A 72089-nucleotide genomic window follows, 5' to 3' on the forward strand; every position below is an offset into this window, starting at 1 on the left:
GACACGTCACAGTATGAATGTCCTAACAAATACCAAACAAGGCACACACAAAGTATGACATAGGTGGCAATCCATTATGTATGGAAGAAGTAATCATGGACCTAGGGACACAAGTGGACGGTAACCTGTCATGTGACACACACATTGCCAAGGTGGCCAGGAAGACCTGCTATATTGCAAACCTTAATATGAAAGGATGCACATGTAGAGCTACAGAGGTCACTGTGCCCCCATACCCTTCCCTTATCAGGCCCATATGTGACAACTATGCCCCAGTCCACATGTACCTTACCTTACACATGCAGCAGTCAGAAAGACCCCAAATGTACCGCACCAACAGGATAAAGGGTCCAAACATTGGACATCTGCAGCCTGGCTGAAGAAACCACAGCCCAATTCAGAAGCATACGGCACAGTCAGAGGTGATGTATGCCCGATGTACAAGGCCATGCCCAATCCAGAATGAATGGACATGCTCCACTGCAGAAACCCCAACTCCAGCAGACACACCACAGGGAGATATCTGAACCTCTACACATAGATTAATAGGATGTGCTGGAGGAACAGATCCATAACCCAGAAGCTCAGGACACTCTGGAACAGAATCCCAGTCCATGATAGGCTGAGCTCCACACACAAACTCAACAAGAGAAATCCATTGAAGTGCATGGGAGATAGCAGGTGTACACTGGGGGCCATCCCTGTGTCACATCTAGGAAAGTAAACCCTACGTGGGCATGATATGCACATTGCAAGGGGTGTTGAGACCCACACACAGTCTGTCCATGCTCAAACAAGGCCAGGGCAGATAGCCTAGTATGAACCTATGATGATACAAATTGTGCAGGACACAAAGGATTATTGCACAGCTGTCCTACCTGATGGTAGGAACCATGGTGGTAATCCACAGATATGCTCTGCAGCACTCTAATATCACAAACAATACACCAAACCCACACACATTGCCAACATCCTACCTAACAGATTCTTTGCAAACTCCCCACCAGCACCTAACTGCCAAATATCTATCCCAGGAGAGTGCTGGCCCCCCGACATTGCAGATGCTGAGGTAACAGCCAGCATCCACAAAGCACAGCACACAGCATCAATGGTACCAGATGGTGTCCTGGGTTGTGTCCAACAAGTACTGTAAGAAGAATGGAACAGCAAATATTACTGTGCACTATCAGTCCTAACACAGGATATGTACCCAAAGAGCGGTGTACAGCAACAGTGATCCCACACCACAAAGGGGGTGCCTGAATGGATACGTCAAACTATCACCCCTCAACCCCGAATATCTAGGTTGGCAAAGTAATGTAGAGGATGATCATGGATCCCATAAATAACGACATTGGGTACCTACAGACATTGGACCCTACCCAGTGTGGCTGTCATAGGGCAGATCCTGACCCGTACACATGTCTGACACTTGTGAAACATGCACCAAGCCCAGTGATGTGGGGAATGTCGATCACACAGCCTATCTGGACCTTGCTAAACCCTTCCATACAATACCCTAGTTGGCGGTACAGATAAGCTCACCAGCCTAACTATCAACCCCTATGCAAGTAGATGGGTTGCAAACCAGCTCAAGGACAGAACTGACCTGGCAGACATGCTGTAGCCTTGGCAGACTGCAAACCAGGTACAACTGGCATCCCACAAGGCATGGTCCTGGGAACCCTCTTGTATGCTATATATGTCACATAGGTACAGGCCAACATGGAAGGACTCTGTCTGAACAGGTTTGCAGAGGACAACAAACTGGCCACCATATCGGACCCTCCAGCTGACACAAGCAACCTACAAAAGGCACACATAGAAACACACAAGTGGTGCCACAGCCATGTCAACAAGCTAAATGCAGAATAGGGTATAGTCAACCCCTGTGGAAACACAGTACATGGCCAGAAATTACCACATAGGTGTTAACCCAGTAAGTATATCAGGAGCAATAAGAGACCTGGGGACACAAGATGATACATATCCTGCATGTGACAACCATGTGTCTGTAGTGGTCACAGAAAAATACCATATACTCACCTAATCATGAAGGTAAGCACAGCTTGGTTAGGGTAGGTCAATGTGCCTCTCCAGTCATCCATCAGCAGCCTTACAATTGTGTACAATGGCCCTTCAGGGATGTACCATAGCAGACACCTGCAGCAACTGGAATGACCACACAAATACCCCACCAGGAGGATTGCAGAGCTGTAACAGATGCCATGTGTCGCCTGAGTAAAGTAACTGCAGCTCCACACAGTGCCATACTGCCTGGCTGGAGATGAACTGTGCCTGATGTATAGAGCCATGACCAACCTGGTATCAATGGACATTTGGCACCATGTAAACACTGAATGCTGGTGACCTATGCAGCTGACAGGCCTGAACCCCAGCACAGACATAAACAGGACATGCTGTACTGATTGGTCCACAACCCAGAAACTCACTCCACTCACGACTAAACTCCCACTACAGGATATCCAGGGAGTCCCTCAGTGACTGTCATCCAGAGGAATCATGATGACTGGATGGGAGATGGCAGGTGTACCCTGGATATCACCGGTATGTCATGGGTAGACAGAGGCACAGCACACTAACCGTGACATATGTCATGGCAAACACCAGTAAATGTGTGTTGAAGGACAAACACTCTCTGACTAGCATTACAAATGGACTAGGGCACATGGCCATTGTTTGTCACTGTCCACACAAGTTATGGAATACATTAACAATGTCGGACAATCATGTACTAAGCTGTCCATATCTAAACAAAATGCAACATGGTCATATCTGCACAACTGGCCCTCAATCAGTCTGGTGTGCTCACTATAAACATTACAAGCATTGATAGGACTGAAACCGATTATACTGTCCACCACAATGAAAGTTTTTCACCAGTACACTATACAACAATACAACTGTTTGGTCAGCAGGAAAGGATGATGACAACTGTATGCAAACTATCCCATGGTGACCCTGCAGGCACAGCATAATGCCTGTTAGGTTCAGACACACAGCAGTTGGGCAGTAAGAACACAACCTGATGTCCAACACTCAACTGTACATGTGATATATAGATGGCGTCCACACACAAACAGAAATGTGGTGGTCCGCAGAGCCAAACATAAGGAAAGGGCACACTGGGCATGCTCGCACACTTAGATAAATGAGATGTGGCAGTCAAGAAGCCATACAAACTGTGAACTGGGCATGCTCACACACTTAGGCCATGTCACAGTTCAGCAGTTGCACACACATATCTGGAATTTCTATGTGTTACCATAGGAACCTCCCACAATACAGACATCTGCCCAGTGCACACAGTGAAGTTACAACAGAGACATAAATAAAGTACTGGATCCCACTCATATGCAAACATCTCCCACAATACACACGCTGTTTATAGAGATAGGGAAGGCTATGGCAATAAAGACCCACAAACAGTATATGAGCAACAAATATGTGCATCTGAAAAGTAAAAATATGGCCATAGAGTGCAATACCTGACCGTTGCCCCTAGGGAATACAGAAGGCTATCCACAGTGTATTTGGCATCTGCCTCCACAGTACAGTAGGCCACTGTGCCTGTGCAAAGTTAATGCATAGATATGCTCTCCCCCTTACTGATGGTTAGTAACAGATGTACATACCTCTTCATCCATAATGATGTCAGCACACTATACATATGTCAGGAGCAGAAATCATACCCAGTAATGTGAATAGCGCGCTCCGCTACTGCATCTCTAACAAGTGTCATAACATAGTTAGGTAGGGGTTTGAATCCTGCAAGTGCCCAGTGTGTGTATGACTGTGTATGGGGGAGTAGTGTGTGCAATTCCATGTGTATGAAAAATGTCCCTTTTGGCAACTAGTACTACACAAAACATGCTGCATATTCCACTGTCTAAACACTGATGATGTCAGCACCCTATAAGTACAGCAGGAGAAAGCAAACCCCCCAGTAATGCAAATAGCGCGCTCTGCTAATGCGTCTCTCACTAGTGTTATAGCATAGTTAGGTAGGGGTTTGAATCCAGCAAGTGCCCTGTGTGTGTATGACTGTGTATGGGGGAGTAGTGTGTGTAATTCCATGTGTATGAAAAGTGTCCCTTTTGGCAACTAGTACTACACAAAACATGCTGCATATTCCACTGTCTAAACACTGATGATGTCAGCACCCTATAAGTACAGCACGAGAAAGCAATCCCCCCCGTAATACAAATAGCGTGCTCTGCTAATGCATCTCTCACTAGTGTCATAACATTGTTAGGTAGGGGTTTGAATCCTGCAAGTGCCCAGTGTGTGTGTGACTGTGTATGGGGGAGTAGTGTGTGCAATTCCATGTGTATGAGAAATGTCCCTTTTGGCAACTAGTACTACACAAAACATGCTGCATATTCCACTGTCTAAACACTGATGATGTCAGCACCCTATAAGTACAGCAGGAGAAAGCAATTGCCCCAGTAATGCAAATAGCGCGCTCTGCTAATGCGTCTCTCACTAGTGTCATAACATAGTTAGGTAGGGGTTTGAATCCTGCAAGTGCCCAGTGTGTATGGGGGAGTAGTGTCTGCAATTCCATGTGTATGAGAAATGTCCCTTTTGGCAACTAGTACTACACAAAACATGCTGCATATTCCACTGTCTAAACACTGATTATGTCAGCACTCTATAAGTACAGCAGGAGAAAGCAATCCCCCCAATAATGCAAATAGCGTTCTCTGCTAATGCGACTCTCACAAGTGATCTAACATAGTTAGGTAGGGGTTTGTAGCCTACAAATGCCATGTGTAATTTTGTCACACAGTTTGTCCATGTGTGTGGGGTGTTGTTCCCAATATTGCACGACGTACATTATATCAGTAATGTCAATGCACACATGATGTATGTGTGTGCCACCTACACATATGTACCTGTGAACTGCAAGAGTTCCCATGTCCGAAGCCTGCCTCATGTGAATACATGGAATATGCATCAGACAACTGTATGACTGGGGTGTTGTGTGCAGGGGCTGCATGTGGTATGTGACTATACATGGAATATGCATCAGACAACTGTATGACTGGGGTGTTCTGTGCAGGGGCTGCATGTGGTATGTGACTATACAGTGTGGGTTATAGATGGTGTCATCCCACCAGCGAGGGATACATGATTGGTCTGGAGCATATAGTCCACATGTTGGTGATGAACAGGTGCAGCATGTTGTCACCACTTGTGGGAGTGGTAACAAGTTGTTCCATAGCAATGCAGGGAATGAATGATAAGACACCTTCAGATAGAGTCTTGCAGCTAGAATAATGCTCACACTGTATGTTTGGGTAGTTGCAGTGCAACCATATAATGGTGTGTGTAGAGACCGTCATATTCCCAGTGTTGTCACGAAGGCCAAGTGGGTTTCCTGGGTATGGGAGTGTGGTGTGTGTCAGGCTATGAACCTGAAGGCAGTCTAACCCACTGTGTGTTGCACATGGAGAGGCTCTGATGCTTTGTGCAGTGCCACCAACCTGGGGGTGTGTATATCTGAGGTGCCTTTGGATACATCCCCCCTGTTCTGTTTTGGTGCATGTGTAGGGGATGACAAGCATGGTATCAGGAATGACCTGGCACTGATGGTGTGCACCTGGGAGCCTTGTACCAGGAGTCTGTTACTGCATGGATATTGCTGTACCCCATGCTAAGGACAGTTTCCACTGCATGCATCTTTAGGTTTACACTGCTGCTGTTGAGTAGCATTGCTATTAGTGTCCCATCCCGTGTGATACCTGTGTAGGTGGCTATGTAATGTCAGCCTTGTATACAAAGGCAGTATGTGTGTAGCAACAGCCTCTGCCAATATACAACGACCCATGGGTGACAGGTGCAAGCTGTCCCAAGCAAAGCAATGTGGCATGTCCAGCATGTAATCCCACACTGACAGGCATTGGATCCCCTTTGGATGTCACTGAAAGATACGTTAAGTGCAGAAACAGATGATCCTGTCTACATATTGTGGCAGCATTCATGGTGAGGGTGAGATGCTACCCAAAGCCCGGGTCATACCAGCCTGTGCACAACCTCAGAGTGCCCCTCCATGTCCCCTAACATGTAGTCCAGGGAGGTGCATCACAGGTCATACACACTGGCACAGACAATGACTGAGTCATACTGCTACATGCTTTGGAGTGACTGCTTTGCTTGTGTTATGTGGTGGATCATAGTGCCCGACGGGCAGCTCAGCGTGACCATCACCTTGTTCAGCCTGGGAGCAGGACCACCATGTACGTGTCAATAGAGGTACCTCATACAACCGTAGCAGGTGGGTTCTCTAGCCGTATGGACTGACACTGTTTGGCACACAGGATTTGTGAGCTATGTGTCACATGTGCTCTGCTCTGTCGTAATGTGCGCTTGTGTGTCTGCTTTGCAGGTGTCAGCTGCTCAGGCAGGATGCTATTCTGAGAGTCCAATAATGTACCTGTGTGTGTCTGTGTTTGGATTGTGGTCATGGCAGGTCTATGGGAGACTGGTACTGTATTCACTGTAGTATCCCACTCCACCTGACAGGGAATGCCAGTGCTGTGTAAACAGAGCTTAGCCCCCAGTTTGGCTATGTGGTTGCATCTCTCACATGTGTTGTACATGTATGGGAAGGGGAGAGGGTTGTCTGTGTACATGAGGCAGCTGTAACATTGCCACATGACTCACTGATTCACCAAATGGACCTGAGAGTAGATCGACAGGTGACCTTTGCACATGCTACCATAGCATCTTGACTCCCATACTAAGTAACGACACATAGGGCCAATGGGGAACAAGGTACTCAAGGTGACTATGTGAGGGTGTAGTGCTCCTGAATTGTTAGTGCTGGCATATATGAATGCTGTCTTGAGCAAATGTGAGGTACATCATATGCAATGTGTTACAGGCAAGCTACATGCAAACAGGACAAACAGTGATGTTCTGTCAAGTGACACATGGACATCAGTACAGTAAGCAACACAGATGTCACTAGGGATCCACAGAGGCACTGTATATCTGCACCGCAGGTGGAATCAGTGTTTCAGGAACATAACAGGCAAACATGCATACAAACAAAGCTACAGTCAGCAGGCCTGTATGTAGACTATGCTACAATAAACAAGGTGTACGACTTCCAGTATGTAACAGTGCATATATGCCGACACTCTAAGCCAGTACCCAGACATTCCCAGACACCCCCACAAGTGTATAGTCCACGTACCTTTGTAATGTTGAATAACTGGCCTGATACCCAAGTACTCATACCTGTAATAATACACATGTCAAATAACAGACACTGAGCCCTCACTCAGCAGTTCCAGATGTAGTATTATGTATGATACCTGTCCTGGCAGCACAGTATCCTTGACATCTATGGACACTCTCCATCCTGTCATAGTTAGTTCTGTGTTTTGGTGCTGTTATGCATGGTATGATGTGTGACCTTGTAGTGCTAGTGTGCTCTTGTGAGCCCTGAACCTGCTGTGTATTACTGCACAGATATCAACATCCTGAAACATCTGCATTGCAGAGTCGTGTGTGGACAGCATGCAACTCGCAGTTGACATGGCCATCATTGAGTATCAATATGTACATTGTTGTATCCCCTGTGCTACCTATGTAGGTGGCCATCCCTTCACAGCCTCACCACCAGTATGCAAAGATGTGCAGACAGAACACTGTGGTAATTAGTATGGGTGTACAAAACAATACAATGACATTCATACTGTAACTGCATCAGGCATGCTGGCATATACCCACAATGCTATAATTACACTGTACTGTTGTCAACATCATACTATTACAATACGTCTATGTAGTCACCCTGTGTATCAGCACCATGTTAACCTGTTCCTGCACTGATCTTACAGATTGCAGGAGGTGGCACAGTTTCATCATATGCACAGGGTGTGTACCTGGTATGCCTGAGTCTGCCACTGATACAAACAATTGACATGTCTGTGTGTGTGTGTTGGTGAGGGACAGCAGTACAAGATGGAGCAATGTTGATGCAGTGTGTGCGTGTATGCGGTAGCCCTAGGTGTTATCACTTTGCATGTGTGTATGCATGCACACAGTCCCACCTCATGGCTGCCATATATAGGTGTTTGTGGACAGCCGCAGACTGTACCTGCCAAGGCATACAGATCACTGTCTATGGCCACGGACACGGTACCTGTGCCTGGCAGGGGTGCTACGGACTGTATCAGGTACCAATCCAGACTGGGTACCGTCATCAGAAGCAGGTGTTTGTTGACTGGAGACAGGTCCCTGTTGGGACTGTCCAGCACCATGCACACGTGGTCTCCTGGGGCGGTCCGATGACAGCACAGACCCAGCATTGCTGGGGCTGCTGCTGGCACTATGTGAGCAGCCCTGTTGTCATCCTCGACGGCTGCCAGCTGCTGCTGTTGCTGGCATACGGCCACGTCGATGCCTCAACCGTCCACCATTGCCCTGGCTCATGGACATATAGTTGTGGAACAGATCTAATGTCCCCCCCAATGTTTGTCAATGACCTCGGTGAAGTTGCGGATGGCAGCCGCAACATCACGCATACTGTCACTCATGGCTGTGCGACATGCTCTCAGCTCCCACAGACCCTGTCTGGTGTACCATTCCATACATGACTGTGCCTGCATTACAGCCCGAAACATAGCTGGGGTTGAAAGACCTCTGTGGGCACGTCTGACAGGGGTGGTACGCCCACGGATGCTCCCACGAGAACCCATGGACGTCTGCCTGTGTGGTACCGTGTCAGGGCCCTGGCCATGGCTGCAGTGTGAGGATGCATGCGACACTGGTACCACATTACCCTGGTCAATGCCCACTGTATCCTGTCATTCACCTAGGGACATTGGTGACAAAGGATGTATTGGCAGGATGACTGTGTGCATTGATGGGGTCGACAGCTGTGTAGTGTCAATTGGCTGACCAATGACAGACCCTGGCACACCTACATGTGCCATTACACAGGTATCATCATCACTATCCACAGCAGCTGATTCAGGTTCCCTGCTGCATGACACCAGAGCAGCACCAGAACCTGTGGGAGTAAGACAGGAAACACAGTTTACATTGTGTACACAATGCCACCACTGATGCACACATGCACACATGGGCACATGCACACATGCACACATGGGCACATGCACACATGGGCACATGCACACATGCACACATGGGCACATGCACACATGCACACATGCACACATGCACACACCTCAGTATATGAGATATCAACCCACAGACACAAATACACCTGCAATCAAACACATAGCACTACTGCTTCAGCCTATTATTACTATTAGTATACAGAGTAGTGAAGGTAATGGTATTACATTACACACTCACCAGCATGGATAGGCTGCCTTGCTGTTACACCAGAGGGACCTGCGGAAAAGAGACATTTATCATCAGTGGGCACAACTGTGCCATTGATACTGTGGGCATGTTACAGTTCAGTAGTGCAACAGTTAGCTTCCACAGGTGTACTGCAGATAATGAGGTTATCACTAATGCACAATAATTACCAAGATAACAGCTACAAATCGAGGACACACCCCACACATTCATAACCTAACAGTGTACAGAATGGTCACTATACACATGGCATGTTACCTGCACACTCTGTGTCCTGCTGCTGTGTGGCTCCAGCCTCCATCATTACACATGTATGCTGTTGTTGTTGCTGCTGTGCTGGAGCCACAACACTCAGGAGTAGTCCCTCTAGTCTGGTGAGGGGGGATGTCTAGCCACCCCACCACCTGTGGCAAGCTGCTGCCTGTGGATATCCGATGCATGCTGATGGACATTTCTAATTAAATCACTGCAGTGATGGCGTACCTGCTCATATGTCCAGTTATGTGTGCCTATGTCATTTACCCAATGGACCAGGTATTGCCACAGTGCAGCCCTCTCCTGCTGGTTCTGGCTGGTGCGGGAAAAGAGTACAGCAAAATCCCGCACCAGGCTCTGGTGTATCTCCTCCTCCTCTGCAGCGGAGTAGACTGGGTTCCGCTGGTGAACCATGTCCCTGAAAAGGAGAAGGGAAATATGTCAGCAATATCTGTCAGCAGACTATAGCACACATAATACACATTATACTTGACTGCAGTGATATAACGTAGGCACCATATATAGCATCTGTCTGTCTATTGGGGGATACACATGTACATGACCAGATATCAGTGCTCATCCGACAACTGTGCAACAGTACCTGGCACACTCCATACAACAGACTAGTATACTGCAGCAGTCAACGCACTGTTTCAGGTACAATACACAACCTCACACTGGGGGTTTGAATCAAGGTACTGTATGGGGAACATTATCAGCCCATGCACTGCACACAATGCACGTTACATATTTCACTGGTACTGCACACTATTCTTACTTGCCATAACCCTACCTACACCACAGTGACATACAGGGTAACACAGCACAACATATGGCAATGTAGTATGTGTTGATTGCAATACCCCACACACCTGTCTCTGGCCTCACTCCAAGGACACACACTACCATGACAGACAGACAGTCATGGTGAGCAATCACACCAGTACACAGCATGCACCCAGTCACTAGCACACTCATTCCACCTTACATATTCCATTTGCAATGTGTTAATGGGTGTGCATTGCGTCCTAGGTAGGTAGTGTGCCTTTGGCCCAGGGCCTACAGCAGCATACTGTTATGCTACCCTGCCCCTTGTGACACATGTGTTATGATCATACCTGCTCCATACGAACAGTTACACAGGGTGACTCATATGGCATATTACCTATCAGCATAACATTCAGCAGGGGTATGTCTGACATCTACTCATGGGGAGGCTTGTTTCTTAATTCTGTGTGGTCTTCTACAGGGTATGTCATATCTGTGGGTAGGGTCCCGTACCTCCACCATGTGCTCTATACTGCAGTGACAAGGATGACAGACGTAGGTAATTTGTGTTGTAGATGTTGGAGGTGTTACCATGGCTGGGAGACAACTGTCATGGGTGTGACCGAACTATGTATATCCAGTAGTGGTAACCTCTATGTAGGTAGTCTGTGTGCGCTCTGTGGTGTTTGACTGCATTGACACAGTTACTTGCATATGTCTGAGTCCTTCACCATATCTGTAGCTGTCATAGGAGGTACATACCGTGTAGGACATTGTGGGGTGTGGAGGGGTACAGTGACCTACATGTCCATAGCTGACACACCATGTCTGCTGACACATTCCATGTACAGGTATTACACAGGACTACTGTGCCACTGTGTATATCGATGTGGAGCCTATTGTACACTTGTTGACCCTATTCCCCCCCTGACACATGCAGTGGTGGGCAGGCATGTACATATGTGGTGGTTACTGGTGTCAGTGTTTTTGAATGGGGTATGGTACTCCAGTATCCACACTGGTGTTCACTCCATGCCTGTGACACCAGGCACCTGTAGCAAGACATCTGCACACGTGCCTCACACAGTCTATATATGTATATGTATATGTATATGTGTATATATATATATATATATATATATATATATATATATATATATATATATATGTATATATATATATATATGTATTGATGTATTTATATCTGTATATGGATATATATCTGTTTGTATATATGTATATATCATATGTATATATAGATGTAGATATATACATATAGATGTGGGGAGAGAGGGGGAGAGAGTGAGAGAGAGACACAGGGTGAGTGTGAGTGTGAGGGGGTGGGACAGAGAGTGAGAGATAGTCATATACAGACATATCTGTTGTCAGTCAGATCTATCTGTATATGTGTAAGACTCTACAGATATCTATATATGTATGTGTGTATTACATATATCTGTACATACATATTCTACCAATCTCGATGTCTGTGCAGTAAGTGAGAACCTGGTTCAAGGCTCCTGAGAGCACACCAGCAGTACCAGGCTATACCCCGTATCATGCATTTTGGCCCCAGGACTCGGGACAAAACAAAAAGGGAGGGAGTGTGTCCATATTCATGGCGGACACACACACCTCCAGGTTAGTGGCAACACATGAAGCATCACAGACCATCCAGGTGCAGATAACCATAGGCAAACCTGCTATACAACTGGTAGCATGTTACAGACCACCCTCCCAATCTCAGGGACCACAGTCGGCCGTCCTGTAGACATTGGAGGATATGCATGTCCCACCACACACCATCATATTGGGATAGTGCGACTACCCTAACATACACTGGGTGCATTATTCTACCCCAAAAACCCTAGCCCAAAGGTTCCCGGAATTCACTATGTCAAATGCAATGGAACAGCTAGTCACCTCTCCCACAACAGGAGATAATATACTAGACCTGATCATCACAAACATGGGGACAATGTGCTACACACTGGAAGTATACCCCTCACTAGTCGCATCTGACCACAGACTAATCACCCTGGATATACATATCCCACTTCCCCCACAACACAACAGACTACAGTGGGAAACCTCTCACATGCCGACTTTACACGTCTTATAAGTGAGTTGGTATCCTTAATGCCCACTGGGCCAGTGTAATCCACTTCCCACAATGCAGACACCATCACATACGCTTCTACAGACATCTCCAAGAATGCATGGATCATGCAATCACAAATGGAGCCATGACCCTCTCCACCAAGGGCAGGCGTCCTGTCTGGTGGACCCCAGCATTGAACAACTTGTATAACAACAGATGGTAGCTACTGCACGGCAGAGCATACTTCAATAGAGCTATGGCATCTCCCATCAGCAGTAGTAGAAAAATAGGTTTTGTCGTACAAACATGCAAGGCCAACAATGAGAGGGACATCGCTATGGTCACTACAGATCACCACAAGGCCTTCCTCTGCTATGTTACACACCTGGGTGGAAACCCTCAGTTGTGTTCACAGTTAGTTCACAGTGACATACGCTACACTGAACACACAGATAATGCCAACAGTCTGGCAGACAGGTTCAGTGCAGGTTTCTACACTCCCTCACCCACACATGTGGAATTACTTATCCCAGCTGACTGTAACCTCCCTGTCATCTCAGATGTCCAGCTGGGAACCACCCTCAGTGGAGCTGTAAACACAGCAGCAATGGGACCCAACAGTATCGCAGATTGCATGCTATGTGAACTGCAAGAGGAGCTACACATGCACATTACATGCTATTCAGCCATAGCCTTACTACAGCATATGTACCTGGACACTGGCATACAGCAACAGTAGTCCCACTCCACACAGGAGGCACCTCTACAGACCCTGGTAACTACCGCCCCACCGCCCCATAAGCTTAACCAGCCTGGTCTGCAACACTATGGAAAGGATCATTATGGTACCCATACACCGAGACATTGGAGACTTAGACACTTGATCCCACCCGGTTTGGCTTTGTAGAGGGCAGATCCTGCCTTATGAACCTGGTTGACCTTTTCAAATCAGTCACTATAGCCATTGCTGAGGGCATAGCAGCCCATACAGCCTACTTGGACTTGCCTACAGCATTCGACACAATACCGCACTCTGCCATCATAGACATGATCAACAGCTGACATGTAAATCCATATGTCACATGATGGGTTGCAAACCAGTTAATGGATAGAAACCCTATAGTCAACCTCACTGGTGCCATGTCAGACTCAGAGCCAGTCACATGTGGTGTCCCACAGGGCTCTGTCCTGGGACTGCTCATGTTCGGCATATCATTCTCAGATGTGGAAGCAGACATGGGAGGGTAGTGGCTGACAATGTTCAAAGATGACTGCATACTAGGCGCCATAGGCAATACACCTGCTGACACATACATCCTACTGACAAGCCTCACGGACACCAACGACTGGTGGCAGAGTCATGGCCTGACACTGCATGCCATAATGTATACTCATACCCTTTTGGATGGACAAGGTACCTACATATTATCACATAGACAATAACCCACTGAGTACAGACAAAGTGATCGGAGACCTGGTGACACTGTGCAATGCTGACCTCTCATTTGACACCCACGTTGCCGAAGTGGTTGGATGGACTTCCTACCTTGCCCACCTTATCATGAAGGGATTCACATCCACATCAGAAGGGGTCATTGTACCCTTATACTCCTCCCTTATCAGGCCCATGACTGTGTACTATACCCCATTTGGTATGTACCTCACCTGGCACTTGCAACAGATAGGGGAACCCCATGAGTACATCACCAGGAGGATCAAGGGTCTGCAACAACTGTCATATGCTGCCAGACTAACGTAACTCATGCTCTATTCCATAGCATACTGCCTACGTAGGGGTGATCTGTGCCTGATGTAGTAGGCCATGTCCAATCTGGTAGTGATGGACATGTTCCACCTCCTACAATCCAAATCCATCAGAAGCACGACAGCTACGGATTTAAACCTCAGCACACATATGAATAGGACATACTGTAAGGACAGATCCATCACTAAGAGGCTTCCCATACTGTGGAACAGGATCCCAGTTCATGTTAGGCAGAGACCCTCACTGACACTCTTCATGTGCATTCTTGACAAGTAGATGGGGGATCATACGTTTAAAGCAGGGGTCTTCTCTGTGTCACTACTAGACAGAGGCACAGTACACTAATGCTATTATGTAGGGGGGTCTTCACTGTGCCACTACTATACAGAGGCGCAGGTTTCTAAATCTATTCTATACACTGTCTGCAGATAGCCTAGTACTAAACTATGCCACTGTGAAACTATATCTGTCTATGTATTTCTACATCCCTCTCTATCTATGTATACACATATGCATATTATATATATATATATATATATATATATATATATATATACATACATATCTCAATATACGTACGTATACACATGTTTTATATATATATATATATATATATATATATATATATATATATATACACTCCTTTTTAGGTCCACATATGTATACACACAGTAACATACTGCTGAACACCCATTACTTTACCACCTACTTGTACATTGCACTACAACCTACATTGCTATGTGCACATAGCTGCCATCACATACATATGTATGTGGAGCCTTCAGTGACAGTTTCAGTATGTCCCCATCCCTATGCACATCCTCATATACATAGATACAGACCAATAACACATCTGGAGGGTTCACAGTATGTAGAGTATTATAGTAGTACTTTACATTACCTGTGTTTGTTGCAGCTGTTTGTGTAGGCTTGCAGTTGCTTGGCCTGCTGTCTGCCTCTTTTCTTTGTTTTTTCAGGTTTGTTATTTCTTTCTCTTTCTTTCTTTCTTTTTTTCTCTCTCTCTCTCTCTCTCTCCCCCTCTCTCTCTCTCTCTACCTCCAGCAGGTGCAATGACAGTATTGCATGTGTGGACTGGGAGTACAGGATGCTTTTGTAGGTATCTGCACATGTCCATGTGATGGCCTCTGCACCAATTGTTAGCCAGCATTTACTAATTGCATGCAGCCTGTTGTGTAGTGATTGCAGTTCTCACTGTGATTACAGGCCTGTGCTATAAAAAGGTCTGTTAGGTAGGCATAGCCCTTTCAGATTATCAGGGTGGGGGCCATGCTGGTTTGCTGTGGACACTGTTCTATGAGTGTAAGGGTTGGTATGTCTCTCATATTTCAGGTTGTGTTGTAGACACTGCAATGCATGTTGTTCTATAAGCTACTGTTAGTACATTTGGCAGGGTGTCAGTGGGGCACAGTTGACATTTGTTTTCACATCAGGGACATCCCTGTAACTCAGTCACAGTTGCTATGTCTGAACTCTTAACTATTCAACTATGGCTGTGTTTTCCTGCTCTAAGTATGTGTGTGGCTTGCCAGATGCTACTGTGACATTATTACCTAGTAGCTACCAACTAGCATGACTGTTTCTCAGCACACAGTACTATTTTACAAATCCACTAGATTTGACAGTAAATATACATGACATGCTTGTACTAGACTTGTATATTCCCTTTAAATTAATTCCTACTATTTTATGATATATTTCTTTCAGCACAATGCTCTTGTGTAGCACTCATGGCTTAGTGGTAAGTCATGCAGACTAGTGTTTCCAAGGTCCTGGGTTCGAGACTGAGGGTGGTATTTTATTTTGCTGCTGAGAAAACTACAGGCCTTGTCATTCAGAGTGACTAAAGCACTTTTAAGCAGTTGTAACCGGGTTAGCGCTGGTTTGTGCAGAGGTCACGCATGCACACTGGCGCTTAGCTTCACGCACACCCGCTTACTACTGCTTAAAATTGCTTACTCTCACGCACACCCACGCTATTTTCTTTGAAAGGAAAGAAAATGGGGAGATAGGAAAGTGGTGAAAAAGGGGTCACAAAGAGGGTAGGACAGTAGGGAAACAAGCTCAGGTTTTGCATTAGGGATGTAGGTAAGGCCCATAGCTGCCCATTTCTTCGTCAGCAACAGCTGTGCATATTTGTAATTTGGTGTGACATTTGAAACCTTCCACCCCTGAGAGAGTTGTAAAGACAACAATAATACTTGTTGTACAGCCAATTGCCAGTTTACATGTCCAGCAGACATGTGTGCAAAATGGGCAGCTATGTATGGGGCGTAATTTTTTTGTGGGTACAGAGTGCCCTTTTTCTTTTTTTCAGGTGAGAGTGGTATGTCAGGTACAGGAAGTCGGTATAGCTGGGGAGGTAGGTTGGGTAGGTTAACAGACAAGACAAACAAGACGCATACAGGGGCGGTGTATGACACATGTGGGGGGTGGTTACACAATTGACGGGGACGGATGTTTGGATATCTCGAGCCCATGAGCCCACAGATGGCAACAGTGGAACTGAGATCCCCACCCATGGGCAGTTGCCACTGTGCCTTCACTGCCCAGGACGGGGCTGTGCTGGGGGCTGTGTAGGCCGGGCAGCAGGCATGCCCGTGAGTTGTGCCACCCATGCCTCAAGCTTACGTAGGGGCCCAAGCACAGCGTGCCGGATCTCCATACGCACCACAGTCCTTACACTATGGAGGGTGAGTGGATGTTCTCCTCTGGCCACGCTTGCAGAGGGGGGACGAGCCCCATCCCCTGCAGCGCTTCCACCCGCAGGTGGCACAGGGCCACCGGAGGAGGGTCCGGCCTGGGCACTACTGCCAGGTGCACTCACCAGCTGAGGTGGGAGAGGTGGGTCTGCTGGAACCCGCCTTCCCTGTCGTCCTATGTTTTGCATTATGTTATGACAGTTTGGGTTAGTCATGTACAATACCATTCACAATTAGTTGTAACAGCATGCATTAGTATTCCCATTAAACAAACACCCATAAATTCAAGCCATTGAACAGCAAGCATAACACATGCATAATTTGAACAGCAATACACAATCCAACAACATGCAGGGTTGATTGATGGCAACAGGCCATCAGGTTTGGATGTATGAACAGGGCAGATGCATCAACGTACATGCAAATATGTATGAACCAACAGGACAAATGTCCAGGGGTGTTAATTGTGATTGCACATACCAATTTCACGTGGAATGGATTATTTGTGGTTATAGGGTAGGGTGAAGAAATATTTAATTAACAACTTCAAATACCAATTCATATGCTGTACATTTCTACTAGCTGCAGATATATACACATTACAGTTCTGCCTGCAGTTTCCTATGTGATAACTACTTCAGGTTGGTGATAGGAATGTTACTGCTACATCAATATACATTTCATATTTATTCATACACATTCATATCTGGCTCTGTTCAGCTACATCATCCTGCTACATTTGCTTTATATAGCTATAGACAACTGTGGATGTTTGGTATTTCAGACAACCATACTATCTGCATATTGCAGACTGAGAGCAACATATCCAGAGTTTGGGACACACATCCCAGCTTCAGTACTGTTTTCAACACATATTGCTGTTTGGTTCTGCCTGTCACATTCATTTCATTCTGTACTGACTGCAGTATACTTTATTCAGGAGTTATTACTACTTCATTGGTGGATTCATACCTCTTTCTCACACTCTCTCACTTGTTTTATTTTTACAATTCAGGATGGTACTTAATTCTAGGCTTTATTGACATGTTTTACCTTTAGTTATGACAATCCTTTCCAACAGTCTCACTTATGTCATGTTTCTGAATTTCAACAGGGATATATTTCACACATGTGTTTTACTCAGCTTCTGCAGCTGTACTTTTCAGCCTGCTGCAGGTTATGTACTATTATATTACAGATGGGACATCTATATTTCAGACTTGTTTCATTTTTATGTTTGGTTCACAGGCTGCATCACACTTTTGTAATCAAGCAATACTTGCAAACCCTCTTACACTGTTACTTGCACATTTTATTAATTAGTGACTACACTGCACTCTTTTGCTAACTGTCATACTTATATATTCATTTACAGTTACAGGGAGAGAATTACTGACCTGCCTGGTGGCGCAACTGCACCAGCCTATCGCCATAGGCTCAACGGTTCGCAGAACGGACACCTGCAGCTGTAATATAAATGAAGTAATATTGGAATACACATCTCCATAATATCAGCTAGGTTAATTTCTTACATAAATAATTACATGTAACTTACTCAGTAGTGGGGCGCTGTGCATTTGCCGGGCCTCCTGGATCCAACGGTTCAGTTGGTCCTGCTTCCGTCTCTTCAGGTCCGCATGGTGGTGACAGACCTGCTCACCAGTCCTTGGAATTCCTGTGGCACTGGTGAGATCATGTGCCAACCGATCCCACGCCTCAGCGCTATAAGCTCCCCACAGGACCTGCATGAGTTGGGCCTCATGATTATGGACGAGGAGCCAAACCATATATTTGGACTCCTCAATGCCCCACCTCTGTGCTTGGAAACAACTACCCTCTCCTACACCTGACATCCTGGCTGCAAGTCGGTTCTACAATCGGTTATGCTGTGTATTCCCGCCTATGGGGCTTATATATGCCGTTTTTCCCGCACTTATCTGTGATTGGCCATTTTGGAATTGTATCAGCTTCACATAACCTGCTTTGTCATGCTCCTCTTTCTATTCATTCCTATATATATGCTATTACTGCATTTCTAAGTGCAACTGTCACGGCTTAGTGGTTCAGTACTTTGACTATGGTGCATGGTATCCTGGGTTCGAACCTGGCCATTGCTTTTTATATTTTATGACTGTCTACACAGGCTAGGAGGTGTGTCTGTGTAAAGGCAGTTTTGATATAGGTTGCTCAACGTTGCCCGTTGGTTAGCTTGTTGGCACGGTGCGCAGCTCCGCGCAAATGGATCACGCTGGTTTACGCGTGGTTTGGCTGTCAGCATGCATGTTACTCTCAACTCAGCTACGGGCACACAGCTTCAGCATGTTAAAATGCTGCTCAACCCCGGGCACTCATTTTACACCTATTAAACCACTGCTCACCTACGGGCACTCATTTTACACCTGTTGTAACACTGCTCACCTACGGGCACTTATTTTAAACCTGTTAAAACACTGCTCACCTACAGGCAGATATACCTAACTTGTTAGACTGTAGCTCAGCTATAGGCACATCTGACATTTTTTTTATTTTTATTATCTCACATTTCTTCAAAATACATGGCCCATTTCATTACATTTTACATAAAATATAATTTTATATATGTACATATATGGCAGGGAATTGTTTTGTGCTTATTTCACTAAAAATAAAAATTGATGGTGTGGGGCTCGAACCATGATTGCCTCCTCTTCAGCCAACGTCTCTACTGCTACGCTATTGCTTCTTGGCTTACTTTGCATATTTAGTTCTTATATGCTTTTCCACTGACTGCTAACTGTGGCTAAGCGCCAGGCACACCCGCGCAAACGAGCGCACTCATGGGCAAACATCTTTACAACTTATAAAAAAAAATATAAGATGTTCATTTATACATTTTATGTTCATAGTCTGTGGGGGCATGTGTTGTGTTGTGTTTATTCACATTTCCATGGACTCTTTTGTGGGTGTTTACTTTCGGGACTTTTACTCTTCTGGGGGCATGTCCGTTTGCAGGGCTCGCCCTACGGACACGCCCCCTACTGTCTTACATGGACCGTGTTAGCCTTAGGTGTGATTCAGCATGCCCTCAAGCATGCTGACGTCACACCGTTTAACTGCAGGCTCCATGTAAGCCTTGTAACTCTTACACGGAGACTTTGTGAATCCTGCCCACAGTGTCACAGGAAACAGCGACTATATATATATATATATATATATATATATATATATATATATATATATATATATATATATATATAGATATATATATAGATATACATATATATTCATATGTAGATGTAGCTATATATATATATATATATATATATATATATATATATGAAATGGTCAGTGGGTGGAAGTATTAAAGTAGGCTGTGAAACAAATTATTTCAAGCAGTATACTGAGACATTGGGTGTGAAATGTGTGGATTTTGAAAATAGGAATAGATATAAGAATATAAACATTATTAGTCTAGTGGAAGGGGTGGAATGCAAGAACACAGTCGTATTCATGGAGTGGTTGTTACAGGAGTCCACTCTGGGTGTTCATTTTATGGGCTGTCATCTGGCAGAGCATGTATAGTGGCAAGATAGTCATCACTAGGAAGGCATTTGTATATCTAGCTTTATGGGAGAAATGTGATGCATACTATATCAGTAAAACTTATCAGAAACTTAAAGACCAAATAGGAAGTGATATTTCTGAGTACAAACAAAAGGTTCTCACTAATGCTCTTTACAACCATCAGCTAAACAAAGGCCACAATCATATGTTTAAATTCTGTATATTACATGTCTTGTATCAATCTATATGCTGTGGGAACATCACATATTCTACCTGGATTAAATGGCTTTGTCTGTTTTGATACCATTACTGAAAGAAGTTCATTTGAAAGTTTAAACATTGTTTCTCTAATAATTTCTAATGTTTAGTAAGTTCTCATAATTTAAAAAAGTTCTCTAATTTTTTTAAATATTTTATATACTGTTGTATATATTTTTTATAACATCTAGGCTTTTTATATATATTCTTTTCATATATTTGGATATGTGCCATTTAAATGCCAAGTGGTCTCTTTAAATATCAAATGTTTTTGAAAATGTCATGTGGTTTCACGTCCATCACCTGATCAGTATTTTACTCATGTGATCAGTGTTCTATTATTTAAACTGAAGGTTTGAATTGTGATTCTAGATTTACCTGAGGAAGCCATTTTGTGGTGAAAGTTTTAACTTGCAACAATAAATCTGGGTTTGGATTGAACTTGTGCATGGTATACAGTGGTTCTGTTTTACTTTATATTTGGATATTTTAGCACCATTGTATATGCCTTCATTTTGACTGTTTTTCTCTTGGTGTAGTAGAAAGTTGGAATGGTATGGATAAATTCCATGCAAATGCTGAACATGAGAGAACATGTTTGAACCTGCAACAAAGGACTATGAGCCAAATCAGTTTGTTAGACCTCAGCAACAGGCATTAGTTGTGAAAAACAGCCATCAGGAAGGTGATAGAATGGATAGAGTTCCTATTGCGTTATCGAATTGCTGAAACTTTGAACATGAAAACATCGAACACAAGTGTTCGAAGTTTCAGCAATTCGAATTAAAAATAACCCAAAACAGCTCAATAACTGTTGTAAGCAGGGGGTAAGCCTCCCTGCACCCCCCACACCCCCGCTCTTTTAATATACCAACTCTGAGATTGCACTAGGATCTTGGAGTTGGTGTGATCTCAGAGTTGGTATATTTAAAGAGCGGGGGTAATGGGGGTTTGCCCCTGCATACGACAGTTACTTTCTGTCCATTGTTTTTTTTTTTTTTGTTCGAAATTATAAAACTTCGAACATACAAGTTCGATTTTGTGATGTTCGAAGTTTTATAGTTTCAATCACGTAATAGGAACCCAATGGATACTGGGGCATTGTTTGTAAGAATTAGTTGCTGACTTTTACAGAATTTGGGAGATGATATAACAGCATGGTTGTAAACTACAGAGACAAATCAGCCCCTAAAGAAGAAGGCTAAATGAATAACACAATAACACGAGTGCTGATAAATGAGTAAAGACAGAATTAGATATGCAGATGAACAAAGATGAGAAAGGCAAGGGACCAGTGGATCAGTGGATAAAGAGTACACGGAAAGGAGGTCCACCAAGGAGGGAGTTCATCACAAGTTGCTTCCAGGTAGGTTTTAGGTTTCCCCTATCTCAAAAATACTTGAGAAATGCATACACAAACAAGTAATGCATAATCTCTTACAAGAAAAGCTGCTCACTTCTACCCAACATGGATTCTGTACAAAGCATAGTACTACCACAGCTCTCCTATCCTTACTCAATAATATCTCACAAGCCAAAAACAATCACAAACTCACATCCCGCCTATTCCTTGACCTCTCTAAGGCCTTTGATACTGTCTCTTACTCTTTGTTACTTAACAAACTCTCAAACCTCAACTTTTCTTCTGACTCAGTAGCATGATTCTCTAGCTATCTCACAGACAGACAGCAGGCTGTCAGATGGGACTCTGCACTTTCTTTCCCCCTTCACGTAAAAACTGGTTTTCACCATGGGTCCATTGTTGGACCTATTCTTTTTAATATCTTTACCAACTCACTTTACACCTATTGTCCTCAGTCTACCCTCATCCAATATGCCGATGACTCAACAGTCATCACTACTGCAAATTCCACCCCGAATGCCTATCAATTACCCAGACATCCTTCAACTCTATTGAGACCTGGCTAAAAACACCAGCTTATCCTTAACCAAAAAAACAAAACAAAAAACAAAATTGCTACTCTTTCTTCCTAAATCAGTTAACCATATCAAATCTTCCTTTACCATAACATCCTTAAACAATACCCCCATTGAAGTTGAAACTAACACAAAACTACTTGGCGTCACCAGAGATGACCAACTAAAATTTGATATACATATTAACAATTGCATCAGAAAAACCTACCAGAAGCTAGGACTACTGTACAGAAATAACATATTCCTTACCACTGAAGCTAGACTTACTCTTACCAATGCCTGTCTTCTTCCTTTTCTAACCTACTGTTCCCAAATAGTTACTAATCTAAACTCAACTCTACTTAAGAAGTTAGAAACAACCTATCACAAGGTAGCCAGATTTGCAGCCCAACACTCATATAAAAGTCATCACTGTGTCTCTCTCAAATACCTAAACTGGCTTGAACTACCCCACCAGCTACTCCAAACTCAGCTCCAAATGATACACTCCATCCTTTATCAGCCATGTTTCTGCCCAGCTCTATTGTGTCTCATATCCTACTACTCTTCTACCAGACAACTCAGAAGTGCAAACCTAGACCTACTTAAGGTTCACAAACCTAATGCTAAGCCTGGCAACAACTTATATAGCTACTACCCCTCTATTGCATGGAACAGACTCCCCCTTGACATAAGAAACTTGACAAACCCTAAACAATTTTAACTAGCTACCAAAGACTACTTTAAAAAACATTGCACCTGTCACTGCTCACACCCTCCCTGACAATAATGCTCCCATCTAGCCTTTAGAGTAACTATTATTGTGCCTAATTTTAATTGTTATTCAACCTGCTTTCTTAAATTATTGTATAACCTGATGACTACTGAAATGTTGATTGTATTATATTTAATTGTAATTCAACCTGCTTTCTAAATTATTGTTTTAACTTGAAGACCACTGAAATGTTTGATTTTATCTATTTTAATATTATCTGTCGATCTTCTGTTTCTCAAATTACTAAATGTCTTATTGCTACTGTAATTGCCATAATATTGGAGCTTTTCTCCCCGGGCCTCTGCTGAAAAAGGGCTTTTGCTCAGTCAGACACTCCCGGTTAACAAATGTAAAATAAACAAATGTAAAATAAAATAAAATAAAATAAAATAAATAAAAGGTATGATTGAAAGACAGGGTAGGGTGTATGTATGCTGTCAATAAGATAACAGTTGTATCTTTTTGTTTTGTTTTTTCTACATATACACAAAAAACAATCTTTGCCATGAGAGATAATTGGACCAGTGTTAGTGCAGTAATGCCAATCTTTGATATATGGAAAAATGGTACAGAGAAGCAAATAAAGATAGTATGGACAATGCATAGAACACCTGGAAAGGAGAAATAGGCAGTGGGTAAAGGGACACTGACTGAGAAAACAGCTATTAACTGTATGGAAATGTTGATAAATGTTCTACAATATTCACCAGAAAATGTAATACAGTTAAAGAGACATCAAACTAAAATGTGATTAACTAAATGTTATAAAATTATTAAGCATAAAAGGATGCTGCTTTTATGTAACTTTATGTCTATTTTATGTCTTTATTATGAACTTGTTTACTGAAGTATACAATTGTGCTGGTCCAATGAAATGTATGTCAATAGATATAAAATGCTACTGGTACACTGAATTTGGGTGGGGTTAGTGTAATGGTCAGGGTCTTTACCTCAGTGATGCAAGGTAAAAGGTTTTATTCCTATTCCTGGTTATTGGCTATGGTTGTAATAGTCTGCAGAAATTGATAGCCTTGTATTAGCTTCATGGGCACGTTGGAACAGTGGCCTATCCATGAACAGAACTACTATGAACATCAAATCATTTTACCTATCTCTGTGGCATAAGGTATAAATACAGTGAGTTTGGAGAAAGAGGACAGGTAATGCATGGTTATAATCCTGTTTAGAGATATTTTGTGATGCATAGCTAGGCTTCAAAAGGCCCCAGTGGTCATTAGCCTAGTATGCAACAATGAACCCATGCATCTATTGCACAGTGAAGATTTAATCTTTGTTGTTTTTTTTGTATAGTTTTTACTAAATGGAAACAACTAATATACTATACACATCTACAACCCTGCTATCATAGGAAACTTATGGTTGTCACATAGACCATTTGAAAGGTGATGGGCTCAGCTGTGATCAAAAAGTAAAAGTAGGAAAGACAAGGTTTATGGGCTTTACAAACTGGGCAAATAACTTCAATAGTATAAGTAAAGAGGGATTTCCAAGATGGCTGTACATTGATCAACAGCTTCATTTCCAGTGTGAAAAAAGAAACTGAGACATAAGGGCCAGCAATTTTGCCTGTTTTAATAAAATTCATTTTATGACTTGTAAGTACACAGCCAGAATGCCAACAAAGAAGAAAAAGAAAAGAAACTTAGAGAGCCTGAAAGAAAATCAACTAGAACAGGTTAAGAGAAAAAAAACTGACTGAGAAGAATCCTGCAGATGTTCAGCAAAAACAATTCAAGCTCCAGCTTGTCTTCATGGATCCCAGTAATTTAGAGGAAAAAGTAAATCAAATGTGCTCAGAGCTGATTAAAATAAATGAAACACTGAAGGAGTACTTCAATCCAAATAACCAAAGGCAGGATAAAATAGAAGAAGCTTTAAACAGCTATTCAGATGAACTGATAAATCTGCAAAAATCAGAAGTTGAAATGAAGAAAAGGATGACTTAGTATGAGACTGCTCAAGAAGAGCTTTTTCATAAAATGGTAGAGTTAGAGGACAGAACATGCAGAGAAAACGTAGTATTTTCTGCTGTACCAGAAAAACTGGAAGGAACAGACTGTTTTAATTTAATGAAAGCACAGATAAGTAACTGAAGTGGTATACCACAGCAGGATTTGTTAATTGAAAGAACACATTGTATGCATGCTGCAATTCTGGCTATGAGAAAACAGCCAACACCTGTATTAGTAAAGATTCAATCATATCTACAGGAAGAGTTGATCTTGACAAAACTGTAGCAGAAGGGCAAAGTATTAAAAATTGGAGACAGTAGAGTGTTTGTGGAAAATGATTGTTTACTATGCACTAGTCAGAAAACAGACAAATAGATACCAGCAATTAAATTAGGGAATGTTGAGAGGCAGGTGTGAGATTCAAGCTGCTATATCCAGCTGTCATAGAATACTTTGTCCTGGAGGATCAAAGTCAGTTTTGCTGTGGAACAGGATAAGAGGGAAATATACAAGTTTGTCCAGCAAGGAGTGAGCCATCAAACAGAAGGGGAGTCAGCTTCTCATTCTTCTGATGTTAAACCTCATAGAGAGACTTTGCCAGTGAAACCATTTCAATGTTACAAAGGAAAACACTTGAAAGAAAGGAAAAAAGCTCAGGATATGACTAGAAGAATTAAAAGTACATTGGACTTGAACCAGAGTCTGGGGCTGGGAGATGGAGATGAACAGGAAGAGGACCAGCAACATTGAAATTAGTGAATAAATGTGAGACTATAAAGAATCAATCACATTTTGACATATGGCTTTACAAGAAAAACTGAGAAAGATTTTTTATTGACTTTGCTTGTTGGGGGATTGTTGGGGGACTGACAGGCATATGCCCTACTTCATGCTATTAATGTTTGGAAGGACACTAAAAGGGAAAAAGAAAAGAAAAAAGAGAAAAAGACATAACTGTAAGTAAAACATTTTTTGTTAGTAACACTATTTGCATGAAATATTTCATTATATAAATTGCATGTTGTATAGTAAAATATTTTCAGTGATTAATTCAAAACACAAATTAGGTAGAGTAACTTAATGACTGTGTTCAATGTCAAACAAGATTTATTAATAAATGTAAGTGCTTTCACATTTCCACAGACTACTTCATCAGACGTTGAGGCTCACATTTTGAACTACGATTTATATACCATCAGCAACAATTAATCAATCAACACTTAAAGAACACACATTTAAAACCATCATTAAACAAAACAATATTAAACAGGGCACTCTATGACCCAATAAGGGAACATCAATATAATATAGCTAGGCAAATTTCTATGAATGCGTTAGCTAAACATGTTATGAATCATAGAAACAAGTACCATTTTATGTTTTTAGTCAGAGACAAGCTAGAGGAGAGTGAAAGGTTAGGGGGAATTATCACTAAAACAGAAGAAAGGGAGACCAGATGGTTTATTAAAATGGGGGCTAAATGATAAAGTTCCCCTGAAACCCATACTAAAATCTAGACCTTTACATTGATGAACTTTATTTTAGTACTATTTAGGGTTAGATATTTATGTTTGTATTTAATGTATTTGAGTGTACATAGTTTTTATTGTTTTTTAATAGTGTCCTGTTTAATATTGTTTTGTTTAATGATGGTTGTAAATGTGTGTTCTTTAAGTGTTGATTGATTAATTGTTGCTGATGGTATATAAATGGTAGATCAAGATGTGAGCATTAAGATCTGATGCAGCAGTCTGTGGAACTGTGAAAGTGCTTACATTTATTAATAAATCTTGCTTAACTTTGAACACAGCTGTTGAGTTACTCTGCTAAATTTATGTGTTTTAACTTAATTTTTGCTTTAAGCTGCATATTTGCCTGGAGTATCTTGACTGTTGTTTGTGGAATAATGTTCAGTGATTGTTTTATTTGATAAAGATACTAAAGTAAACAGAATTTTTTTTTCTTTTTTAGTTTCAATAAATGTAGGCATTACAATGTAAAAATACAAAATGGGCTGGACAAAATCACATTTAAGTCAACAGGTTGTAATTTGGCTGCTGGGTTGGGGAATGGGGTGTAAAAGTGCACTGATTATAATATATGTAGTACTGAATTGTTTTCTTTTACTTTTGTAGAGCTGAATGTCTGGATTAATGCCACTGGCTTAATCTAATGACAGTATCTTTTTGTGAAAGCAAGTGTTTTTGTTTTAAGAAAATGAAAGGCAACAATGTAAGAAACAGTTTTCTTTAAGCAAATAAATGTTCAGTGCCAGTTGAGAAGACTGCAGCTGAAGGTGGCTATGCATTTTGTTTTTGTATCCATGGAAACAAGATAAGTAAAGGTGAAGGCAATAAATCCAGAGGTCTGGAAATAGTTTTTCCTGAGAGAAACAATATGAGAAGGTACAAGTGCAATTAGCTAAGTAAAAATACTGCTAGAAATTATTGGAAATACATAGCAGATAGCAGCTTTTTGATAACTAAATATTTTACAAGATTTACTAGAACAGTGTGTAGTTTAGTTTTATTTAAGGATAGTGAGTGTACTTTTTCTTAAAGGTAAAGGTTGATGTTTTCTGAAAGCATACCAGTTGCTTTTCACATCTGGGAGAGGAATAAAGATAAGAAGAGAACAGACACAATTAATGTAAGTAGGAGCACAGGCTGTCATATGTGGTGTAGCATGGATAACCTTACTTTTAGGTTAATTAATGCATGTAGGTGTCAGTTTGGGACAATTGTTCCTATCAGGAGGGTTACACTTCATTATTTGCATATGTGCATAGTGTTGTGCACTTATTTTAAATTTACAGGTTCTGAGTGTGTTCCAGGGGTTGTTTTCTCATGTTTTTTTTATTAAAACAAATGTCTTATAAAATGCTACATAGATTCAAATGTTGATGACAACTAACTATATAAAAGATCATTCTGCCAAACATTATTGGGTGCATATAACACAAAAGCTGGAAATAGACATTTAGAAAAACTGTCATATATAATAGGTGGAAACAATAACTTTTTATCATGATGGCTACAGTAAGCATATTATTTTGGAATGTGAATGGCTTCACAGGTATAGACAAGATACAAGTATTGAATTATATTAAGAAACGCATACTTCAAATAGTAATGCTACGGGAGACGCATTTGGAAAGAAGTAAGCATGAGAATTTGATAAAGAAGAGATTTCAGGATGTATATTCAGCAGACTATCAGGGACAAAGGAAAAGGGGTGCACTTATATTAATTGCTAGAGGAGCTCCACTAGTGATAGAACAGGAAAAATATAGTAATGGTAGATTTGTAAATGTAAGAGGCTACTGGCAATGGAGGAGGATTACACTGACATGTATTTATATTCCACCTAAAACTGATATTGTGGAGCTTAAAATTGAGGAGAAACAATTAGCTTTCATCAGGGAATATTATTTACTGGTGGGGATTAGAACTTGATATGCAATAGTGAGGATTTATTTGCGTAACCTAGAAGGGAGCAATCATAACAGAGGGTTGATTTCTGAAGTGATTTATGGAAATAGTTGGCATGAAAGATGCAAATTCAGTTATAGGAGAGAATTTGCATATTATTCCACAAGGTACAATAACTGGTTTAGACTGGACAGAAATGATATGTCACAGGAACATGCTCATTGAATTTAATGTTTCAACACACATCCAATAGCTATTTCAGATCATGTACCAATAACAATTAAGATAAAACTGCAGGGTAATGGAAGAAAAATGAGACACTGGCACTTCCCCACCTACTCATTCAAAAGATAGGAATTTAATGAATGGATAGTAGAAATTATATGGAGTTATTAGGGAAGATAAAAATTTATTCAGAGGTTATAGCTAGTAAGTGGGTTAAAATAACAGTGGGAATTTGAAATATGGTAAAATAAAAGAAAAAGATGTATAGTTAAGAAGTAACAAGAATTATTTATAGGGGTTGACAAAGGCTGACATATTGCAGAATAAGGGAAATCTCACAAAACAAGAAGACGTGCAACTGCAAAGTGCAAAAGAGAAAGCAAGTGAGTTTCTGGTTAATATGCATTAGTTTAGAAAGATTGCTGTTAACCAGCTCTTTTTTATTATAACTCCAGAACACAAAAAACTCTTAGCACAATGACTTAGGCAACAGAAACTAAAAAGAGTTGTTGCAAGACTTAGGGATCCTATAACAAGAAAAATAACCAGATAGCCTGTACAGGCTTTAGAGATATTTCAGAAACTTTATAAAAAATTGTATAAAGCAGAGGAATGTGGAAATCAAGAAAAAGCACAAATGCAAATATTTATGGAAGACATAAGTATGCCAAGGTTAGAGGTAGATGAAGCTCAACAATTAGTTAAAATAGGAGGAGATGAGATAAAAATGTTGGCATATATTCAATCTGCAGAAAGGACTCCATTAATAGATCATATTCCTGTGTAAGTTTGGTAGCTAGGAGGGAAGAAAGCAATAAAGATCTAGAATATTTTGTTTAACAGTATTTTTAAAGGAGGGGAAGAAAACTGCAGTGACTGTAATCCCTAAAGACAGTAAAGAACAATCAGAACCAGCTTCATATAGACCTATTTCAATTTTAAACCTTGACTGTATAGTGTTTCTGTCTATACTAACCAAACTAATGACAAAGGTTATGCCAAAATTGATTGATACATATGGATAAATATAGTTTAATGGAGGGGAGGTAAGCATTTGACATTAATAGAACAAAAATTATCCAGAGGGAAGCAGAATGTAAAAAATGCCATTGTTCTTGGTGAGTCTTGATGCAGAGAAAAAGAGTAAGCTTGGCCTTTATGAGATGGGTACTGAAAGCATTTGCATTCCATGATACAAATAATAAGTTTACTTAGGAGGATATATGAGGGGTCAGAGGCAAAAATTAAAGTGGAGGGTTCCACTCTGGTAAGTTGTGTCTGAATACAGGAACCAGGCAGCGGGGTCCTCTTTTGCTTTTGATATTTGCATTGTATTTAGAGCCATTTGCAAAGAAAATAAAGGACTCAGGAATTCAAGGATATAATTGGTATGGTAATCAATAAAATTTGACTTTACTTGCAGACAGTATTATTTTGTATCTGATAAAACCAGAAAAGGACATTTCAGTGTTGTTGAACATTTTAAGACAGTTTCAGTTTGTTTCAGGGTATAAAATTAATGAACACAAAACAGAGGCTAGAAATGTAAACTATCTACCCACAGATGAATTGGTTCAGCAATACCCATACTTATGGGGGCATGATAAAATGAAGTATTTAGGAGTATGGGTTAAAATGGATTCTGTTATGGCAACTAAAGATATGTGGGAAAGACTAAACAAAAGATAATACAAAAACTGAGAAACTGGAAGTTTTTGTTTATGGATATGGATAGCAAGATGCAAGCAGTGAAGATGCTTTTAGTCCATTTAGTTTTATAGACCAGTCAGCCATATTTTATCAACCAGAGGAGAAACCATGGACATTAATTAAGAAAGAGTTGAAGAATTTTATCTGTGAGAGAAAGAGGTTTAAGGTCAACTGGGATAAGTTGATCCTTCCAATAGAATAAGGTAGTTTAGGATTACCTGATTTGAACTAATATTTTAGAGTTACACAGTTAAGGCTCATATAAATAGCACAAGCAGAAAGGTATAATTCAGTGTGAAAGGGATGATAATAAAGCAGGGTGAAAATTCAAGAAATAAGGAGAGAGTAGTATTTTGGATGCAGATCTTTAAAGAGAATAAAAGCAGTGATACATAATATTAAATTGATAAAGTAGCATAAAGCATTCTAAGAACTAAGCCAACACAAGAATCGATAAAAGAGATTCTGCTGATAGGGAGGACTGCAATTAGGTGTACAGAGACTAGGCAAGAGGGGACTGGATTTTACTGGAGAAAATTGGCAAAGGCATCGAGATATCGGGAGCAAATACCATGAGAAGGAAAGGTAACAGAACAGGAAGAGTCCAAGAAGACATTTGGATTGCAGGGTAGCGATTGCCTTCCCTATCAGGGATTGATACCTGAGTATAGGAAAAGTGAAAGTGATCAGGGTATCCTAAGTATAAGACCTGCTTTAGTAGGGTGTTTAGTTGAATCTAGAACAGAAGCTGCTGTTAAAAAAAAAAGACACAATGCAGCACATAACATATTGCATGCTAACTATTGGAATCTATCAGAGTAGGTTAGAAAAGATTGGGAAGAGAAATTGGATAAGAAATTCACAAGGAACCAGTACGAGGACATGTGTATGGCACCTATATATGAAATAAAGTCTAGAAAATTTAGGATTTTTTTCTTGGAAGTGTTTGCATACGTATTATTTATATCCCTAGCAGGGTCCAAAGAATTTTTCTCAGGTAGATGACAAATGTTGGAGGCTTGATGGGGAAAAAGAGGTAACTGGGAACATATGTTTTGGTAGAATAATGAGTTGGCAGATTTTTAAAATTCCCTACAAAGTACTCTGTTAGAAAGACTGGGTGAACAAATGGGTGTAACTAAGGAAATTATTTTTTGAGCTGGGATGCAGAATCTAAATTGTCTAGATATAGTAATGGCCTTGTTAAGCTTAATTCTGGTGCTGTCAAAAAACAATTACTAGGAAATGGAGAGCAAAGTCTAAAACAACTATATTTGAAGTAGTTAATATTATAACAAAAATAAAAGAACTGCAAGTAGAATATTTAGAAAAAGATAGTAGCAAATTACATAGCAAAAAAAATGGAAATTGTGGGAATAATACTTGCATGATAATATTTTGGGAGAAGAGTGAGGTTTAAGGGAAGGCAGGAATTGAGCAATTTATGTAATGCTGGATTGATAATAATTGTATAAAAGAACACAGGTGATGTATAATGTTTGTTGTTTTCTTTTGTATAAATGTGTCCTTGCCTACAGTATGTCAAGTGATAATTCAAGAAATGTGTTAAAAACAATGTAAGTAAAGAAGTGTTTTCTATCTTGAGAAGCTGAACTAGTATATTAAAATATGATCCTTTAACAGAATCAGTGAAACATCTGACGCTCTATTTTGACAGAATTGCAGAGACTAAATATGGCATGTTGCTAATGAGATAAATCAGAGTGTTGCCTATCAGTTTTGGTATGCAAAACTGAGAAGAGCACGATTTCTGCAGCTGAGTTCAGGCAACTAAACTCCAGGCCACAGGTCCAATGTCTATCTCATGCCAACACTCGATGAACTAATTGACAGGCATTATCCTGACAGGTATATTTTGACAACGTAGAACTTAAGATGTACTGGCAGATGTCTCTCACAGATTGTGAAAAAGAGAACGTGTGTTCTACACAGAGCAGACTGCTTCAATACACAGTCTTCTTGTTTCAGTTTCATGGGCACCAATAAAGGCTTACCAACTGATGGGTTAAACTCGTGGCCATTGCAGGGCTACATACCTCGACACTGGACTGTCCTTCTCTAAAAGTAATGGCATTGCTGAACTCTCTGACCGCAGCCAAGGAAACAGAAATTTTCAACAAAGAAAATGCTTTATCAATCTCCCTTGTACCCAGTTTCTGAGCTGGTGAGAAAGGTATATTATACAAGGATGTGAGCAATGACATAAAAAAGAAAGAAAGCATGTACTTTGGCCCATGATTAAAAGATTTAATGGAATGAGTCTGCTTGAATGCACATGCAGAACACCTGATTTTATGAATCTTTTAAAAGGTAGAATAATTTTTGTAGTGCATCTTTTAATCAGAGCTGGTCAAAAGAAGTGTCCACAGTAGTTTTAAACAAAAGTATATGTGTCTTTGTTGAAACCATAAGTAAAATTCTGTTTACAGTAGGAAATAGAAAAAAATGTTTGTGTTTAAAAAGCAGGATAATAGGCAAAAGCAAAATGCAGCTTTTTACATCTTCTACAAGTATAGTTCAACCATATAGACATATTTCCAGCAGATGTTTAAAAGCAAATCATTACTTTCAGACACTTAATAGGCTTTAACCCACAAAGTTGTAGATAAGTTCCACTCAACAACTCCCTTCCCTGTTCAAGCTTCAGGAATAGCTTTCAAAATTCTTATTGCACAGACAGCAAAAAAAAAAAAAAAAAATACAAGCAACCCCTAGTGGCTGTTTAAATGGTGGCCCATCTCAGTCAGCTTTTTCACTCTAGTATGTAGAATAAATGAACCAGTTGAATGAGAAAGGATTTAATGGCCCACACGCAGCAGAGGCAAAATGTGCAAAAATAATGAATAAATAAATAAAACTGTTATGCACTAGAACTGCAAGGTGCAGCACTACTGCTACTACTTAAGACAGCGCATATTTCTTCATTGTTAGAATGCATCAATTGTCGTTGTATACACACATCAGTTTAGTTTTTTGCTTACTAGCCATTTTATGCTTGTAGACATCCATCAGCCATGTTTTTGGGTCAGAACTGACTCATATAGTGAGCCCTTGAGCAGCCACAACCATTTGTGGAGACTAATAAGTGTGGAATGGAAGTCAGTTTTGAATCCTTTCTTCCATTTCACATACACACCACAAGTATAGCTATGGAAAACATATAGTCACCACCTCACCTACTGCATGCCTTTTGAATGTAACCTTAACGTGTAGTACCCAGAGAAAAAACAGAAACACAGGGAGCACATGCAGATTACAAACAGAAGGGACACCAGCAAAAATAAGGCTGGGGAACATATTGCTGTAAGGGGGAAACACCGCCTGTTGTACCACTGTGCCACCTGCTGCAAACATACTGTGCTTTAACTATTATAACCATGTTCCACAACTCCAGCGAGCTCTGAATTTCTGATTCCACAGCCACAGTATTACGTTTGACAAGTTTTGTAGTAGCACACTGACAAAAAGTAAGTCCCACAGTCCTACTGTTTACAAGTCATCAATATCACATTTCATAAGTTCATATTCCATAGGCATACTTTTAGGTACAATTTATTGTCCAGTACTAACAGTTTTTTTACACACATAAGAAAGTAGTCAGTGACTTTGCAGCTCTTGTCTGTGTGCCTTTTCTAGAGCATTTAAAATAAAGCATCTCAGATGGTAAAAGTTCTTTTTTTGTTTACAATCAAAGCACCATGCTTAGGTGAATGCTTATTATTAGGCGTTGGTGTTTTCAAGTCTAAACATGTTTACTGCCAATTGAGTTCATATATGATTACTAGGCTACCAGCCCTATGGGGACATTTTAAGCTATCAGTGCTTCCCAAATGTATTTGGCAAATGTTGATACCCTAGGGTTATTTTGATGGGTATATTTAGAACCTTTTACGTATATTGTTAGACCCTAGGTGGTGGTGCTGTGGTAGAGTTGTCGCCTCACAGTAAGATGCTGTCTGGTTCGATTCTCAGCTAGAGCATCTTCTGTGTGGAGACGTGCATGAATGGGCGTACCTTCGTTGAAGGTTGTGCATCAGGGCTGGTAACTCGGCACGTAAAAATCAACTACCATTCATTAGCAGACCAGAGTTCCGCTGTGGCAACCCCCTAACCGGGAAAAGCTGAAAGACAAACAACATTACTTATATTGCTCATGTGAGGTTTTAGTCATTGTTCTAAAAAATGTATTGCATCAGCCATTTGTGACCTTATTGGTCTGTCCATACTGAATTACCTATTGTAGAATTTAAGGGATTATGCTTCAGGTATAGCTTCACCCCTTGCCAATATTTCTCATTTCAGTTCTCCAAAATCCTTGGCATCTGCATCGTTCAAGTCCATATAAACCTTCTGCAAGACAACAGTCAAGTCTGAGGACAGAACTCTAGCCCACTCAGCTTGGGTCCACTGCTGTTGAGCTGTGTACTCTTTGAAAGCCACTAGGTAAGACTCTATATTATCTTTTTTTTTTTTTTTTAATTTCTTTAGAGGCTCACGTGCTTGGGACATCCAGAAAAGTGCATCACAGTTTTTTTTCTTAATTTCTTTAGAGAGTCACATGTGTTTGGGACATCCAGAAAAGTGCATAACTTCTTTATAACTGTAGCAACTACCTGTTGCTGCATGATAAAAAGATGTTGATCAGTTGCTGCAATTGTCTGCACTCAGTCTCCCAGTAGTTTTTTCCATTTTGTCTTGGTACAGCAGTTAAGTATACAGGAATTCAACTTTACAGGGAAATACAAAATCAGAACAGAAGTTGCACTTCTTTGATGTAACCCTTCATATTCCCTTGTGGATCTTTCCATATTAAATCTGTGGGTCTATATCACTTTATCAAATGGCTGTTCAGTGAATAGCCATTCATCAAATCCCTATTTATTGAAGCCACTCTTCATCGAATGGTGAATTTTAACTGATGGAAATCAGTGGTTGGTCATCCCAAGCCACCATAAAAAAAAAAAAAAAAACATAAAATTTAACATACAAAGGTGGTGGGCTATGCTCTCCACACCCCTGATGTGGGGGACTGCACCCCACACCCCCCAACTAAATACACCAACTCTGATATTGCACTACATAGGGGAAAAGGGCAAATACCAGATGGTGGCCAACCAATGATTTGCCCTAGTTAAAATTCTCTGTTTAATGAAAAGCTGCTTTGATAAATAAGGCTTCGCCGTTTGGTAAAGTGATATAGGCCCTAAATACTCATATGGCACAGGGTTTTCACAGTTCCAACATGTAACCCTTTTTATTGACATATTTTTTTCTGACTGAGAAAAAAAAAGGAAAATCAGGTAGAGCTCCATTTATCTTCACAAAATACAGTTTGTGTAAAACTGTTTTCCCTGCCCATTGCATGCCACCAGTGGAGTATTTAATAGCACTGAGAGTTGCATCCTAGTCTCTGAAACAGCTCTCACAGACGATATAATACGATTATGTACACTTGGCAAAAGAAACAAATGATTCCTTATAGCACATTTGGTACAAAAAGTCCAGTTTTAACATAACATCTCATCCTTGTAGAAGTAATTTACAGTTTTATAGCAAATCAGTACTTAGAGTCACCTAATAAGTTTTAATGCACACAGCTATGTATGGATAGTTCAACAGATTTCTTCCCCTTTCTGGCTTCATGTATATCTTCCAAACTTTATTGTGCTAGGGCAGCTTCTAGCTTGTTTCCTCCCTTCAGAGTTAGCTTTCCTTGAGAGAACTTGACATAGTCCTTTCTCAACCCAAGACTCAGGAAAATAATAATCTAGCATCTCCTTCTTGTCTATCCATTATATTTCCCAAAAGACACCTATTACTTGTTGAAATTTATTTGTCTGCTGTGCTGGCTTTAAAGGTATAATGTTCTGTAGGTTCAGAGGTCTTAGCTGCCAAGTTATACTATAAAAAACATACACATATGTATAATAGACACTTATATAGATAGAGATATCCATATCTATCTATGTATCTATGTATCTATGTATCTATCTATCTATCTATCTATCTATCTATCTATCTGTCTATCTATGGGTCTATGTTAAAACATTGAAAGTGCACTTCATCGAACTGTACTTTCACAAATCCACTTTAGCGAAAGTACATAACATCGAGCATGCACTTTCGCTAAAGTAAACAAAACAAAATTAAAAAATACCCACAAAAAAATTTAAACATTACTATGCAGGGGGGCTGCACCCCCCACACCCCCCTACTTTAATATTCTAACTCCGAGATCGCACTACTTCCCCACTGTACCGCAATCTCCACAAAAGATGTGGTAGTTGTACATCAACAGAATATGTTGATGTACAACTAACAAAACATGCAAACTGCATGTTTTTTTCATTTTTTATTTTGTTTTAGAAAAAGTGCATATGCACTTTCGCTAAAGTCAGTTCGTCAAAGTGCAGTGCGATTAACTGTACTTTCAAAGTTCTGACAAGGACCCATATATATATATATATATATATATATATTTATATATATATATATATATATATATATATATATATATATATATGTTATATCATTTATTGATGCATGCATTTCATTGCATGATGAAATGCTAGTGTTTTTCATTGATGGTACAATTGGTCAAATTATATAATGGTCAAAGTTCATTAGACTGACCATTACATAACTCAAGGGGTGAAGCACCCTACATAAAAGTTGTTTTTTTGTTTTACTCTCAGAAATTGCAAATGTAATGCATTGGATTACATTTGTGATAACTTTTTTTGATGAGAAACAACCACAGGTGGCAAGACAAATCCAAGGAACAAAATATAATCCACTGAGGCAAGTTATAATCCACTGAGACAAGTTTTAATTCCTAAAAAACAAGTTGTGTAAGCGCTTTCGTCTTGCTTCTATGAGGAAGACTTCATCAGACAAACAGAACTAATGTAAAATGCAGCTATTTAAAGTGTAGCTGTTTGAAATGTCACATGCTAAACATCAATTAGCTTCTAAAAGCAAAAGTACAGATATTTAAAAAACATTTCAGTATAAATACAAATACTAAATAAATAAGCTTGAATAAATAAGCAAGCATGAATAAAACTGATCAAGAATAAACATGCACACTGAGGATGACCTGATTTTTAAGACAATGATATAAAAACATTGTTTAAAAACTGTACTAAATAATTAATGTGCAAAATGAGCAATTCATTTAAAAGAGCAATTCATTTAAAAGAACTAACCACTAGTAAAATCATATATCCCCTATTACCCAGCCTGTCAGTTAACTAATATAATACAAAAAAATAAAAAATACAGAGAATGTAAGTATTTCTACTAAGGTTCAGTGATGTAAACAAACAACCAATGTACAGAAGAAATGTTCAATTACCTCTGCAGACTCTTCAGTTTTATAACACAAGACAAAGAACATAAATAATTTAGCCCTGGTACATTATAGGCATTCAATTTTATTTGCCATAATAATTCGCACAGTTCTAGCTTAAGGGTTAGGGGTCCCCCCAGGATCTTGTTCAATCTGATTAAATTACCCTAAACTTGAAACCATGTTGAGGGTGCTCGTGCACATGCTTAGCCAGTGCATTCTCCAATTTTAACTTCCTGATGCTGTAAATATGTTCATAGACCCTGTCCTTACATCTACGATCAGTCTTACCGATGTAGGAACAAGGGCAGAGGTTACAGGTTGCTAAATAGACCACTGCCTTGGTGGCACAATTAAATCTTTTATTTATGTAGTATTTTCTCCCTCTAATGGAGAAGGTATTACCCACCTCCATAAATCTACACTGGGAGCAACTCTCACATTTATACATGTCTGGGGTTCTGGCAACTGGAATCCTACCCCTCTCCAACAAACTTTTAAGGTTCTACCTACTTCTATAGACAATTCTGGGTCTGGGTTTGAGGATAGAAGTCAAATTTGTATCAGAACTTAGTAAAGTCCAATTTTTATATAAAATTTGTCGTACTAACTGAGCATCGATACTGAATGATGTGATAAAAGTCACCTTGAGTGGGTTTGATTTATACGACTGGCTCTGCTCAACTAAAGATGTCAAAGTGTTGGGGGCTGCATGCCTTGTTGAAAGTATTGGACTAAATACTCCATTATTTTCTTGTATTGGACCTCAAATATCATCTCTTCTAAAAGTTGGCTAGGGTACCCCCATTTCAGAAACATTCCCCTCAAGGTTTGACATTCCACAAAAAATTCATCATCATCAGAAAGCATGCGGGCCACCGTCACCAAGTGGCCCTTAACAACAGATTTCTTTTGTTGATATGGGTGACTACTGATATAATGAAGAAAGGAATTGGAGTAGGTCAATTTTCTGTGAATCTTAGCTTTGAACACTTGGTTCCCTCTGTCTTTATATAAATCTACATCCAAATATGCTATGTTCTCTGTACTTGAACTATATGTAAAGGACAAAAAATTTGTAGAGGCATTTAAATAATCAATAAACTTGGGAATATCTTCGATAGTGCCATCAAACATAATGAACACATCATCCAAATATCTGGTATAGTAGCAGATGTTGGCAATAAACTCATTGTTGTTAAAGACGAAGTGTTGCTGCCAATGGGCCATCACAAGGTAGGCAAAGCTAGCCCCACATGGAGAGCCCATTGCAACACCCGTCTTTTGTAAATAATATCCCCCTTCAAACATGAAATAATTGCTTGTCAAAATTAAATCCAAAAATTCCTTTACTAGCTCAATTTCTCATACTGAACTGCCCTTATCCATCATGATATTGGAAACCCATTCAATTCCTGTATCCACGGGTATGACAGTATAAAGGTCCTTCACGTCAATGGTCAGGAAAACAATGCAATCTCTGTATTTGAGGCCATTGATGTTACTTAGAAAGGACCAAGAGTCTTTGCAAGTATGCTCCACGCATTCAACCAATTTCTTCAAAACTGTGTCAACATACTTAGCAATGGGATAAGTGATGGAATTTCTTCCGTTCACATAGGCCAGAGAGGTGGATCCTCTAAGCTCTTGTGACCCTTTGGGATTCCAAAAATTATAGGCGTCAGTGGGGCCAAGCATGACAAATAATTATACAGGTCCAATGAAATCCTAGACTCTATGGACAAATCATTCAAACAAACCTTCACTTTCTGTTGTGATTTGTTCATTTCATTCAATGAGGCTGGTGTATAATTGTCAGTATTCAATAATCTCAGCATACAATCTCTATAATCAAATTCATCAAAAAACACAAGGTCACCTCCTTTATCTAGTTTAACTATTTTAACATTCTGAAAATGCAAGGAATTCAGCCTATCCCAGTCTAACTCATTAAAATTCAAAGTTTTGCTGGAAGAAACAGATCTACTACTATCTAAAATATCACGTAAATCTAATTCATATACACGTTCAAAAGTCAACAAGGCTGGAGGCAAAGGTGGGTTAAATACACTGGGTAGTCTGTATTCTCTATCTACTATGGGTTATTTCTTAAACATACTCTCCAAGTTTAGTTTACGTTTGAAGAGTTTTAAATCAAGGACTGTCCTTGCTAGATTAGCTCTCTAGTCGGAGACAAAAGTTAAACCTTTGGCAAGAAAGTTGGCCAAAGGTGTGTCCACAGCTATGCTTGAAAAATAAGTTGAAACAACAAACTGCTACAAGATGTTGCAATATATTACTACATATCTAGACAATCCTATACAGTTAAAACATTACAGACAATAATAGTCACTCTCACCATACATGATGTAGACAGTGTCCAAAAAAGTAGTACATAGGTAGTGCATTGTGTGACATTGACTGTAATAGTACAAGCAGAACAGAATGTTAGTTTCAGTTAGGAAAATAGCAGGCAGAAAGCTAATGATGCAGAAAAACAGTGAGAGAGAGTTAAGAAGAATAGAAGCAATAAAGCCTGAGCAGTAGCTTAAGGATATGGTATAGAAGCAGAGAAGGAGTTAGAAGAGCCTTAGGATCTTGCAGTCTGTGAAGGATTGAAATGTAAATAAGGATTATGTAAAATAAAATACTGCTTAGTCGAGAAAGAGATGGCATACAATAAAATATAGCAGTGATAAAACTAAGTATCCCACAGTGCTCGCTGAATACTTGGTGTCAGGGATGAACCGGAGAAATAAAGTACATGCATGTGCTGCACATCCGTTTAGAGCTCACTCATACCCACAATTCCCAAAGGGATGACGAGCTCACTGATACCCACAATTCCCAAAGGGATGATGAGCTCACTCATACCCACAATTCCCAAAGGGATGACGAGCTCACTCATACCCACAATTCCCAAAGGGATGATGAGCTCACTGATACCCACAATTCCCAAAGGGATGACGAGCTCACTGATACCCACAATTCCCAAAGGGATGACGTTTTATTATTTTGACAGACTAAGAGCTTGTTTGCAGCACAGGGTGGATATTTTTGGTCTGGACTCTGTTAATGACGTGCCATGAAGTCCTATTATCAGCTGGATGGTGTTGATGGACCGTTCTTCTTGAAGGTAAGACTGTAGCAACTTTCCTTTACTGTAACTGATAATCTAGGCAGAGTCCCCAGTGTATACTGCAGCTTATGTGGAGTGTATCACTTTTACTCATATGCGTCGTAAAAGATTAATCACTATGGAAACATTCCATAAGGTAGCCAGGCACGATATAGATTGCACCTATATAGCTATCTATACCTTGCTGGGTGTTAAAGGAATGGTGTTTTTAAACCAGGAAGGAGTTCATCTGTATTACCTCCTGTCTCTTGAGAAGCTAATGGTGTTACACTGCATGGGGTATAATGATTATACTCCAAAATCAGGTAAAAAGATAAACTTGTTAAGCACATCCTTAACAAATTACCCAGCCTTAGCAGTGCTTATTGGTGCTTCTCAAAACCCTGTGAAGCACTCTTAGACACCATTAGGATTAGGTCTAATTCTAGGGCTGAACAGCTGACAGTGCAGACTGGCAAAAAACACTGGCAGGAAGAAAACAGCTTTTAAAAGCTGTTAGAACTTTAGTATGCCACATGTATACATAATAAGTGAGAAAGAATGAAGTGTCTAACAGCTTTTAAACCCATATTTCTACACAGGGTACTTCATTTCTGCCTGCTGCCTTTTTGAGAGCACTTTGTGGTTTACCAGCTTAGTTTTCAAAGCTTTTGAAAGCCAGTAAAACACATTGCTTTCTCCTAAACTTTTCTTTCTTTTTTTCTGTAACTTGTACTGGAGTATATACAACTCCATGCACTAATCTTCAGTCATCAGCCTGTGTTATGTATTCTTGATATAGATGTCAAGATTCTTTTTCAGCTTGAGTCTCAAGGTGAATTTCTTGGCATCTGTGTCTCAATATGATCAGACACCCACTCATAATCCTCTATGTAGTACATGGAGACCCATGATTACACTCAGGGAAAAGACAAGCTTGTTACGTTCCTCTCATAACTATTAAGGTGTACTCTCCACTTTCACATCAGAGCATAAACAGTGGTCAACCATCACCACAAAACAATGGCAGGTACCACAAAGAGCTTTAAAACATATTCCTACACTCCATTCAGCCTTTGTTGGTTGAATGAAGTGTTTGAATATGTTCTAAAGGTCTTTTTTGCTCCTTGATGATGTTCTGTGATGGACAGTCTCTGTGTGACAGCAGTAAATGTTTTACAGCTTTCAAAAGACTTTCTGATCTTAACCCTTCTTTTATGTATTCTTGATTTAGATATGAAGATTCACCTCTTGAACTTCACTCTGCAGGTGACTTTCTTGACTATTATAGCTTGAACAAATACCAAGGTGAATATTACTGGAGGTCAGATAATAATTCTCTATATCATGAAAGTGTTTTATGAAAAGTTTAGGAGTGTCCATGACATTCACATTTGACATATGAATGATATTCTTAGATTGTATTCTACTACAAGTGTGTTTGTGTTACAACACATGGATAATGGCATATATCCATTATCTCCAGTGGATTGATAGGGTATAACTGTGTTCAGTGCAGTTGTGCACTGATAAAGAGTATGTTTGGCATCCTGAAGTTTCAAGGGATGACATAGAGCAAAAAAAAAAAAAAAACACGAATATGTCTAAAACACCTTAGCATGTGTCACCATCACAACAAGTAGATGCAACAAAGGTTGGCAGCATGACTGACACAGAACAGGAAATACCAAGAGAAAGCACCACCAGCAGCACAGGTAATGTGATGGGCTCTGCTTAGTCACTTGTTTGCAGATAAGCACTAATTAATTGGAGGACATTTTCACAGTGCAATATGTGTGTGTGATATGCATGTACTCTACTCTGTGTGACAGTAGTGACACTGACGTGCTTGCACACAAAGCAACAGCATTGATGATAATCTGTCCTTAGAGATCATGAGATCAAATTATGTGGGGCCTTGTACTACTGGTACAACTGCTAGTTATTCTCCCACATGGACAGCACCTTGGACATGCATACACTCCTTATGGTGAATAGTAATGGATGCCCTAGCATGAACCAGAGCCTCCTCCACAGAGTATGACCTGGAATGATTATGTTGTGTAGAATGATGTCACTGTATACATTTGGGTCGGTTGTTTAATACAATAATATAGTTTTTGTTTGGTAACTTCTGCATTAACTTTGTCTTTGTAAATTTTTATAAATTTTTCCACTAGTCGGTTACTTCTTTTAACTTTGTATGGTAGCTTTTTGTTGATTATATGAAATTTAGATCAGTGCCTATTTTCTATTTTTAATCGGCCTTTTGCATAGTTGTGAACCAAAATGCTTTGAATGAGGGACGTAGTTCTTACTTCTTCGGCAAGTAATACATAATAGGCAGAAATTAGGTGTTAGAGCTGAAGGAATGTGGAACTATGTGGATTAAAAGTGTTGCTAATACTTTTTCAGTGTTTTCAGTGTTCATTTATTTGTAGTTAGAGGTCAAAGCGTAGTGTGATTTTATAATGAATTGTTTTACTTTTTCCAGACTTCTTCTTATGCACAATGATTTATCTTTCTCTCTTTCTTCCTTCTTCTCTTCAGCTCTTTCATTCCTTTCTTGTTTTCTCCAATATTTTAATTTTTCAGACCTTTATGATGCACTATATAATAGTTTAGTGACAATAATGGAATAATATGGTACTGCTTGTAGCATAGTGTTGTATTCCTTCAGTGGGTTATTATTTCATGCTTTCTTCTCCATAGTAATTCTTTATACAATGCTATTCCTTGTGTTATATTTCATGGATTTGCCTATTAAGTTAAATTGTGCAACTTTTTATCACAGAATTAGATTCAAAGAAACTTTATTGTCATTTAAGAAACATAAGTGTTATCTAAGTGAAATTTCGAGTGTCAGCTCTTTTACGGGAGAAAACAAACACAAAAAGACAGACATGATAGGTATTAAAGAATAAACAATAACTATAGTACAAAACTAAATATCGAAGTAGCTATCGCACATGCTTGTACACTATTTATATACACTGGACAACAGTGACTACTAGATAATTAACACATGAAAAGTACACTATACACAGAGGTTAGATTGGATGATATTGCACGTAAGGAAGTGACTGGAATTGCACTTAAATGAGAATAAATTAATCTTAGTATGCAATAAATAAATAGAATTACTGTATGGAAAAAAACAGAAAAAGAATGAGAGCATAACAATCTAATATAGTTTTGGTACATCTAGATTCATGTCTGCATTAATGAGTCTTATTGCAGTTGGATAAAAACTGTTCATGAATCTGAAGGTCCTGCAGCAGATACTTTGTAACCTTCTTCCAGAAGCAAGTTTAGTGAACCAACCATAAGCTGGATGAGAAGTGTCACTCAGTATTTTGTGGGACCTCTTTTTACATCTCATTCAAAGAGCTCCTGTAAGGTAGGAAGACTGGTGCCCACGATATTTTCTGCTGTTCTTATTATTCTTTGCAGCTTCTTCCTTTTGGCCATTGTACTGTTACTCAACCATACAGTGCAGTTACTGGTGATAATGCTCTCAATGGCTCCTCTATAGAAGGTAATTACAGCATTCGTAGAGAGCTTTGCTTTTCTCAGTCTTCTTAGGAAGTGTAGTTGCTGGTGGGCTTTTTTAATTAGCTGGTCTGCATTTGTATTCCAAGAAAGAGCCTCTGATATATGTACTCCCAGGAACTTTGTAGGCTGGACTCTCTCCACTTCTTCACCATTGATCTTGAGGGGCAGGTGCATGGCAGAGCTATTTCTGAAGTGAATAATAATTTATTTTGTTTTACTGCCATTCAGGTTCAAATTGTTGTTACTGTGCTATTCAATTATGGAGTTGACCTCATTCCTATACCCACTCTCATCATCACCACTTATGAGTCCTACCATTAAGGTGTCATCTGCAAATTTGATGATGTCATTGTTGCTAGCTTTCGCAGAGCAGTTGCGTGTAAGGATTCTGAACAGTAGAGGACTCAACACACAGCCTTGGGGTGCTATGGTGTTGATTAATACTCCCTGAAGTGTTGTTACCAGCACAGCACATTAGCCTTGTCTAGTGACATTATCTGTCTCATACATAGTCAATTCATTTCAATCAAGTCTGGCCGCCACTCTCTATGTAAATGACTAATTCGTTTCCATCCAATGCCCTGCATATTCTTCTCTTTGAGGCCTGATCAAAAACACTCTGTTAAGGTACTTGCCTCCATTTCCATTGGCAAAGCATTTAATGGCCATGCACTCTCCTCTTTTAATGAAATAATACTTTTTTAAGTTACGTTTATCTTCTTTTACCCTGCCATTCCTCTTGAACACCACTGGACTCACTTGCCCTGACAGTGCGGTGTATCAGTACCATTGTCTCCCTACTTTCTCCCCTTTAAACATGTTCTTAAGATGCACTTAAAATATTCCATGAAATTTTAGCTTTTATTTTATAAACTCTCTGTTATATGCTGTCAGTGACTGTAGGGAGCTGTGTTGTCTCTGACAAGTGGATCACTGTTCAAATAGTTGTAGTCATCTATGTGCTCAAATTCTGAGCATTGCATTTTCCCACTTCAGTTGTATTGCCAATCCTTTGATTGTTGCATTGTAGCATGATAATTCTTCATCAGATCATGATTCCTAACCATGCCTATTTGCATGTATTCTCTGTGTTCTGCATAAGAGTAAAAGACTACTGTCTGTATAGATGTTACTCTTTCAGTAAACAAACCCGCCAAAAAGTAGCTTATCATCAAAAAGATGTGGTCAGCTACATGTAACAAAAGCAGAAGGGAAAAGTTCCACAACACTATGCACATGTTTTATAGCGGCTACTGAAATCAGCAAGACTAAGGACTGCCTATGTAACATTTGGGCAGTACCGTACTAGAAACTCTACGGATAACTATAATAATGTGTGTGGGATGCCATGCAGGCAGAGACAAATTCCTTTGTTTCAAATCATGGAAGAGGTTAAGCTTTAAAAAAAAGAGGGTGACACTTCCTTTCTTTAATTGTAAGGCAAGTAAATTAAAGGTTTATAAAGTACGGGCTAATACTTTATAACTTAACCGTACGAGAATTATATTGTAAGGAGAAAAGATACCTCAGAATTGAGTTAATCTGCAAAAGAATGTAGACTTTAATTGTACGATTCCAACATGGTGTGCTGAGGAAAGAAATATATTCTTGTTCTTACTATACAGGGGATTTTTTGAGCACCTGCTGGGGAAAAATTGTCTTTTCTATGGAGGGACACTAAGCATAAAAAGCTGGTTAAGAAAAAATAAATAAATGTAAGGCATGTTAATGGTTTAAAACACTGGTATGTAGGAATGGATATAACAAGTTTGTGAAGCAGCAACCCCATGATATCAGTAATAGTAAGAGCGGCTATGAGGAACACATAGAAAATGACATACCTAATAAAACATTTTTTTTAATATGTGAATAGTCAAAAGAACTGCATAGATCCTGTAGATCCTACTGTAAAAGTGGAGTGGCTGTTAGTGATCCTGTTAATTTGGTTCATCAGTTTAACTCTGACTTTGCAAGCTTAGTCATCTCTGTGAATCCTGCTATTATGAAATGGCATTTAGGGTCACTATTACAGATTGTCTAGCTGACATGACTACATCCTTTCTCAAGAAAAAAATGATCTAGCTGTGGTGTGAGGCTTGATAAAATACTTGGAAAGTTAATAAATGTTTTTCAGGACTATCTGGTATAGCCACTAAAGATTTCTTTTAACTCCCTAGTACAAAAGTGTGTTGTTCTATCAACATAGAGGGTAGCCAACATTGTTCTAACACATCGGGGGTGGTGGTTGTGGGGATATTACCATGAAATACAGATCAATCACCCTGACTTCAATTTTCTGTAAATGTTTTAAGAGATATTTGCTTACTCTATTAAAGACCAATAAACAGCATTGTAAGACCACTGATATAATGCAACATTTTCTCAAAAGGGCTTTCCATCCTGTCGCACCAGCCTCAGTTTCATGAGCGTGTGAAGATAGCCTTGGATATGGGTCCTGGCATTACTGTTGTATGCTTTGCCTTAACGGGTTATCTCTGAGTGCAGCCCTATTCACTCTGGCGTACGTCAGGATCTGCTCTTGATCCTGTTTTGTTTAACATTATTTTTATAGTTTTCCAACTTTCTTCCAAGCACTGGATTGTAAAGTATGCAGATGATATTATAATAGAGGCAGTTGTACCTTATGAGGATGATTTTTTTTTTGTCAGTTAACAATTAATCTCCATCTCTCAGTGACTTAAAGAAAAAGGTTTATATTTGATTAATAACAAATGCAAAGACGCACACTTTTTCTCAACGTGCATTACCAATTCCATTTTTCGGATACTTAATCAGCTGGAAGTGGTTGACTGTGTAAAAGACTTTAGTATAATTTTAAGTAAGAACATGTGCTTCAGCATTAACACAGATTCTGCAAAAACTAAAGCAGTGAAGTTGTTGGGTGTTTTGTACAAATACATGAGCACTGGATCACATAATGTTCTTGTTATTTTGTTTACTTTAAATATTAAATCTGAAATAGAGTACATCTCCTCCTTTTTTGGTATTGTTAAGGGAATTTACTTCCCTGGAATGTGTTCAGAGAATTTAACTAAAGGAATCCTTGTATATACGGGTATGTTCTATCATAATATATATTTCCCTTTTTCTATATCACGTTGGCATATAAGAGGTAAGTTACTTTTAATTCATAGAGCTCAAAGAAATGATGAATTAAGGTTGTTAGTGAGAATTGAAGGTGTTAACAGCACAAAAACTTTTGTGCTTCACACTCCAAGGAATGTGATTGTATTTTCACTTGTGTGTTCCTTCCAATGAAGAATATAATAAATTTGTGGTGTGCTTTACATTTTATGTTAAGATCTCCTATCTACAGTCCAATTAGCTAGGTTCAATAAACAAACTATGTGCTAGTTGGTGGGTCAGGAGATGGAAGGAAAGGCAAATTAAGCTGCTATGCGACACCACTTTTTCTTAAGGGAATGGCAGTTTTTTTTTTTTTTTTTTTTTTTATGAACTGACTGCTGGCTTCTCTGAAAATCCAAGAGCTCAGCACCAGGAAAGTGTCATCTATAATGTAAGCACTTTCATATACCTTACAGAAGGAGGAAAAAAGTATGCAAACACATTCTGTATTCACATAACAGCATGGCTTGAATCATATTGTAGCTAGAGCATGTCAAAACAGAAGTAACTCCACTAAGCACAATAACCATTGGTGATATTTTCCAGTGGGCTCAACATGTACACATACGTGCGCGCGCACACACACACACACACACACATATATATATATATATATATATATATATATATATATATATATATATATATATATGGGTCTATATTAAATCATCGAAAGCGAAAGATGATTTATCGACCCCATGTAAGCAAAAGCTTATAAACTTAAATGTTTAGAACAGCGATTTTTTTTCCAAGGGAAAAAAAAATCGCTGCTCCAAAAAAAAAAACTTATAACATAAAGTGGGGGCTTCTCCCCCCAACCCCCCCGACGTGGGGGGCTGTGCCCCCCACCCAACTACTTAAATATACCAACTCCGAGATCGCACTACAGTGACGAAAACAGCAAAGTAACGGATGCAGCCAAGCGATTTCTTTCCCAGGGAAAGAATTTACTTATATGCCGCTTCGTCATTTTGCCTTTTCGTCTTTTCAAGTTCGACCAAGACGCTTTCGAAAGAATGCATCTTTGGTCATCTAATAGGAACCCTATATACATATATATATATATATATATATATATATATATATATATATATATATATATATATAATTTATTTATTTATTTATTTATTGCCATTTGTTAACTGGGTTTGTCCAACTGGGCTTGTGGCCCATTTTCAGTGGAGACCCGAGGAGAAAAGCTCCAGTAATACATTTTAAAACAAGTACAATTTTAAACAATATTGATATAATAGCAGTTATAGCAAAACGATTCACATATGTTGGGATACATACATAAAGTTAAAGTTGCATTAAAAAGAAGCTAAGTAACAATTTTACATTGATATAGTTCAATAGGTCAACAATGAGCATTTTTTGTATAAAATTGTGCAAATGCATATAAAGTTTATCATATATGACAGACATTTTATAAACATATTTTGTATATATATATATATATATATATATATATATATATAGTTATTGTTGTCATGATACACACATACATAGGAACATAAATATCTTTGTGTGCATGTTGTCTGATATATCCTGTATCATCATCATCAACAACAACTCCTCTTTCTCCCATTTTCTACATGGGATTGGGGTGTCATGTCAACTGTTGCCATCTATCTCTATTCAGTGCAGCTTTCCTGCCTTCTTCAACACTCTTGCCTGACTGTTGGAGGTCTTCTCTCACACAGTCCATCCACCTCTTTACTAGGCACCCTCCATTCCTCAAGCCTTCTTCGTGTCTGTCCCAAATCTTCTTCACCTGATTGTCTTCTGCTTTTCTGCACATGTGCCTGAATCACTGTAATCTGTTCCCTTTGACCATTTCTGCAGCTGGAGATACTTTGGCGCTTATGTCCACATTTCTTCCATCCCACAGTATTCATCCTACTACCCATCAGAGGCACTTCATCTCCATCACCTCTAGCTTCCTTAACTGCTCTGTCTTTACTGCCAAGGTTTCTGTACCATACAGTAGTACTGGATGCATCATTATATTGTACACCTTACTTTTCAGCTTCTTTGGCATTCTTCTGTCATACACTACACCTGACACTCTGTACCAGTTGGCTGAAGCCCCTCTGATTCTAGTTCTCCTCATTCAGACTTTCCTTCTCCTCACTCACCCCTTCCAGATACTTGAAGTTGTTTACCTTTTTCACTATTTCCCCTTCTATTTCAATTCTCAGCTTCTTCTGATCACCCCCATTTGTTGCCATTACAACTGTCTTATCTGTACTCAGTTTCATCCCATGTGCCTTCAGTTTTGCATTCTATTCCCCTAGCTTTTGCTAAAGTTCTAGCTCAGAATCCAAACTGCTCATCTCCTATCTTACTTTCTACTTCATGCAATGTGACAGGAGTTTGATATCTCTGTACTGCCCAAAGTTGTAAACGTCCCCTTTGTTCTTGAAAACTGGCATTAGTATGTTTATTTTCCAGTCATCTGGGATACACCTTTCTCTCCATACTGCTATGGGTTCCCTCGGGAGCTATTTATCCCCTATCTCAACCACTATATTTTATTAGATCTGCTGTGACTTCCTCTGAGCCTACTGCTTTCTCTGACTTCATTTCCATAGTGCTGTACTTATTTCGTCTATAGTGGGTTCCTTATTTTCTTTCATTGTAAGCTGTGTCTGGAACAGTACAGCTTCTGTGAGGTTTTCTTCATTCAGAAGCTGCTGGAAGTACTCCTTCCATCTGCCTTTGATGTCCTGTGGACTGGTGAGCAGGCTGTTGTGGCATCCCTTATGAAGGGTGTCTGACTATCTTCTTTATCTTACTCACTTTACAGAAGCTGGTAGAATGCCTCTGATGCCTTGTGTTTTGCTATTGTGACTCCTTTCTTAGCCTCTTTGTTAGCCAGCCAGTATTCCTTCCTTGCCTAGTCTGTCTTTTCTATCTCCCACTTTCTCCTGGTTTCCTTTTTTTTCTGATGACTTCCAGGACTTCTGCATTCCACCACCATATTTCCTTATATACCTTATTTCCATACTTGGCTCAGCCACATATCTGTTCTGCAGTCCTCACATATGCTATTTTAAGGTGCTGCCATTCTTCTCCATCTCCACCTATTTCTTCTTCTTCCTGAGGTGTTAGTGCCCTGAGTACTTCCTTTAACTGTTGTGTTTTCTCTCCAGTCAACTTCCAGGTCTTTAGCCTGGTCTCTGTTGACCTACAAGCCTTCTCTGACCGCTGCTTGCAGCTGATTATGGCAACCTGTGGCTTATGCTGTGGGCCAGCTGTTTAACTGGGGATGACTTTGCAGTCACTGATTCTACCCCTGTGCCCTGTCCTTACTAGGAGGAAATCTACTTGAGTTGCACGTTGGCCGCTCTTGTATGTGATCTTGTGACTGTCTATCTTTCTAAACTATGTGATGGCCATCATCAAGCCATTTGCCAGCAGAAGTCTAGAATGATCTCCCCTTCTTTATTGCTGTTGCCCCACCCATGTGGACCGAGGCAGTCCTCATATCCAGTTCTGTCTGTCCTGATATGTGCATTCAAGTCACCCATTCTCAACACTAATTTATGTTGTCCTGCTTTACCTCCTACATCCTGCAGCTGCTGTCTGAATGCACTCCCTGCTGTGAGGCATAGACTGCTATTATGATTACTGCCCTATCATAAGGCTGGAGTCTGATTGCCATGAGTCTGTCACTAATTCTGATGACATCCCTTCTTGTCTTCTTTAGCCTCTCTCTCACCATAATTCCCCACACCATATAACCTGTCCTTCTCCTGATTAGTAGACTGTAGATCCCACGTCAAGTGGCTTTGCTGCACTTCCCTTCCATCTTGTCTCCTGGATATATAGGATGTCCAGCCTACTCCTTGCCATCATGTCATCCACTTCCAAACTCCATCCTCTCAGTGAACCTACATTTAATACAGCAATTCTTAGTTCATGTTTGTCAGATTGATTGGTTTTATTTGCAGCTTTCACTCAACAGAGCTATCACAGTTAATCCAAGCAGGGAAACTGGATATTGGCCTGCCAGTAGCTTACTGACATGGGGCTGCTAGGATTTATGGCTGCACACACTGGCCAGTAGGGGCACATAAACTCCTTACTTGATTAGCATAGGTCCATGGTGTAGGTTGGAGTAGGCCAGGTCTTCAGCTAACATATCATTGCAAATACCCATGCCCATATGGTGACATTAGTCAACATGACTGAATCACCAAGAGTCATATGTTACACAGTAATGTGGTTAGTCCTACCATGGAGTGCAGTCTGTGGTCCATGTTCTCCTATCATGAACATACTGTGCATCACAGTAGATGCCCAAAGCACTTGGTCTGTATAACTCTTCCCCTTATAGGGTACCATGCAGAACCTATGCTTCTGCCCACAACTCTATTCTTTGGTGAGTTTGAGATGAAAACACTCAGCATGTTTTTTAGAGGTGGGAGGATCTCCACAGAGATACAAGAAGAATATTAAGGAAGACCTTAACCATTATGCCAACTGGTATGATATGTATGATAAATATATACAGTCATATAAAAGCCAATATCAAATACCACAATTCTTTAACTATGCAGTGATCAACCACAGTATCCATCAAATGAAGCAATCACAGATGCAAAGAAACCAGCCTTGCACTTGGGATTATAACAAAAGTCAAACACACACAAATCCATAATAAAAACTGTTGTAACTGCAGGAACCTTGCAACCGTTAACATTACTAAACATATACATGTATAAAGATACATGCTTACAAGGAATTTCATCAGTCAGGTTATCGTCTGTCAGTTTGACTATGGATGTTTTTCTGATCAACTTGCAAGCAGGAATGGTTTTCACTGATATGGGCTGAATGCTATTTCTTGGTGGGTATGCAGCCATGGAGCTGGTATATATAAGTAAGGTGTGTGTGTGTGTGTGTGTGTGTGTGTGTGTGTGTGTGTGTGTGTGTGTGTGTGTGTGTGTGTGTGTGTGTGTGTCTCTGTGCAATTGTAGACAACACATATATTAATATTGGAATAATTAGGCAGCGTACCTGCTCACCCTAAAACGTCTTCCACCATGGCAGCGTACCTGCTCACCCTCCCAAAAAAATAGGCAGCTACCTGCTCACCTTTAAATCACACAACCATTGGCCAAATCAAGCCACATTCCTTAGAGGGGAACAGAAGAGGACAATCCTATCCCTCTTCTCCGCTCCAAACAACCAAATCTTCCTTCACATCAAAACGGGAGGGTGGGAGGAACACCAACTCACACCAAATGTAACTACTTCCTTTAGTTCCCAACACTAAGATCATCCTAAGTCCCAACCTTCCCTACCTCACTTCCTTAACTACTCCAATCCCCTTCCATTTCTTCATTACCCTGACACTAATTCTAATCACCCAATCACCTACTTCTAAGTCTTGCTCCCCCCCGCTGTCCTTTACTCGTGGGTCCAGGGCAACTTAGTTTGTCCCAAACTACATTTGTCCCAACCCCCTTTGAACAAACCACTCTAAACACATAAAGCCATTTGACGACCTTTACTGAATATTATCATAACATGAACTTTGAACACATAAAACAACATCAGTTGCCTTCATAATCCTCAGGGCAGCGTAACAATTTACCCCACTCGATCTCACCTCAGGGCAGCATACCTGCTCACCCTGAAACCTCTTCCACTGGGGCAGCGTACCTGCTCACCCCCCAAATAAAATAGGCAGCATACCTGCTCACCTTTAGACCACATAACCATTGGCCAAATCAAACCACATTCCTTAGAGGGGGAACAGAAGAAGACAATCCTGTCCCTCTTCTCCGCCACCAGCTTGATTACAGGCTGTTCCCCCTCCTAAACCTTAACCTGCAGCATATCCTGTAAAAACTGCCTCAGATGCAAATTAAAAAGATCCAAACCCAATTCATTAAGATGAACCCCATCTCTATGGTACCAACCCTCCTCTCCTTGCCCAAAGTTTCCATGCTGAATGATATGCATCCCAGGGGTTCTTAACTGCTTCGCCAATGTATGATTAATAAACCTCCTAGCCTTTTCAATTGCTTTATAACTGCACACATACATCCAACAAAAGTGAGGAATCAACTCCAACCACACAATTTCCATACCTGGATACCCAGCCTTTAGTCTCAACAAATCCTGCAAAATAAGCTCCGCTAAATGCTTCTTGGACAGAATACCCAAATCATTACCCCCCCCCCAAATGAATTATATTATTATTATATCAGGGCACCCAAACTTCAATTTAGCCTTCTCAAATTCAGACATTAACCTATCCCAACACATACCCCTAACCCCATGCCAAGAGACAGAGCATCCTAAATGAGATAAACCCAAATTTCTTCCATCCTCCCTGATTAAAGCATGCTTCTCTCCCCAGTGGATGTACGGATGGCCCAAAATGAGTATACATTTCCCGTATGCCTTCTTTGTAGAAGAAGCCCAAGAATGCCACACCAAATGCCTGATTATCCTGTCCCAAGAATCCAAACCTTCTCCAACAGTGTTTTGGGCACCTCAACCACCCACGGAGCCAACCCTCGAAACCTGTAAAACTGAAAGCAGTATCATTCTTAACCCCCGGCACATGCACTGCTGTAAAAGAAAAAAATTATTAAAAGGCTCTGCAATACCAATTTTCACAATACCATCAACAACAATTCTGCCCTAGCTGTCTTCTTTTGCAACACCTTCACCACAGCCATATTATCAGAATGGAAAACTACCCGCTTGTTCCTCAACTGCTCCTTCCACACCACCGAAGCTGCCCAAATCGGCATTAACTCTAGAAAAGCCACGTCACGCCTCCATTCTTTATTCCAATCCTGAGGCCATTCCGCTGCAAACCACCTCCCCCCAAAATAAGCCCCCATGCCAATACCCCCGCCACATCTGTAAACAACTGAAGTGCCTCCTGACCCACCCAATCTGATTGCCAAAGGAAATCCCATTAAATTGTTGCAGAAAAGTGTCCCACAACTTCAAATCTTCTCGCACCAGCTTGGTCACTTTCACCCAATGATGCTTGCTCCTACCCCCTTTCAACATATAAGCTAAAGCCCTGCAAAACGTCTGCCCTGGATACACCACTCAACAGGCAAAGTTCAGGAGCCCCAACAGTTCCATGACTGAACTGATCCGAATCTTATTCTTGGCCACCAAACCACGTATGGTTAAATGCAGCTTCTCTATCTTATCCTTAGATAAGCAAAACAATCCCTGTTCTGCATCTACTGTTAACCCCAGAAATTTCAAAGCTTTTGCCAGACCTTCCATCTTATGCCAATGGTATGCCCAATTCTTCACACATGCTTGTAAATTCCTGCAACATATATTGAGCCCCCACCCTCCTTTCTCCCACTAACAAAAAGTCATCCAAATAATGCACTGCCTTCTGCCTACCCACCCTCTGATTCCAGATTCAATGCAAAAGAGTACTAAATTTCTCAAAATAACTGCTCTATTGTCCTGTCCCAGAGCCTGAATGGCTAACCAGTTCTCCAGCCACAGCCCAAAGTCAGATCCTACCTCCAAGACAGCTGAACTGTCCCTATAGCCCAGGTCCACTCCCGCCATCTGTACACCCGCATACCCAACTGCCTGTCCCAACACCTTTTGCACCCTCCCTTCCCCTTGTTCTCCCCTTTCCAGGTCCCCATCCAACAATATTCCACCCTCATCCCCCTCGTCATCCTCACCAGCTAGTTCCCCATCCATTGGTAAATTAATATCATTACCTGTACCTTCGCCTCACGACCTACTATATATGTATATTTATTTTTTTAGAAATATCCCCCCACCTCCCCAGTTAAAAGAGAGGGTAATCCTCAATTAAAGTTGGTCGTTCCCCCCTTTGCCACACTCTGTATATCCACAGTGCCATTAGTATTAACCTCCCTCTCCCTTTCCCTAACTGTAACTTAATGTAAGAGATGTTTTTTTTTTTATATATTTATATATATTATTATTGGTGTTGTATTTCGGCTTTTCCCGGTTAGGGGTCGCCACAGCGGAACTCCGATCCACTAATGATTGGCAGTAGATTTTCACGAATGCCGAGGTGCCAGCTCGACAATCAACCTTCAACGAAGGCACACCCATTTATGCATGTATTTCGAACGCTCACCCAATAGCGGGTAGGACATGCAGACTCCACACAGAAGGCACTCCCTGCACACCAGCCGAGAATTATTATTACTTATTAATTTATATATATATATATATATATATATATATATATATATATATATATTTATTTATTTTTTTTTTTTTTATTTCGTCAAGCCCAATTACACTATGCAGCCTACTCCCAAACTCTCAAGTGGGTTTGTGCTCTGAGAGCCCGCAGTGTCCACTTTTTTTGTTTTTTTTTTTTTGTTTTTTTTCCTCCCCAAGAGCTGGCCTGCCACCACTAGTGCATATGCATGCAACCAGGCCAGCCACAAACCCCAAACCATGGTAACTGGCCTCAGAAGATCCCAGGAAGCAATGGAAACCGCCGCACGAACCCACCATGGAGAAAATCACCATTTCTCACCGCTACCACCACCAAGGACAGCAGGAGATGCTTTCCAGGCAGGGAGACCATCACAGATGTCTTCCCTTCAACCATGAGGCATCCTACGGCCTCGGAAAAGCCAGGAAGCAATGGAAACCACCACACGAACCCAACAGGGAGAAAAATCACCATTTCTCACCACTACCACCACTGAGGACAGAAGAAGACGCCTTCCAGGCAGGGAGACCATCACAGATGCTTTCCCTTTAACCACGAGGCATCCTATGGCCTCAGAAGAGCCAGAGAGCAATGGAAACTGCCACACAAACCCACCAGGGAGAAATTCACCATTTCTCACCGCTACCACCACCTATGACAGCAGCAGAACCGATAACTACAGGGAAGGCCTACCGGGCAGGGAAACCATCACAGAAGCCTTACCCTCCAACCATGAGGCATACTACAGCAGGCCAATGACCCTGGGCCTAGGCCCCCTTAGGACCACATGGACAGGACTGCCGAACGAACCCACCAGGGAGAAATTCACTATCCCTCTCCACTACCACCAATGAGAAACTGGGAAAATCTCTTTCAGGCAGGGAAGCCACCACAGAATAACGTACCCACCGACTGCGAAGCCTACCACCAGCAGGGCACCAACCCCAGACCAAGGAAGGACTGCGTGGAACAGACTGCCATCTGCCACCCACCAGGGAGAATGAAATCCCCAGGGAGAATTCAACAATCCTCACCACCACCACCACCGAACTACAGGTAAGCCTAGTGACTTAGCTAGCAGCTGCAGCTTTCTGGACAGACCCCCGCCCCTGCCCATCACCTTCCTAACCTTCCGATGCTTAGACAATTAGACCACCACTATCAGCCCTACGAGATCCCCACCACCCAGACACATACACCCGCACCCCTCAGGCCAGGGATAGAGAGAGAGAGAAAGAAACAACAAAAAAAAAATATATATATATATATATATATATATATATATATATATATATATATAAAACCTACCAATCCGCCAACGCTCATCCATCACATCCAAAAACCTACCTCAATCCTCCAAATACCTACAGGTCATCTGGACGTGAGCTAGCTGTGCTATCATACACCAACTCATGCCAAATGTATCTACTTCCTTTAGCTCCCAACACTTAGATCATCCTAAGTCCCACCCTTCCCTACCTCACTGCCTTAACTACTACAATTCTTTCCACTCTTTCATTACAATTACAATAATCCCAATCACCCAATCACCTACTCCCAAGTCTTGCCCCCCCCCCCCCCGTCCTTTACTCGTGGGTCCAGGACAACTTAGTTTGTTCCAAACTACATTTGTGCATATTACTGGTCAATAATAAAGTCATTGATAATATTGTATTTCCAGGAGTCTGAGGTCAGTGAGGACAAAGGGAGCAAAAATTATTAAAATATTAAAATAGGATTAAAGTATCTGTGAATAAAGGCTTGTTTCTGGGTGAAAAAATCCATCTAACCAAGATAACAAAACATTATTTTTAGTTTTTGTTTACTGAAATATTTCCTTTTGTGATTCCTGCAAAACCCGTAGTGAAGGATAATCAAGATCATTTAATTCCTAACCCATGTCAAGGCAGGGTATAATCTCATTCTGAACTACGTACACCACTGAATCTCTGACTGTGAGCCTTCATGATATGCAGATAATACATCAAGCCTCCCAAGTTATGACAAAATTGTCCTGTGTCTATTGCAAAGATACATTTCTTACTATATATCAAAATTAGTGTAGCAATACCATTTCTTATATTTTTTCAGCATACAGAAGCAGATACCTAATCTCATTGATCACAAATGAAATAAGTTTCTAACATGGCACTTTAATCTTTTATTGCTGATCTACAGTCGAACACAAAAAGTAGTTTAAGTGTGCATTTGTATTTAGTATAATTTTTTTCCATAGAAGTAATAAAAATGCTTAACATTTTAAACCCAATTTGTTTGCATGTACCTTGAAATGTGATGGGGCCTCCCCATCAAGGGTAGCCTCACGATCTCAGAAACGGCTTCCTTACAAAATCTCAAGGAGAAATTTCTTGAGTGTCAGTAGCTTGCATTAAAAAAAGTTGAACGGCATAAGACCAAATGCTTTTCTCTGTAGGGAATCATTGCCAGTTTGATTTCTAAGTGTGTTCCTGCAATGATCCACTTTTTAGGGGAATTTCTCCCTTCTTTGAGTTGGTGCAGCCTTGGAGATGGCATATATAAGCTCGGGGGTATGGAGTGGTTTGCTCCACACATCGGGGAGTTTAGAGAGGCTTGCCACCCCTTCATACGTTTTTTGCACTTTTGGTTTTTGGGCTTTTTTTTTTTTTGTTCTGTTGAAGTGTTGACTTTCAGGAAGTCAGTTTCATAGTGGAACCCAGTTTCATAGTGGAACCCTGAGAAGCACTGTCTTATAAAACAGATGAAAAAGGGTTGACATAAATGAAACTTGTAAGTGTGCATATGTACTGGAGGGATCCCTCATTTCCTCCTTTTTAAGAAGAGTAGTTCTATAGATCCCATGGGCATCGGTGTCATTTAGAACTGAATGACTTAAAAAACAGAACGGAATGCACCATTTTAGCTATTAAATAACCATTGCCTTGTACCTTGCTATAATATAGGCTAACATGGTACTAAAACTCATTGAGAAGGGAAGCTGGGAAAAGGAAGTACCTCTGAAATTAGATCAGCAGACAAGCACACAGTGAACAGATTTGGTGTTCTTGCTCAAACAAAATGTGCTAGGCTGCCATAACGCATGAAATCAAAACAAATTCATAAAGCTCTAAGGTGGTCTGTCAAGACATCTGGACTGTTCTGCCTGAAGCTTGACAAATAACAGCAGTGAATGCAGATTTAGATAATTTTTTGGCAAGGCAAAAGTACTGAATTAACAAAGCAGAACACAATTCAGTACAATGTAAAAAGCATATAATTATTCTGACTAGTCAGGAATGACGTGCTTCTAGTGTACATTAACAGGCCACAGTTTGATTATCGAGAGCTGTAGAAGGTCAGTAATAAAAACAGAGAAATATGAGTCTTTTACTTGCAAAATGACATTAAGAAAGTAAAAAAAAAAAGACAAAGAAGACCAATATAAATTATTTAAGCAAGAGCAGTCTTGGAAGAATATTAACAAAACATTCATACTTCAAAGCTATAAAACATTACACATTTAAACTCCCAAAATGAAAACAACTGCTTCATGTTCATGCAAATTAAACTGAAATAATTTAGACAGGTTTCACCTTTAGCAAAATAATATGGCTGAAAATGGCCCACAGACAAGTGCTGAGAATAAAAGACATGAGGTATGCATTTTGCTCTTCACGGGGACTATCATTTCTTTTCTGTATCTAAATAAAAGGAATGGAGACCTAAAGGTTTATTAAAGTTGGGCCTTCTCAGAACTCCTCAGCCAAATGCTTTCACAAAAAGCTGTAATATCTCATTCCAGAAACATATTGAGTTATTACATAATTTCCTGGCTTATATTTCAATGTCTCTGCTTCTCATTCTACAAGATTATTAGCATTTCCATCCTGGATCAAATGGCAGCTCGACTGACACAAAATAGAACCATGGAAGTAGGAACATGTAAAAAAAAAATATATATATATATATATATATATATATATATATATATATATATATGTTACCGCGGTGGTGGTGCTGCGGTAGCGTTGTCGCCTCACAGTTAGATGTTGCCCGTTCGATTCTCAGTTAGAGCGTCTTCTGTGTGACAACATGCGTGAATGGGCATTCCTTCGTTGAAGGTTGTGCGTTAATCCCGGCAAGCCAGCACGTAAAACTCTACTGCCAATCATTAGCAGACCGGAGTTCCGCTGTGGCAACCCCTAACCAGGAAAAAGCCGAAAGGCACAAACAAATATATATATATGGGTCTACTTCATTTTTTCGAAAGACCATTTGACCTAAACCCATTTGATCGAAATTTCATTTGATTGAAAACCAGTATTCAAGGCAAATAACAGGGATTTGTCCCCCTCCCCAATGTCGTGTGAACCTGGAGTTGATATATATAGATAGGGGGGGTGTGGGGGCAAAGCCCCCCACCTACTGTCGTTTAAAATCTGTACTTTTTGTGTTATTTTCTTCTTTAAAGGAAACTAGGCAGTGGGTTGCACCCCCACACCCCCTTAACTAAATATACCAACTCCAGGGTAGACCTATATGAGAGAGAGAGAGAGAGAGAGAGAGAGAGACACACACATATACATATACACACACACACACACACACACACACACACAGCAAGTTGTTGGTATTTTAACATTTAACAGTTTTGGGGGGGGTTGTTAATAATGTAACTTCCAATGAGAGTAAAGCAGTATCTACATTAGAAAAATAATAAACAAACATCATTTAGTAAAACATGCCTGGAGATTCAAAAAGTACTCCATCACTGATGTTAAGAAGTCTAGCCAAAAAAGGCTGTTTTACATGATGCAGAAAAATGTGACTCGGAGACATATTAACAGCAGTGAGTAAAGATCTCATTATAAACTAATTTGCATGATTCTGAATCACCTTTAACTATAATGAGAGCAAATCACACACACACACACACACACACACACACACACACACACACACACACACACACACACACACACACACACACACACGTGTGCATACAAACTCATGCGCACCAACATACTTCTTACTTGCATGTGTCCCTTCTTATTTTTTGTCCCAGTCCATGTAAATCTTAGAGCCTTACAATCAATCAGTAACACCAGACATTAGAGTTTCAGTCTCCTCTGTGTATGTAAAGTACATTGCATTGCTAAACCTGTTCTTCTATTGACTCCCAAGTTATATTTAAAACTTCTCCCCGTGGTGTTCTTAGTGTTCCCCTTAGCTTTGCCTTGAAGCCTCCCAGTATACAAATGCACACCAAGCCCTCTTAACTGTCTGCCCCTGACTTTACATGACACTCTTACTATTGCCTCTTATAGATACCTTGTCCCTTTCAACAGCCACTGCATTTCAAAACTTTGGAAGCTTAAGTGGAGGATTTTCTAACCAGATCTACCATAACATTTAAAAGCACAACACCCATAATTTCTTCTTTTTAAATTTAACAATTTAGAACTAAATCTATGTAAAGAATTATGTTGTGTGCCAGGCCAAAGTGTCAGTCATTTGTAAAAATGCCAGTCTTGGTTGTGATTTATTTATTTTCTGGTTAAACATCAAGACTATGGTATTTCATGGAATGTCTTTTTCTGCAATATACAGTAATCTTGGAGCTAGCATAGTTAAATAACAGGACTGTGAGTGGCATGACCCCCCCCCCACACACACACACACCATCACCATCACCATTTTGGAGAGTGTAGGACTTATATGCTCAAACACTTTAACAGTGAAACAATGACTTTTGATAGTCACTGAGTCACTGTACCTTTGATACAAGAGATCACACTTCTAAATGTCAATCACTAACGTTTCAAACATTAGTCATGGAGCGGAATTTGCCACTGTCTTGTTGGACCAGATTTAAATAGATCAGACCCGCGGTGGTGGTGCTGCAGTAGTGATGTCACCTCACAGTAAGACGCTGTCCGGTTCGATTCTCAGCTAGAGCGTCTTCTGCGTGGAGACATGCGTGAATGGGTGTACCTTCGTTGAAGGTTGTGCATCAGGGCTGGTAACTCGGCACATAAAAATCAACTACCAATCATTAGCGGACCGGAGTTCCGCTGTGGCGACCTCTAACCGGGAAAAGCCGAAAGACACAACAATATGATATGAATTGGACATTATCTTTCATCACCAAGTAAGAGAAAGAACTTGCAAAAATATGTCTGTGAAAGCTCCAGTGTTAGGTAAACAAGTCAACACCCAATATTTCCCTGTCCCTACTAAAACTGTCTTTATTTATTTATTTATTTATTTTAACTGTTCGATTACCTGACAGATGAACTGGTTACTAAGCACTTTCAATCACAGCCTGGGCTTACTAAGAGGCACAAATAGAAGAATATAATAATAGAATTACAAAACAGCCAACAATATAGTGACATAGTACAGTACCATCAAAAATGTACACTCAAACACATCATGCTACTGAACCATGAACTAGTATTTTGGTAAAAGTAACTAACCTTCTTAGCTGTAACAAATTTAGTCCTCATGTCACAAAGGCTGGATTTTACCTTGAATGTTGCTGTATAACAGGCCTATGTGAAAGAAAAGAGAACTACTGCAGCACTGTGGCAAACCTCTGTCTCACATTCCAGTAGCCAAATAACTTGCACCTTATCAGAGATGTACTGTTTACAAAAGCACATGGTTCTATAGCAGCTTCTTCTTCTTTTGGCTTTTTCCACTTAGGGGTCGCCACAGCAGATCATCTGTCTGCTCATGATTGGCAGTGGAGTTTTATGGTGTTGAGTTGCCAGCCTAGCGCCTAACCTTCCACAGAAGGCATACACACGCACACACACACACACCTAGGGCCAATTTAGAGTGTCCAATCCACCTACTGCATGTCTTTGGGATGTGGGAGGAAAGCAGAGCACCCGGGAGTAAACCCACATGACCACAGGGAGGACATACAGACTCTGCACAGAATGCACCCCAGCCGAGAATCAAACTGGAGAGCCTCTTGCTGTGAGGCGACAACGCTAACTGCTGCACCACCATGGCTGCCTGGTTCTATAGCAGCTATAATGCTATATTATTGAGATTAATAACAGATTTCAAGACTATGATGAGCTGCATGATTATTATAAGAGTCAGAATGATCTGTGGTTCAAGAAATGCTGAAAACAATGGGTACACTGTTAGGAGAAACATACCTGAACTTGTCAAAAGATGTGGACATTTGCAGAATAAGTGGATTAGTAGTATACAATAAAATAATAAAATGGCAAAGAGAAGTATAGGTTCATAGGTTCATAGGCGTGTACTAGGCTGATGGCCATGGAGCCTTTACAAGCCTAGACCATAGGATTACCCTGGCATTGTGCCACCCGATCTTAATTCCCAGTTCATCTGTCGAGTACACCCACTGGAGTGATCCCCGGGGTGAATTTTCTATTTTCCATCCACTCATCAAGATTTCTCTTGAAGAGGGCCAGTGAGGTGCTCTCATAAAATGCAAATTAAATAAGACAAAAAATAAATGAAAAGAAAATGTATATACCTTGGGGTTCAATAAATTCTTTTTAGGCTTAGCGCAAAGCCTACATAGAGTTTACATCTTTCCATGATGAGCAGCAGAACTAATCACACATGCATGCTGCACACCATGTTTAAACGTAAACAACAGAGGTTTTGTGGCCAACAACAATATTGCTGGCCAGGAAACCATGTAAAGCAACATAAACACCTGCAGACATGTACACCTGTTTACCTACAGGCAAACTTGGTCTGCAGGATTGCATGAAAAGCCACAATGACTACCGGGGTCATTAGGTCATTATTAAAGCAATGTATACAGCCCCAACACATTACATGTAAGTGTATATAGTGCAGAGTAGTGTGGGAACCTGTTTCAAGTATACTGAATAAAAGTTTTGCAAAAGATCAGCGTGGGTACATAAACTACATTATAAATAAACATGGGAAGTGTGTGTATTGAAAAGGGACAGACAGATACATTGTAGGAAAGAAAACATGAGAAGACGACAGGTGAAACATGATAATATACAGTAGATGAGGGCATGTCAATGAAGACAGTTGTAGCATGAACACTAATCACATACTGACATGATACAATAAGTACTGCACAGGTATTGTATATTATGTGACTGTCACACAAGGTGACATATCAGTGGAGAGGATTCTTTGTGATATAAGCATCCTGACATGAACAATGAAGAGGACATATATCAGGCACAATATATACAATAGGGGCTAGGTGCATATTGTGAAGCTGTGCAAAATGAGTTGCCTGAATATGAATGTAATGTCAGCACAGGTCTCAGCCAAGCAGGAAATATAGTAATAAGTCCATGGACAACAGTAGACAGAAGCATGCACAATCATGGACAATATCAGCATAATACCACCATTAGTCCCATGTCTTTAACATAACATATGTGATTTGAGTGATCATAGATGGTTCTGCAAGAACACACTTGTACAACTGCTATGATTTGTCAACAATCAAACAGGGAAATCAAGCACACTTTCCTCAAACTGTAATATCTGCTGGAGGTGTTAAGAAAGGCACTGTTACATCTGTATTTGAAATTATGAGCAATCCTGGCTAGTTGACAGATATGCATCCCATATATGCAGCAGAATCCACACTGTAATGAATAACCCATGCCACCAATGTTGTCAATCAGCTATGTATTTACTGTGTGCATCACATGAACATGTATCACACATGCATCTTGTATAATACCTTGATGGGGGTTCTGCACCATCAACCACTAATGTTTATGCAACAAAAGGAATACTTAGGTATGGCCAATCAGATGTGTTGAAGCTCACTGTGCCAAATGTGGTACACTTGAGTAACTCATCCCTGGAAGATGTGTTGGTAGTTACATGAAAAAGGGTGCATTGTACTCAGTTACTGGTCTGCTGAAGGCTAAGAATGATGGAACTATAATGCCCTTTGATGAGGATGTCCCACACATACTCAGGAGTTCTGTTACATACAAAATAGTAGTCACCACTGTAAGCACATGCTGGTGGATGTTCTGCATACTATCTACTTGAGTACACAGGTCACATACCACTTTGTTTGCTCATAGGAGTGTGCTGTCTATATTATAATTAGATTGTGCATTTGCTTTTATAATGTAACTAATTATCCCATGATTTTGGTTATTTTATTGTGCCCCCATGGCTGTGGTAGCAATCCTTTGTGTGTGTTGATACTGTTTTATTTATACCATTAATACACTTGGATTCAATGATTGCCCACAATCTGCATCCTCCACAAATCTGGTTGGAAATGGATGTGTAAGTCTGTCTTGATGTTTGAGAATTAACTAATGAACAAGAAAAGGGCTAGCACAGAGCCATGAGGTACTGACCTCATCACTGGACTTTAGATATAGGTCACTTCACACACTTCAACATATTTTTCTGTCATTGATGCAATCCAATAGTCCACCCACTTGGTGATGTAGGTGTTTCTGGCCAATTGTGACAGTTTCTCAGTAATATCTGAGTGTGTATTTGTCAAATGTCTTGGCCAGGTCAGGTTATGCAGGATGCTAGTGTTGTCATCATGTATGCCCTTGTTGACCTTCATGAGGACATTAAGCAGATGTAAAAGACATGATGTAACCTGAGCAAATCACACATGTGTTTGATACACAGTTGGAATATTACCTGTGTCCTTTTAGAGAAGGTCCATGATGACTGGTTGGTGTACCTCACAGATGAGGAGAATTGGGATGGGTCTATACATCAGGTGATGACCCCCCCAAGTCAGAAGGATGCATGTTGATGTATATCCTTCTACAGAAACATAGGCTGTCTGGAAGCTGTGTTGAAGAATGGATCCAAGTGTGTCTGGTAGGTCCTTGTTTTGAGTTATGCTATAGGCAATCTGTGTCAAGGCCCACTCATTCTGTGTTACTAGCCATAGAGAGCACACTGCATGTATACTTTGGCTGATGGCCAGTGGCGACAGGGGGATGATGTTTGACACAAATTGTCAGCTAGAGGATTGTCTATTTCCTCTTTTGGGTATGTCTTGGTGGCATCCACACAAAGATCTGTGCTTAGCTGGGTACTGCCCTTAACATTTTACATTTATTAGAATACATAATTTATGAAAAGACCTCAAATACAACCTGGGTCATTCTTCACATTCCACACACTGGTACTATGCACACAGTCATACAACTGTACCAGTGTCACATACTTACATCAACTGCACAGCATATGCCTATATGTGTTTCACGGGCAAGCTGTGTCTGAGCAGCCTGATGCCATATCAGGACACATTAGAGATCAGTTGTTTGTGGCTCATGCCATACATTTCCTGACACAAATGGCAATAGTCACACAATGGTGCTGCTGATCACCTCAATAATCCTTGGGTGCAACAACACAACTGCACATACAAGGAATTCCACAGGGTTGCAATTGTAACAAAACATGTCATACATTGGTTGTGTATATAATAGCATGACAACATGTGCAAGAGATAAGACATATATGATCATTTAATAAATATGAATTTATATTGATGTCTGTCACAAAACATTTAATCATAGTATGTAGACACATGCATACCTGTGCCATACCACATGTGTCATTGTGGTGGCTGAATGTGAACTGTGTAGAAGGTTGGTCTGCTCCACTACAACACATGTCCTAATATGCCAACAATATACATAAAAGTGTATCATACCATGTCAACAGTTCAGAGGAAGCATATTACTATAGCTGCTATAGAAGGAGCATGTAATGCAATGGCATCAATGGCCATCAATACATTACCTCACATCACATATTGTAATATCCTTTTATAGCCATACTGTACATCTACACATCAATAAAGTGCATGTCAATGATAGCAACATTGACATGTCAACTGTTTGTAGGGCCATAGGAGATTATTAGGCCAATGGCCAACATCACATGAAATCCTAGCCATTATTATACCATGTATAAACAAATCCCTATGCCTATAGTATGGAAGAAAGTAAGACTATTGTGCATGTGTGTATATATCTGTTTGATTGCATTACATTCTGCCACTGTCCATATGGGACATGTGCACCACAACATGATAGAATTAGCAATCACACATGCAGTGGTCTGGAGATGGCTTGCATATGCTAATCTAAAGACTGTGCTTCATGATGTGTGAATGCATATTTGACATGAAGACATCCTCCACTCTTCTGCAGGAAGGATGTCATGTAGCCAGAGTAAAAAGGAGGATGGTGGCTGCAAGGAGCTACATGAAAGGTTCTGTAAGTGGTAATGAAATGAAGAGTGATTCCAATGATCATAGAATGACCACAATGTACCACCAACCACACACACAAAGCAGTAGACTGGGTCTGATTTGAACATTATAGCTGTGTAGGTATGGAAGATAAATGCCATGCAATGTCACAATAGCAACACCACATATGTCTGACTGTAATACTGTCACGTTGCACTTTATGGACTATGATAGCATCATTATGTGCTGATGAGAGCATAGTGTGAGGAGTATAAGACATTGATGTGGAGTCACATTCCTGTGTGAAATTGTCTTAAAACTGATAGTTGTATGTATAAACATGCACGTTGCCTGCTGTCAGATTAGAATGCCTATATTTGCACAGGTTTGTCTTGAATACTGTCAGAATACAAGTTATACAGGATGACATCACCATTATATGCTACAATGAGATGTTCAGAGTAGGGTTTGTCATAGCTGTGTATGTACTCACATATCATTCTAAAATTGTCATCATCGTGATTGTTGAAAGCAGACACAGTTGACTGCAGAGAGAATAGAACCCCTCGCAGCTAATTACAAAACACAGTACTTAACGCAAGCACAACAGCACAAGTTTAGTTTTCAGATTGTCAATGAAAGCTTTACAACTAATGGCATCAAAAGTGTCTGGTGAGTAGAAGATAGCAATAGCAGTGTTCCACATGCAGATATAAAATGGTCTTTCAAATGTCAACCAAGTGAACACACGCACACACCAGTTGACCACAGTGAAATTAGAACCCCTACAATAACTAGAAAACCCAATATTTAATGCAAGAGCCACAGCACAAGTCTGACTTTTATCCTGCAGGCAATTTATAGTGGATGACATCATCACTGGATGTTTGAGAGAAGATGTTGTGAGGCCTAAATTAAATGGATGTGTAATCATGTGCAACTGTCAAAATACTTGTACTCCATGGGATTGTAGTGATAACTGTAGGATACACAGTCATGCACTTTTGAGTTGACACATATACACACACAAGTTGACCACAGTGAGATCACAACTTCTACCTAATTATATACACTAGCTACATAAGTCAGTACTTAACACAAGTGCCATGGCACAAGTCTGACTTTTGCAATGCTGCAGGACAATGTATAGTGGATGACATCATCATTAGATATGTTAGAGAAGACATTGTGAGGCCTGAATTAAATGAATGTATAAGCATGTACAACAGTCAAAATACATGTACTCCATGGGTTTGTAGTGATGACTGTAGGGATACGCAATTACACTCATCTTACTAGACACACAGAAACACACAAGATGAACGTAGTAAGATTAGAACCCCTACCTAACTAGGTACACCAGCTACAGAACTCAGTACTTAATGGAAGTGCCCCACACATGTCTGACTTTCATAATGCTGCAGGACAATTTATATTGGATGACATTATTAGTGAATGTTTGAGAGAAGATGTTGGGAGGCCTGTATGAAATGGAAGGCCAGCCATTTATGACTGTCAAGATATTAAAGTTCTGCATGTTGGCAGATTTATGAGTGTGCAAAGTGTAGTATTTGGCGTTGAGTTTCCAATTTGCATGTATACTTTAAGAGACAGCTTAACAGACTATATGCAAACAGATGTTGATATATTTGGGAACAAGTACTTAGAGACCAAGTTTCAAGTGCATGAATGGAGTTAATACATGACTAAAGTCTAAATTTGTGATCTGTTCTTAAAAGGTGCCTTCTCTCTGGCTGTATTTTAATATGTACTTTAATGGGATGAAAACTAAGTAGGCAGTAAACATAAATAATACTTGCTAATCTGCACTTTCCATAGCGTACTGTTGAGCAGCGAGTTTGCAAGACTGATGGCAAAGTGTTTGCACATGCAAGATACACATTTAAGTTCGCCTACTTGAATTTGAGAAGTACTTATCCATACAGGCTATGGTAGACATATCTAACAGATGCTTTAGTGTTCATAAATAGTTCATATCAGAAATGTTGTGTCAAAAATTGTCTAACCTTAAAAAAAGGATTTATACTGCTTTCCCCATTTGCACATAGTTAAGCAACAAGCAAATGTGGGCCACTGCTTCATTGATAAAATTATGAGAGTTGTATTAGTTTGCCCACCTCTGCACAAGCATGTTAAGTGGAGAGGCATGGCATTTAGCACTTTGGGTAGTACTGAGTGTAAAAAACAAACTGCTGCATAACTGATTCTGTGGCACCAGGAGAAAGTGCACTGAGATATTTATTTTGAGCCCACATAATACAGAGTATGAATCCAGCTGTATCTAATAATTTTAAATATCTATTCATAATGTAATTAAATAATTCTTTAATCTACTTTAATTGTGTGTTTCCTTAGAACAACTGGTTTTAGCAGCATTGCACGGAGTTAACCATGAAACAGGACAGAAAGAGCCATTCACCATCATTTGCATTGGTGCACGATGTGAAAGTCTGCGCAAACACAGAGGACAAAAGTTGAAAGACTTCGTTATGGGCCATTTCTGACATGTGTGTGGTAGGTGATTCTATTTTTGACCATATTAAATATGTTAAAATGGGATAGATAGGAAAGTAGTGAAATGGGGGGGCAAGCAGGGAGAAGAACAAAGGGAAAGCAATATAGGAATATGCAGATGGGAGATAGGAAAGAACTATAGCTATTCACTTCTTCAACAGTGTAAAATGAAAACATGTATAGACTATTGGCTGAATTTGGACTGTTGCCTCAGCAAAGAAGGGTGACAACAAAGCAATCATGTTGTATAGCTAATTGAACCGAATCAAGTGTGTTAAGAAGATTCATGTGCAAAGTTGAGACCTATATATGGGATGATATTTTATTTGTTGGGACAGGTGCCCGTTTATGACTTTTTATTTCAGTAAGAGAGGAATGTTGGGTAAGGGACATAGGTATTTCTGGGTCAGGTAAGTAGATTCAGACAAACAGGAAAAACAAGACAAGACACAGGGATGATGAGAGACACAACTGGTTGGGGGATACCATGATTGGAGGTAGGGAGGGAACATCAGATGCCCATGCCCATCAAACATGGGGACAGTGAGAATATAGACCTCACCTGCAGAACTGCCATCACTGTCACTGGCTGTTGGAGTGCTTGATATCTTTGTTTGTGCACCATAATAGAGAGCATCCTCTCCATCCGGTGAAGTCATGCATCAATGGTGCTCTTTTCAACCTCATGCATCAAACCTGGCATCTCCTGCTGAGTGATAAAATCTCCACCTCCACCAATACATCTGGAGGGTACCACTGCATCAGTTTCTGGGGCAATGCTACCTGATGTGAAGAGTCTGGGAAGTGCAGGGTCAGCTGAGGCAGTACTGCCAGGTTGGGTCTCAGATGTGCTAAGCATCAGGGCAGGAGCTGGTGGAGGGGGGCAGGCTGAGCCACAGTGTCTGGCCTAACTCCTGGTACTGTAAGGCAGCTTGTGGGTTGTGAGAAATTGATGACATCATAAAGTAGTGACCACACATATAAAAATAAAAAAGAGAGAGAAGGGCTGGGGTAAAAGAAAAAAAGATAATTAGTACCATCATATGATTTTACAGTTAAGATATGTATGTTTAATTTGCTACTACTTTACAGAAAAGCAATACTTTACATAAAAGAATAGTTATGTTGTGCTGTATACAAATTCCTTGCTTCCCTCAGTCTTTCTAAACACCCATGTGGTCTTCCCTGTTCACCATCATCTCCTGATTGGTTGTCGAATGAAAAGGAGAGAACAAGAGAAGAGCATTATGCATATCAGTCTTGCAGTCTTGCAGCTTTCTATATAACTGAAATTCTCTTTATCTGTATACTTACACAACTGTGGGATGTCAACAGTTCAAAAGTCATCCAGCCACTGTTGAGTTTATCCTGCTTGCACATTTTGTGGTCATTAAAGTGGTGCCTGCACTGCTCTCCAGTACATGGAATGTCAGCCACACTGGAGACAGCCATGGCCAGATTATTCCAAGCCACAGATTTGTACTGAAATCTGGTATAATCCCCCTGCTTTCTGCTGTGGTGCTTTACAAGGAGTCCAATAAAAATTCTGGACTCCTCCACATCCCACCTTTGAGCCATAAATTGGCCACCTTCCCTTCTACCTCCAGACATGCCTGCTCAGGGCAAACAGCGACAGTTAAGAGCATTGTCCTGCCAATTCATTTTTTCATGTTTAATGCTAGTACACAAACCTGAACAGCCATGCCAACTGAGTTTGTACAATATTGAGCACAGAGTCACAGTGCAAAGCACAGAGAAAGGCAGTTTATGAACTAAGGAGGGTAATGTGACAATTTGCATTAGTTTTTGGTTTAGGTGCTGCTATACCTGTTACTTGGTTTAACTTTGTAGACATGTATTGGGGGTATAAATTATATGACCTGACACATTTTTTGTGTGACTTTACACACTGTTAAAAGTAATTTGTACAATGTGGGATTCAAACATATGCAACACAGACAAAACATATTCTTCCACATAGGTGAGTTTTCATCCTTGTCACAGAAGAAGTGCTTGTCAAGCATGTTCATTAATCATATATAAATGCATGTGACAGAGTGAGGGGTTAACCATGCATGTGTGTGACCTGACAAAGTCTGGTTTATATATTCATGTGTGT

The sequence above is a fragment of the Protopterus annectens genome, chromosome 4.part1 (genome assembly GCF_019279795.1).
Source record: "Protopterus annectens isolate FY-2018-M chromosome 4.part1, PAN1.0, whole genome shotgun sequence".
Classification (NCBI taxonomy): Eukaryota; Metazoa; Chordata; order Ceratodontiformes; family Protopteridae; genus Protopterus; species Protopterus annectens.